The sequence below is a fragment of the Spinacia oleracea genome, chromosome 2, assembly GCF_020520425.1.
Source record: "Spinacia oleracea cultivar Varoflay chromosome 2, BTI_SOV_V1, whole genome shotgun sequence".
NCBI lineage: Eukaryota > Viridiplantae > Streptophyta > Magnoliopsida > Caryophyllales > Amaranthaceae > Spinacia > Spinacia oleracea.
In genome coordinates this window covers 42,434,718-42,506,806 of record NC_079488.1, presented here as the reverse complement: position 1 = coordinate 42,506,806, position 72,089 = coordinate 42,434,718, and the positions used below count along the sequence as shown (strand labels likewise).

At 40.0% G+C, this 72,089-nt stretch overlaps 1 protein-coding gene and 1 long non-coding RNA gene across 3 annotated transcripts; one reads left to right on the top strand and one right to left on the bottom strand.

The window, feature by feature from the left end:
• Positions 1-35,007: 35,007 nt before the first annotated feature.
• Positions 35,008-37,788, bottom strand: LOC110781491 (uncharacterized). 2 transcript variants are annotated; one of them, XR_008927058.1, is made up of 6 exons: positions 37,656-37,788; positions 37,010-37,054; positions 36,386-36,561; positions 35,917-36,042; positions 35,778-35,826; positions 35,008-35,243 (listed from the first exon to the last, which is right to left on the bottom strand). It is a non-coding gene; the product is annotated as an uncharacterized lncRNA (long non-coding RNA). The 2 variants fall into 2 exon arrangements; XR_008927059.1 differs by having other exon boundaries at positions 36,392-36,561; positions 37,656-37,786.
• Positions 37,789-66,414: 28,626 nt separating this feature from the next.
• LOC130467376 (uncharacterized) lies at positions 66,415-67,017 on the top strand. Its single transcript, XM_056835877.1, has one exon. It carries the CDS (start codon positions 66,415-66,417, stop codon positions 67,015-67,017), a length of 603 nt encoding a protein of 200 aa, XP_056691855.1.
• The last annotated feature ends 5,072 nt before the right edge of the window (positions 67,018-72,089 follow it).

Below are 72,089 nucleotides of genomic sequence, written 5' to 3'. Positions count from 1 at the left end.
TAGTAGATGAATAAGCAAAAGCAAGAAGAGAAAGTAAAAGTTTTGAAAAAGCCAAAAAACAGAGAAAAACAAGGCATGAGAAAAGTTTCAATTGAAACAAAAAAAAAAGAGAAAATCAAATCAAGAAAAGTGCAAAAAGAGTTGTAGTTTAGAATAGTTGTTGAATAAGCTTGGGAGTACCCCAAATAAGTGGCATGAGTTTGTTTTTGGTTCTATTTGCTTGAGTTGAGTTCATTGATTGCGCTTTACTTTAGGTATGAGCACCAAATCCCAAATTTGTTCCACACCTTACCCCTATCCTATGTTACACCCTAAAAAGTCTTCTTGACCCTTTTGAGTTGAGTCATTGTCGGTGGAGGGAGGATTTGGTCAAGTTTATGGAATGGGATTGTCATGCTAAGATGTCGGGTAGCCTAATCTTAATTTATCTGGCGCCTTCGCGGCGTCTCGAGACGCTATTCTCAAGGGTGGATAAGATCTAGAGATTTGACGCGGTATGCTTGGTTGAAGGGGAATTGGCTTGTGTTTACCCTTAGTTCTCTTTGCTTGGCACTTGAATCCTTCACTCGATTTAGGACATTGGTTAGCGTGCATTCGTTTATTTGGTTAGTAATACTAGCATTCTCTCACACTCGTTCCATAATAAAGGCCCATTTCTTGAATTTTGTAGTTTAATTTTTCTTTCTTTTCCTTCTTTTTCTTTTCTTTCTTTTTCTTTTTTTCCTTTTTCTTGGCTTGTTTTTCATTTTAGGTCTTGCCTTGATTGTGTTTTTGGAAGATTTATGGGTGGTTCTCTTTGGAAACCCTTGCGAGATCCCACTCGCCCTCATGAGCGATTGTGGGGTTCAAAGAGCTTGTTGCATGCGCTTAAATGCAACCGTGATTCCTACGAAAGTGAGTTAGTGTGCATTCTTGTAGTTCTTATTTTCGTAATTTTGATTTTGAATAAAAAAGCTCATTCTCCTTCCCGTTTCTCATTCTAGCTTTGCTTGAGGACAAACAAAGGTTTAGCTTGCGGGAGTTTGATGAGCGACATTTATGTCGCTCTTAGCTTAGGATTTTAGTTCATTTTATTAGCATTTTATTATTATTTTTGCTTAGTTTTATCGTTTTTAGTTCGTGTATTGCATTTTTGCATTTATCGTAACATTTTCTCGTCTTGCGCATATTTTAGTCGTTTTTGCTCTAAACGTGCCTTTTGTGTGCATTCTTGTTGCGTAAGGTTCGTTTTGAGTATTAACGTATTATTAATGTGTCATTATGCTTGTCGACGAGTTATATGTTTTACGATTTGTAAAAATGTTAAACGAATTAATAATAATGTTTTCGATTTTAAATAACATGTATTGCGATTTTCTAACGTGCTACGTTGCTTATTAATATGCAGCGACGAATCAAGCCATGAGCTAATGCAAGGAGCTGCAATGTGCAGCAAGGAAGCCAGAGTAGCAGCCTCACAAGTGCACACAAACAGCACACAAACAGCAACACAAACAGCACACAAACAGCCACCATTAGCTGCTGTTTAAGGCTTCGCAGCAGCCCCTTTTGAGCTCTTTTTCATCACCAAACAGCCCCTTGACAGTGGCTGTACATGGGCAAGAATGGCAGCCTCAATCAGCCTTGTACTGCATGCAAAACAGCAGCCAAACACGAGCAAGAACAGCAGCTAAACATCGAGCAAACAGCAGCCATAGCTGCTGTACTTTTGCGCACATATGCAGCCCTTGTTCGTGGCTTTGCAGCTCCTCTTGTGCTCACCAAAGAGCTCCTTTGCATTGCCTTGAGAGAAGCCTTGTAGCTCCATGATAACAGCAGCAATAGAGAAGAATAGCAGCCATGTAGCGCAGCAATAAAAGCAGTAACACGAGCAGAACCGCAGCAGCTGCTGTGTGCGAGCACACAGCTATTGTGTGCGAGCACACAGCTATTCTGTGCGACCACACAGCTTCTGTGCGAGCACACAGCTGTGCCTGTGCGACCACACGAAATGGCAGAATTGGTTCAGTAGCTCAGTGGCATTTGGTGCGAACGCACGACTCCTTTTGTGCGAACACACGGCTACGCGGAGAGCTTTAAATACGAAAATCGCTGCATTGTTTAGGACGTAATTTCATTTTCTAGTTTTCATTTCTTAGGCTTAGCTTAGAATTCCAGAGAGAGAATTAGTTTAGGGCTTATATTAGAGATTAGGATTAGGATTCTTAGCTTCAAATTCTTCAATTCTTAGTGAATTCAATCATCAAATTTCAGATTTCTTTTCTCTTTCCATTGAGCTTTGTTCTTCATTTTTGTTCTTCAAGTTTGATGCAATTTCTACAATTCAAGGTATAATTCTATTTTTCTTTTTGATTAGTTCTTTCATTCTTTAATTGCTTCACTAATTTCGTTTATGCTTTGATTTCATGCTTGAATTCCAGAATTAGTTTCACATTTTGAATTTCAATGATTTTTCCCCAATTTTTGTAGTTTGAATTTTCTGAATTTTATTGTTTCAATTAGCTTCATTAGTTCAATTAGTTTCATTAGTTCAGTTAGTTTCATGATTAGGATTAATATTAGTTTAATGTTGATGTTAATCATGCTAATTGAGTAGTTTAGTCTATAGGTTAGGGATGAAGCCTTGGCATTGAATTTGGGGAATTTTAGGGAAAATTCATGATTGATGTTGTGATTAAATGTGATTTAGTGCTAGAATTTTCCATGATCAATTGAGTAGTAGTTGCAAATGCTAGTTAATTGGATTTGATTGGAATGTATGATTTAGGTTTGGCAAGACATTGTGAGCCTATTTTGTGCAAGAGAATGGTAGTTCCTATTATATGCAGGCTTATCTAGTTTAGGATTATGCGAAAGCTTTCCATAGGCTAGGTTGCTTCGCGTGCTCTATCCGAGAGGTGGCGAGCACGTCATTAGTTTTCATTCCCCTATTTGCTATGTCCTTGCATATTCATGAATGTCTTGACCTTGTTATTTCTTTGATTCGATTTCCATTACCGATTCCCGAAATCTCTAGAGCTTCCTTATTTGTTTGTTCCTCCAGTTTTCATTAGATTAATTAAAAAACAAATCATTTTCCATCCGAACTAGCTTGTGAATGCATAGATTGATAAGTCAAGCATATCCATTCCTATGGGACGATCCCTATACTTGCCGCTATAGTCCATATAGCCGGTTAGTTAGGTGTTTTATAAATTTTGTTTGGTGAGGTGTATTTATATTCAACGACGGAAAAACACTCTATCACGCGTCGTACAATTAGCATCGGACGAGCTTGCTAGACGAAGGCCCAGCACGAACCCAGACCCGCCTTCAGCAAGGCAATAGCGTGCCACACACACGCCCAGCCCAAGGCTGCGCCAGGCCCAGCGCGCGCCAAAGGGGCAGGCAGCTCGTGGGCTTCGTGGCAAGTGGGCTGCTTCGCTCGGGCCGCGCGCGCGCGCATGGCGCCCCTCGTGGGCTAGCTGCTGTGCGTGCGTGTGTGTTTGTGTTCACATACGAAACCTAAAGCGTATAGGATTCGTTTAATGATTAAATTCCTAATCCTAAAAGATAAATTAATTAAATAAGAGTTCTACTAGGATTCTAATTTAACTAATTTGTATCCTAGTAGGATTCGATTACTTATTCCATGGCCTATAAAAATGAGATCAAGGCTCATAATTTATAACGAGTTTCAAGTATTCAAAGATAAGAATTTGAGCAAAAATTCATCCAAACACTTCCCCATATTAGCCGAATATTTTAGTACCTTAAGGGCGATTCTAGTTGGTCAATCTTAAGGCGGATCCGGACGTGTTGTGGACTTTCTACGGAGGGACGACACTTGGAGTCCTAAAGACTTGTTTTTGTTCGGTTCGAGCGCAGCAAGGGAGGGAACGCTATAAAGTGTATGCATCTAAATTATGCTATATGATTATGTGCAATTAATTTGGAATCCTGGCATTTATGGTTATTTCCGCATGATTTATATTCGTTTATATGTATCATAACCTAACAGTGGTATCACGAGCCTCTAATTAATTCCATAAAAATTGCTTAACATGGTTAAATTTTACAAATTTGCAAAGAATCAAAAGGGGTGATTAATTTTCGTAATTGTTAATTAATTGCAAATTGCGTTTATTTAATTATATGTACGTAGTTTTTCGGCAGTTTCTTCGTTACTCAACGAAATCGAGTGATTTTTGTGTCAATTCCGCATGTAAAAGGCATTCTAAACTTTTGACAAAAATAATATTCGAAGCCTAACTATGACTTTTCGGAGGTTTTAGTTTTTAGAACGCAAAAGTTTGTAATTTTAAGATGTTAAATTGAATATTAGCGATTCTTGTTGTTAAATCTTGAATTTTTGATTGACCTACTTTATATGTTTAACAAATTTGAATGCCTAAGCTTGTTAATTATACAACCTAATTTGTAACTGTAATTAATTTGTTGAAATTCGAATAATTTAGAATTTGATTTGATTTTCATAATTAGTTGACGATTTAATTAGGTATTCATGATTAAAAACCACCATAAAAATTGTTAATTTATGATATATTTTAAATTTTTATGACCTAGATTTGAATCCATGATAATCGGAAATTAATTGATTAATAAATTTCCGATTTTTCGCCCTAAAATTATAAAATTAATATGATTTATTAATTTGTCATTATAATAGAGGAAAAATCCTTATAGGTGGCTTATCAAAGGTTGCTCTTATAAAACAAGTGCAACCTTTAAGAAATAAAAAATTAAAAAAATAATAATAATTAAAATCTCAAATCTTTCCCTCCAAACACGCGCATCCTTTAATAGGAACTAACAAAAACATAGTACCGCACAAAAGTTTTGATTTTTATGCAATTCGCTCATAAAACTTGCACGCACAAAGAAATGGACGATACGTGTTACCCTTAAGGGGTGTTGTATAGTGCGGGCATGCGACGACGGGCAAGGGAGCTCGTCGCCCATGCGGTACAATGCAGCGAGCAAGGGCCATGGCACACGAGCACAAGGCCGCACGCTGCCCTTCTGTCGAGTGCTGTGTGCAGCATGGGCGAAGGGGCAAGGGCGAGGGCGAGGGGCGTTGGCGCAAGCCAAGCGTGCAGTCGCGTGTGGGCAGCAAGCGAACTGCGCCACAGCGCGCGATGCCGCGCCCAGCGAAGCAAGCAGACGCGACGAGTGAGCAGGCTGCGCGCAGCGTGGCCTGGGCTTGCTGCGTTGCGTGTAGCCTGCTCGCGTGGTGTTGTAAGAGCAGTCGAGGGGCGATGCTGCCTCGTGCACTCGACGGGGCTTGGGCGCAAGCCCAAGTGCCTCGTCTTTTTACGATTGATGCGTTTTAATTTTAATTTTAAATTTCAGTTCGGAAACGTTTTTTAATTAATTTTAAAATTCGTAATTTAAATTGTTTTCTCGGAATTTAATTTTGAATAATCTAATTATTATAAATTTTATTTATACTAATTGTTTGACTAAAATTAAAACCTTGAATTAATATAAATTCATTTTAATTCAACTGAAAAATAAATTAAATGGATTCAATTATAAATTTATATGAGCTTTAAATTTTAATTAAATTTGTATGTTTCCGGTTAGACTAGGGAATATATTTTTATGTTTAAAATTAGTAAAACATGTGAATTTATTGGTTTAAGTGGGAGCATTTTAGTCATAAACTCTTGATTAGGTCTACATTCCTTTAAGGTTAAACAACTTGATTAGAATTAATAAGGACTGAATAATTGGTAGATTATTGGCGCCCTTGATTAATTGCTGCAAATATTTATGTGATGCATAACATGTTCTACTAACCAGCTATGTGGGCCATTCATGATAATGAATGGGTGAATGGTATATATTTTGTATATGTACTGTTTTGCAGGTTATTGAAAAGTGACTAGTATGGCCCAAATAGGATAGAAAATATGGTCTGCGTACCATTAATTTGAATGTAATATTGGTCTAATGCACCAAAGTTTTTCAATTTAAATATGGTATGCGTACCATCAAATAGTTGTAATTAGTTTAAATTATAGCTGATCCTATTTGAAGAAAATGGCGCCTCCCATGGTGAAATTCAAGACGGAGTTTCCAATCCATTTTCAAGACGGACTTTGAAGTTGAAGTTTCAAGATGAAGTCGGGCCATACTAGATCACATTTATATCTTATGGATGTTTTAAGTTATTTATTGCTTTAAATATGTCTTAATTATGCATTAGATTATGGGTTGATTATGTTGCATGATTAAGGATTTTAGTTCACTTAAAATCTAACCAACGTAGTAAGAGCCTTAAGTTCCAAACTTAAAAATTGAGTTAAAAGGTGCCATGCCAAAATAACACTTACTTCGATAACCTTTACATCAATCTTAGTAATAGTTTTCCGCCATAGCGAGGTGTTACTTATTTATTCTAAAGGGGTAAGGTACACAAATAATTGAGAGTACACGTTAGTTTTGGTGAAACTCAACGATATAAGTAAGGAGTCCTTTTATGTCGTGGCAAAATCGATAGGTTTACCTAATAAGTTCTTAGACGTACCTATCAACCAAGAGTAGTTTATAGACTATTAGCAAAAGACTTTTGGTTACCTAAAATGTTTTAGAATTGAGTCTTAATACATAATGTGCTTAATTCTTCAATGGTTTTTAGGATCTTGGAATCATTTCATTCACACCTGCCGGAACACATAACTTGAATAAAATGCTTAATGAACATTAAATTATGCATGTATGCTAGAATTTAAGTTTATTGAGAGAAACTGTGAATGATTATTTATTTGTTTATTCTTTTTCTATTGTAGTTTTACTATGGCAAACAACAATCAAAACATCATCATGGGTTCTAGGCTTATGGTCAAGCTGAACCTAACGAATTTTCTTGAATGGGAAGCTAAGCTTATTGAAATAGTCAGACTCAATGGATTTGAGTATGTACTGTTGCATCCCATGCCAAGCTACTATGCCAGAGACATGACCACTAAAAGATTTGCCGCCTGGGATGCGGATCTCAAAAAGGTTATGAGTCTCATGCTGAAAATATCCCTGATGAATGGGCTAGAAGGTTTGTAGCTTACGAACCTTTTACGCTCATCAAGAATCTGAGGGATATCTGTCGTGGAAGCACGGAGGACAAGGACCTAAACATTCATGAGTTGATTGAATCAATGTCTGGTCTAAAGGTTAGTTCTCCTAACAGGTGTTATAGGATGGAGGTCCAAGAAACACATGTTAAGCTCCTTCGCACTAAACAAAGGGTAGGCATCCTACTAAGGTTCCATGTGGAGCTTATGCTTTCATATTTTGATCGCCTAAGTCTACTAGGAACCCCAATAAGCGAAAGGATGGCAGTCTCTATCTTGCTCAATTCACTTCACAGTGGGTTTGGTCCCTTCAAGGAACTATACCTAAGTGAACCAAGAGAAGAAACAGTTGCAGAATTTGTTCACCTTGTCAGAAAGGCTGAGATAATACTCGACTGTGAAGCCAAGGATTTACTCAAGGCTAAAGGGAGACCCTTCAAGAAAGGTGGAAAGTCCAAGGGCAATGCTAAAACAAACCAGGACAAGTCCACATCAAGCTGTCTTTATTGTGATGGAATAGGACATTACAAAAGAGAATGTCCAAAGCTAAAGGAAGATCAGAAGAACGGAACAGTCGTTCCATCTTCAGGTATTTTCGTTATAGACTGTATACTTGCCAATTCAACTTCTTGGGTATTAGATACAGGTTTTGGCTCACACTTATGTTCCAATTCACAGGGACTAAGAAGAAGTAGAAGGTTAAGCAAGGGTGAAGTCGACCTACGAGTGGGAAATGGAGCAAGGATTGCTGCATTAGCTGTGGGAACTTATTATTTGTCGTTGCCCTCTGGGCTAGTTTGGAAGACTGTTTCCATGTTCCAAGTCTTACTAAAAATATCATTTCTGTTTCTTGCTTAGATGCTAAGGGATTTTCCTTTTAATAAAAGACAATAGTTGTTCGTTTTATTTTAAAGAGATGTTTTATGGATCTGCTAGATTAGTCAATGGACTTTATTTACTAGATCACGACAAACAAGTTTATAACATAAATACCAAAAAGGCCAAAAAGGTTGATTCCGATCTCACCTATCTGTGGCATTGCCGATTAGGCCATATTAACTTGAAACGCATGGAAAGACTTCAAAAGGAAGGAATTCTAGAACCATTTGACTTATTGGATTATGGTAAGTGCGAATCATGTTTACTTGGCAAAATGACAAAGCAAGCTTTCTCCAAAGTTGGAGAAAGAGCAACTGAACTATTGGGTTTAATCCATACAGATGTATGTGGACCAATGAGTACAAATTCTAGAGGTGGTTTCAGCTACTTTATCATTTTCACTGATGACTTCAATAGATATGGTTATGTCTACCTAATGAAGCATAAGTCTGAATCCTTTGACAAATTCAAGGAATTTCATAGTGAAGTAGAGAATCAATTAGGCAAGAATATTATGGCACTGCGGTCTGACAGAGGCGGTGAATATCTGAGCTATGAATTTGACGACCATCTGAAAGAATGTGGAATTCTGTTAGAATTGACTCCTCCTAGAACACCACAATGGAACGGTGTGTCGGTGTGTCGGAACGGAGGAACAGAACCTTGCTAGACATGGTTAGATCAATGATGGGTCAGACCGAACTTCCATTAGAATTTTGGGGACATGCACTAAATACAGCTGCACTCACTATAAATAGAGCTCCTTCTAAAGCTGTTGAAAAGACTCCATATGAGCTATGGTTTGGAAATCCTCCAAAAGTGTCTTTTCTTAAGATTTGGGGATGTGAAGTATACGTCAAACGATTCATTTCAGACAAACTTCATGCAAAATATGACAAATGTATCCTTGTGGGCTACCCAAAGGAAACAAAGGGGTATTACTTCTACAATACATCTGAGAACAAGGTGTTTGTTGCTCGAGATGGTATCTTTTTGGAAAAGGATCACATTTCCAAAATGACAAGTGGGAGAAAAGTAGACCTCGAAGAAATTCGAGTCGAACAACAAAATCTAGAGAATGCTCAAGATGACATTCAGGATGAAACTAAGAGATCTGTAGAAGTATCTGGTGAGAATCATGGACCATCTAGAAATGTAACCCCGCGTAGATCGCAGAGATATAGATCTCAACTGGAAAGGTACTTAGGTATTTTGATGAACGAGAGCTATGACGTTCTATTACTTGAAAGTGATGAACCTGCGACTTACAAACAAGCTATGACGAGCCCTAGCTCCAAGCAATGGCAAGAAGCCATGCAATCTGAATTAGACTCCATGTCTGAAAACCAAGTTTTGGATTTGGTCGATTTGCCAAATGGCTACCAAGCCATAGGAAGCAAATGGGTTTTCAAACTGAAAAAGGACAAGGATGGGAAACTTGAAGTTTTCAAAGCTAGATTGGTTGCAAAAGGTTACAAGCAAGTCCACGGTGTGGATTACGATAAAACCTTTTCACCAGTTGCAATGCTAAAAACTATTCGGATAATGTTAGCAATCGATGTATATTACGATTACGAAATATGGCAGATGGATGTCAAAACCGCTTTCTTAAACGGCATTTTAACTGAAACTGTGTTTATGACACAGCCTGAGGGTTTTTAGGATCCAAAGAATGCTAAAAAGGTATGCAAGCATAAGAAATCAATCTACGGATTGAAGCAGGCATCAAGTAACTGGAATATACATTTTGATGAAGCAGTCAGTGACTTTGGTTTCATCAAGAACGCAGACGAATCTTGTGTATACAAGAAGGTCAGTGGGAGAAAAATTGCTTTTCTAGTATTATATGTCGACGGCATATTACTTATCGGAAATGACATTCCTATATTGAACTCTGTCAAGATTTGGCTTGGGAAATGTTTTTTGATGAAGGATCTAGGAGAAGCACAGTACATACTGGGCATCAAGATTTACAGAGATAGATCTAAAAAGATGATTGGACTTAGTCAAAGAACTTATATCAATAAGGTGCTTGAAAGGTTCAAGATGGAAGACTACAAGCGAGGCTACCTACCCATGTCTCATGGAATGACTCTAAGCAAGACTCAGTGCCCAAAAACACTTGATGAGCGTAGACGAATGAATGGGATTCCATATGCATCATTGATTGGTTCAATAATGTATGCAATGATATGTACACGCCCGGATGTTGCGTATGCACTAAGTGCTACGAGCAGATACCAGTCAGACCCAGGAGAGGCGCATTGGACTGCTGCCAAGAACATTCTGAAGTACCTGAAAAGGCACAAAGATGACTTCCTGATCTATGGTGGAGATGATGAATTAATTGTTAAAGGCTATACAGACGCAAGTTTCCAAACCGACAAAGATGATTTCAGATCACAGTCTGGGTTTGTCTCCTGCCTCAACGGAGGTGCAGTAACCTGGAAAAGTGCTAAGCAAAGCACCATTGCGGATTCAACAACTGAAGCGGAGTACATTGCTGCACATGAAGCAGAAAAGGAAGCTATATGGCTAAGGAAGGTCATAGGAGAACTTGGTGTAGTCCCCTCCACTAAAGGACCAATAGCTCTGTATTGTGATAATAATGGAGCTATTGCACAGGCAAAGGAGCCTAGACACCACCAAAGAGTCAAGCATGTACTTCGTAGATTTCACCTTCTACGAGAGTTCGTTGAAAGAAAAGAAGTCGAGATAAGCAAGATTGGAACTGATGACAACATGTCAGATCCGTTGACTAAACCTCTGCCGCAGGCGAAGCACAACTCGCACACTGCAGCTTTGGGAATCAAGCATATTGGAGAATGGCTTTGATGTCCTTGTTTAATGTTTTAAAGTTTTAGAGTTTAATACTTTGTAAAACATTATTGGTTAATCATTCACATAAATGAATATAATTCATTTTTCCATTTAATTTGTGGTTTATTAAATGATGAGTCCCTTCAATTTGACGATATATTCAAGAAATGTCTATCAAGTGACTAAGAAATGTCTATCAAGTGAACTTGAATGTCAAAAGTTGAAAATGGTCCCTGGTTGGAGTTTTCTATAAAGATGGACGCATAGAAAACGTTAGACGACTAGAATGCAAGATGACTAGTAGTTATGTTTCTTGAACTATGTGGACATGGCAATGTCGTAATCATTTGCATAGATACTTACTTTGGGGAGACTAGTATCGGACAGACCTATGAAACTTTACTGTAAGAGATGAAAATCTATCATAAGTAAATTTCATTAAAATTATTAGACACTTCAATACCTGAGTGATTTGAGATTACTTGTTTGAGAACTGCTTACTTTGACGTTGTCAACCGTCGCACCGTAAAAGGAGGCTATAAAGGCAACGCTCAGGTAATCACCAATCAAACGAAGTCTAATCTCAAGATCCCAAGATTGGGATTGTCCTCCCATAAATAGAGATGAGATGCTGAAAGTTGTCCAAGGCCACTCGGAGAGCTAGAAACTATAAAATGCATGGCCGTGCTCAGATGAATCATAGGCTATGATTATCTGTTTATTTGATCAGTTGAACTCTGAAACCGAGAAACACCTCTGGACATAATAAGGATGACAACTCTTACCTTATGTTCAAGAGCAAGCATCGAGTGACAAAGGAATTAGGAAATGCACACTTGTCCCTAAGGACAAGTGGGAGACTGAAGGAAATAATTCCCTTGGTCCAAGTATGCATTTAATGATAAGTCTAATAAATGCGGTTCAGTATTAATTATGCAAGTTAATAATTTAGTGAGATCAAGTGAACTGAATGCCTAGCTAGAGGCCGCTTCAGTTCAAGTGGATTAATGATATTAATCCACAGCTTACTCTTGACTGAACCCGTAGGGTCACACAAATAGTACGTAAACGGATCAAGTATTCAATGGCCTTGAATACTCTATAAAATACATATTCTGAATCGACGGATCTTGGTGTGAGGGGGTCGAAAAAGCGCGAGGCTAATGCGTGACCTCGTCCCTCGTGGGTGCGACGATTCTTTTTATTCAATCAAGTGTAATTGGATTTCCTGTGAGTATACACCCAATTGACTAGTAATATAAGAGTCGCCATTCAGTTTTTAACGACAATGAGAAAAACTGACAAAACCCGGTTATCGTGACATAAAGGGAGTGCAATTATGTTTGACCACGACGGCCGTAGGTTCCCTTGTGATCCCTGGTGTGGGGATCTCTCAATATACACCCGCAAGGTAGAGATTGAGGGTTCGGGGGACTGTAACTACCGAGAGGAGTACTTCGCTCGTCGATAACTCCAGAGGCAGGATATTCTTACTAGCTCAGCATAAATAATTGAAGGGACATGCGTTAACTATTAAACTAATCTGAGTTGATTTTAGCAATATGCAACATATAACACTAATTCGATCGTGATTATCTAATTTAAGTAGCATTAAGGGACCTAGCATGATAATCTGATTTCCCAAAAATATTATATTTGTAAGGCGTGATAGAACAATCAGATTAGGTTAGTTTCACAGTTCATAAAAAGGGCGAGGAAAGCAGTTAAATCATCGAAAAGGGACACATTACGACGCACCCTTGAGAGGTGCGTCACGGTTCTCAGAAAACTAACCACTTTGACTTTGCTATTTCTCCTTTTTATTTAACGAATCTCAATTATGGGACAGGATACGTTCTGTTCGATTTATGGATCGATTGCGACAGAACGCGTGAACAGTTTCGCAGCGAGAGGCTTAGGCTAAGGGTTGGAGTCAATACTCAGAATATAATTGTATGTTGTTATGTGTTGTGTCATGTCGAAACTAGGGGCCTATTTATAGGGAAGAGTTCGTGGAAAGATAGAATTGCAGAGTTCTAATCCGCAAAGAGTTAGGAAAAAACACGTACCCAGGTATTTTCAGCGCCCAGAGCCAGGCGTTGAAAATAGGGTCTGGGCAGTTTTGTTTAGTCAGATTCGGATTCCTAAAATCCGTAGAGTTTGAGATTAATTCGAGTATTTTAGCGCGTATCAATTTTGTGACGGAATGCGTTTGGGCCCGTTACGAACTCTAGGCTCGTTAGGATTTTAATTAATACGTAACTCTTATTTCTGAATCATATTAGGAATAGGATTCTTGCAGTTTTCTATCTCATTTAGGATTTATGTTGGAATGCAACACCTAATTCTGACAGGTTTCTATCTTTTATGATTTGCCACTTTTAGAAGCTACCTTTTACGGCAGTTACTATTTTTAGCAGGTTTCCATAAATAGCAGGTTTCGGGTGAAACGAAATGGGGAATCGAGATTCGTTTATTTTACAGGAGATGCGTTGTCAAGTGGAGTTTTTATGCTTTCATCATCGAACCTTTCCCTTGCGGGAACGGGGACAAAAGTAGGTGTCTACAGTTAGCCCCCACTTTGACTGAGTCTTGGAGTAAGACGATGGTCAAAGTATTAGACGGAGTGCGTCACACAAGCCATGGTGTATGTGACCTGTTTTGCGAGGGTCTCACGAGCCCCCGAGTGATAACATTTGACTTAAGGGTCATCACTTGAAGTGTCGACATATCCCTCACGTGTCATTGGGATTTGTCAACTGATAGTATAGAAACTTTCTCACTTTGTCATTGGAAGGATCTAAAGGTGCGTAGAAATTCCCTCACTTTGTCATTGGGAGTAACTACAGATGTTTTCGAAATTAAAGCAGTAAAGTGTAATTTGGGCCTGGCCAAGCCCAATCACGAGGTAAAACGTTTTTAAAGATTCTCATTTTCAGGGCTAGCTAAACGAGATAACCCCCTTGTTTTTATAGGACGTAAAACGAAGGAAAATCCAGCACATCGTTCTTTTTTGGAAAAACGGAAAACTAATCCTTTAATTTTTGGAAAAAGAGAAAACCAATCCTTTAATTTTTGGAAAAAGGGAAAACCAATCCTTTAATTTTTGGAAAAAGGGAAAACCGGAAAAAGTTATCGCTGCAGCGACTAAGGACCTGCGCGGTTAGTGACGCAGACCCCGCCCGCTGAAGGTGGGCGAGCCTGTACGCTGAGGGTGGACTCCCCGTCCGATAGAAGTGGACGAATCTGTTTTGATGTTTTTGAAAATAAGGACCTACGCGGTTTGTGACGTAGACCCCGCCGGCTGAAGATGGAGAACCTGTCCGCTGAGGATGGACGCCCCGTCCGATAGAAGTGGACGAATCTGTTTTGAAATTTTGTTTATTTTTTTTAAAATAAGGACCTACGTGGTTTGCGCCGTAGACCCCGCCGGCTGAAGATGGCGAGCCTATTTTAAATTTTCAAGACTTTATTTTTTTGTTTGAAAACTGAGGACCTGCGCGGCTAGTGACGCAGACCCCGCCCGTTGAGGGTGGGCGAGCCCATTTTGAATTTCTTATTTTGCCTATGTAGAAGGGCTTTTGTGATTACAACCTGTTGGTGGGTCGTAATATTTCCTGATTAGACGTGTCCTATGAGTGGGTCCACATTGTGTATATTTTTGTTTAACAATATATGTTATTGTTATTTTTTTTTTTATTATTTTTTTTTTTGGGAAAGAAATATCAAGATAACGGATATCTTACATAAAATAGAGGAGTACGCGTGCCCGACAGCGAATATTCGCTGTCTAGGAAGCATTTTCAGCGCCCAGCTGTGGGCCCGAGAATTTCTAACGCCCAGAGCTGGGCGTTGAAAATGCGAAAGGGGGGGCTGGTTTTTAAATACGCAGACCGTCTCCTTCCTTTCCCATTTCCACCATTTTCGCTCAAACTTTTCACTTCTCTCTACTGATTTTTGCTCGTTTCCTTCACTTTTCTTCACGAATTCTACTCCAAATCACTTCCTAATATTCCCAATGTAAGTAATTTTCAGTAATTTTGAGCTTTTTTGTCAATTTCAATATTTTTGTCAAGTATTTTTGTGCATGAAATTGATTTGGGGTTTTTTGATTTTGTGCCCCTTTCCTTCAATTGGATAGTTGGAAATGCTCCACATAACATGTTAATTAGTTTGTGCATGTTAATTTTTGCAAGTATGTTGATTTTTGTTGAATTTGGGCATTTTCATGCTAGCCCCCAAGTATACCTACGACCCTAGTATTTTCTTATAATGTAGGTATTCTTGGTATATTGCTTGCGTTCCTCATAATTGATGGGTGACAAATCATGAGAGAATTTTGATTTTGCTGGAGTTAAATTTTACTTAGGGAATTTTTCTAAGTATGAACTTAGTATCATGCTTTTAGGGAACAAAAAATTGTATGACTCCATTTCATGAGTGAAATGCATCCTTTTTAGGGATCGGTATGAGTGCCGATTTTGTCAAAGGTATAATGCCTTGTTGTTTTGTTGATCAGCATGTCTGACGAGTCGTTACCCCCTCCTGGTGGCCACGAGGTGCGTGGCATGACGCGTCAGTCTACTGGCCCGGGTCACCTACGGGTGGGCCCTGAGCTTTACGGCGGTCGTGATCTGCACTACGACCTAGAGCACCATGTGACCTCCCGCCTTCACGCGAGGAGAGAGACTACAGTTCGCGGCTATGGCGCAGCGACGAGTGAGACCGTTTTTAGCTATCTGAGTTCGGACGCCCAGGCCTTGGTGAGGGCGAGCTCACTGTTTCCGGTGGTTGAGACTTTCTGGGAGATACTGCACCTTAACATCTCCCTGTCCTTTCTGCGGTCGTTCATGAGGTGGTGGTGGGATACCACCAACACTTTCCATTTTCCTTGGGGCGAGATGACGATCACTCCTGAGGACTACACAACTTTGACGGGTTTGACCTTTACAGGGAACCCCGTTCGTCTGAGGTCGGATGGCCCATCGCCGACTGTTGCTGAGGGAACCAGGCTCCTGGGCTCGTGGATGGGTAGTAGATTGCCTTCGTACCAGCCCCGTGGGATACCCTTCGCTGACCTGATGTGGGCTTTGGAGCATGGGGTAGAGGAGTCGCCTTTGAGACAAGCTCGACTGTTCTACCTCCATTTTATTACTTCCACTTTCCTATCGGGTACGACTGACACCTTTGACCCGAGGTGGATAGGCATGGTAGAGGACGTGTCTACACTGGGTGACCATCGCTGGGGCGATTTGGGCTATGCGACGCTTGTCGGCCAGATGAGTTTGTCGGTGCGCGACTCGGACCCGAGTAGACGTCACTTTGTGATTACATTAGCGGGAGTGCCGCGCTTGATCGAGGTACGTGCCTAGAATTTCTTTTGTTTTCTCGTTTATACCGGGCCTCTTCTTTTTTTAATGTTTTATTGTCCTTTTCTTTTTGCAGTTGTGGGCCTTTGAGCACTTACCTTGGCTAGCTCCCCGAAAGGGGCAACGGCCTTTGGAGTTCCCTGCCGGTCGCCGTTGGGGTTGGAAGAAGAAGCTGACAGTTCGTCCACCGCCCGATACCGTGTGGGATCTTATCCGGGACGGGAACCCTGCGCATGTACAGAATCTTATCCTCTATCTCGTATTTCGTCACTCTTTTATATTATTTTTTTATGTGCGAGATCTGACTGCGTTTGTACGAAAACAGGTGGTTTGGACCCCATGGCTCTCTTTTAGGGGTACCCATGCTTCGGTCAGGGATAGTTATGCCCTGAGCCAGATGCGGGTCTTGTTCTTTGGCCGCCGGGACCCTGTCTGGTACCTGGGAGAGCGGGTACGTATGCAGACGGTCGGGGCTTTTTCGGTGCCCAGGCCTCCGCCCGCGACCATGCTGCCTACTCGCTCGATAGGCGATTCGTGGAGGGTCCACTCGAGGACTGGCGTGCCGGCGACAGAGTTGGTGATAGAGGGAGCTAGCTATTACCAGCTTATCCAGGATTCTCTTCGTCTCCCGGAGCCTGGCGCTGTAAGTTGCCTCCTCTCTTTGTATTGATTTTAGTGTTTTCATGCTCGTGCCCATGTGTTTATGCCTACTGTGTTTTGTGCAGGAGGGTCCTGACCCTTCGTTGGGGGGATGGGTGCTTCCTGATGCTCGGATCTCATATACCGGAGAGAGTGGATCCGAGATTGTGGAGACTTTCCCGGAAGACCGGGTTTTCCAAGCTCCGCTCCCTGTGGGAGTAGAGGCGGTATGCACCTTTTATTTGTGTACTCTTCTTATATTTTTTCTTTCTTTTTTACTGACATTCTTGTTTCAGGTTCCGGCCCGTACGGCCAATGCGATGGTGGGGGTGATCAACCGATTGAAGTCCGCGTTGGTTCGAGCTCGGTCTGCACTTTCTTACAGGAGCCCCCACTCTACTCGGGTAATGTGCCCTCTTTTTTTTAATCTGTACCTTTTGTTTGGCTTTCGGTTATTCACTCTCTTTTGTCTCTCTTTTTTTTTTTTGCAGACGGCTGCTGGACGTGTCGGGGCCGACGACGCGGGTCCCTCGGGCGGGGGGCACGGCCGTCGTGAGAGAGAGAGGGTACGGCACTCGCCCCTACGGCATCGCCGTTCTGACGCGGGGGTGAGTTCTTCCGGGGAGAGGTCCGAGCCGGAGCGTAGGCGACGTTCCGTGTCGGTGGCCCGAGAGCCTAGCCCCGAGTTGCAGTCACAACCTCATTTTTGGGGTGACTCTGGCTGGGGGCCCTCATACCACGGGGAGTGGAGTGGATGGACCGGCGAGGCTTGGTGACATGGAGCCGATGACGAGTCTTAGGCTTACCTCCTGTTTTGTACATATTCATTCTTGTGTTCCGCATGTATATATATATATTTTTTGCGATTTTTGGTGCAAGAATGTTTTGAGCCTTCCGTGGGCTTTGTTTTAACATATTATAGCAATATTAGCTTCCTAAACTAACGACGAATTTCGAAAAGGAAAAGACTTTCGTAAAAATAATGAGTTCATATAAGAGTGCACATATATTTTTAGACTAACCGACTACTTGGGGTATTAGATATGCATGTTCACTATTTTTTGTTTTTTGCCGACTCGTGTCATACTCCTTTGTTGGGCTTGTTCCTGGGAACTCTTGTGGCTTTTTCATTTTATTTGGTCTTGCCCGTGCATGGGTTAGGGTAGAGTGCCCTTTGCAATATCTTTTCTTCTTGATGCGTTGCATGACTTTATTATTTTTTAATTTTTTATTGGACCGAATCCTTGAGAAGGATTGCCTACGTATCTTGTCAGAATCAGGTCGCGCGTAGTTCTAGCTTTTTGAAAAAACTTTTTGAAATGGTGTTCATTACACGTCTGCTTCCCCCCCAAGTGTTCGTGGTTCTTTTGAGGGTTAGAAAAAGGAGTACGAACACTTTGCGGAAGCGGGAGGGTAGGTGGCAAGAGAGAACGACGCCCGATCTAGGGCGAAGGAAATATCGGCGCCCAGGCCTGGGCGTGAAAAATAACAGCGCCCAGTCCTGGGCGTTGAAGTTTTGTCCTTCGCTTTTTCTACTTTATCGAGTTTTATGCCGTTTGTTTAGAGTAATGCGCAGAATGTTTGCTTATGAGTCTTAATGTGTTTTATTAGATGCCTTAACTCTGGACTGAATTTAAATATGGTACTTTTTTAATTGGTCTAAGTTCGTGAGGTTAGCGAATTCCGCTCCATCTATGTCAGCTAGTTGGACTGCTCCGCCAGGTAGGATGGTCTTTACAAAATACGGTCCTGTCCAGTTAGGCCGGAATTTTCCTCGAGGGTCCGTAGTAGGTGCGCGGACTTCTTTTAATACAAAATCGCCTTCTTTGATATTTCGAGGTTTGACTCTTTTGTTGAATTGCCTTGCGATGCGCTTTTGATACACTTGCACGTGATGTAGAGCTCTCAACCTCCGTTCGTCTAAAAGGACGAGCTAGTCGTACCTAGCTTGAACCCAATCAGCTTCGGGTAGCTCACTTTCTAGGACGATCCGGAGGGAGGGAATCTCCAACTCGACCGGTTGGACTGCTTCCATTCCGTATACCAAGGAGTAGGGTGTTACTCCAATGGAGGTGCGGATTGAGGTTCGATAGCCCCATAATGCGAAGTGTAATTTGTTGGGCCAATCCATATAATTTTCGGCCATTTTTTCAATTATGACTTTAATATTTTTGATGGCCGCCTCTACCGCGCCGTTCATTTGCGGCCTGTAGGGAGAGGATTTATGGTGTTTGACATGATATTTTTTGAGCAGGTCTTGGACTTCGGCCCTGAAATGGGAACCTTGGTCGCTTATGATTTCATGTGGAACCCCGTATCGACAGAATATGTTCTTTTCTAGGAATCGAGCGACATGTTTAGCTGTTAATTTCGAATAGGAGACTGCCTCTACCCATTTAGTGAAGTAATCAATTGCGACTAAAACGTACTCGTGTCCCCCCACGCCTGTTGGTGTTACCTTGCCGATTATATCTATACCCCAGGTGGAAAAGGGCCATGGAGAAGTGAAGGTGTATAGTTCTGAGGGGGGCAAATGGTTAAGGTTACTGAAGATTTGGCATTTTGGGCAAGTTTTTACAAAGTGATGACAATCACTTTCCATAGTGGTCCAATAGTATCCTGAGCGGGATATTTTTCGGGATAGCATTTTTTCGTTCATATGTGGTCCGCACACGCCGTTATGGTATTCTTCCATCAGTCTTTGGGGTTGGTTTTGATGGACACAAAGTAATTTGATTTTATTCGGCATGTATTTGTACAGTTCTCCCAGAATTATGCTATATTGTGAAGCGAGGAGGCGTAGGGCCTTTTGTGCTCGCGGGGAAGTGTTTGGGGGGAATTCCCCACTTGTTTTTGTAACGAAGGATGTCCGTGTACCATGGTTCTTCTTCGGTGTTTTCAGGTTCGGAGTCTATGGCACAACAATAAATCGGCTCTTTCCTACGCTCGACCCGAAGGGTCATTCCGTCCCATTCATTCGGGATGTTGAGCATTGAAGCTAGCTTCGATAGTGCATCCGTGAATTGGTTGTCGTCTCTTGGCAAGTACGTATACTCGATTTTTTCAAATTGCTCGACTATTTGGTCCAAGTGAGCTTGATATTTTGAGAGACTAGTGCTTCGGACTTTCCATCTTTTGGATATATGGTTGATTATTAGGGAAGAATCCCCGAAGACTTGTAGGTATTTGACTCCGAAGCTAGCTGCGGCCTCTAGCCCAACTATGCAGGCCTCGTATTCGGCGGCATTGTTTGTGGCCTCGAAGTCAAGTTTGACGGAAATGGGTATATGGGCTTCTTCGGGACTGACTAGGAGAACTCCAACGCCGCATCCTCTTTGGTTGGACGCATCATCGAAGTATAGTGTCCAATAGTCGTCTTGTATCATCAGAAGTTCCTCGTCGGGGAGGAGGTAAGCTTCCGTGGTTTCCTCATTCGTGGCATGCTCGGCCAGGAATTCGGCTACCGCTCTTCCTTTGAATGTTTTTTCCGGCATGAATTTTAGGTCGAATTCTGAGAGCATGACTAGCCACCTGGACAGGCGACCATTTAGGGCGGGCTTTTCGAACATGTATTTTAAGGGATCTAGTTGTGACACTATATGAACAGTGTGGGCCAATAGGTAATGTCTGAGTTTTTTGGATGCCCAGACGAGGGCGAGACAGGTTTTCTCAAGTTCTGTGTATCTCGTCTCGTACTGTATGAACTTCTAGCTCAAGTAGTAAATGGCTCGCTCGGATCCATGTACACACTGTGAGAGCATAGCTCCTGCTGCAGTATCCGTGACGGTTAGGTATGGGCGTAAAGGGATTCCAGGCAAAGGCGGGGAGAGGACGGGTGGCTTGCTTAGGTATTCTTTGATTTTATCGAAGGCGGTTTGGCACTGTTCGTCCCATTCGGCCTTTTCTTCTTTTCTTAATTTTTTAAATATTGGCTCACAAATCATAGTAAGCTTGGAAATAAACCTACTAATGTATTGCAGCTTTCCTAAGAAGCCCCTTATCTGTTTTTCAGTTTTTGGTGGGGGCATTTCGGTAATGGTTTTGATCTTAGATGGGTCAATCTCGATTCCTCGCGTACTAACAACATATCCTAGCAATTTTCCGGAGGTTACCCCGAACACACATTTTTGTGGATTTAGTCTCATGTTATATTTTAAGATTCGGGTGAAGAATTTTTTAAGTGCCGGGAGGTGACCGCGCCGGTCTTTAGATTTGACGATCATGTCGTCCACGTAGACCTCGATTTCTTTATGTATCATGTCATGGAGTAACGTGGTGGCTGTTCTTTGATAGGTGGCCCCCGCGTTTTTCAAACCAAAAGGCATTACAGTGCAACAATATGTTCCCCAAGGGGTAATGAAAGTTGTTTTTTCCATGTCTTCTTCTGCCATGAGTATTTGGTTATATCCGGCGTACCCGTCCATAAAGGAGAGGAGCGCGTGTTCTGCGGTGTTGTCTACTAGTATGTCAATGTGAGGTAGAGGGAAGTCATCTTTAGGACTGGCTTTGTTGAGGTCTCGAAAGTCTACGCACATTCGCACTCGTCCATCTTTTTTAGCTACGGGGACAATATTGGCCACCCATTATGGGTAGTTGGAGACTTTTATAAAGCCGGCGTCTAATTGTTTAGTGACTTCTTCTTTTATTTTCAAGGCTATCTCTGGTTTGAGCCGCCGTAGCTTTTGTTTTACTGGCGTCATTTTGGGATCTAGCGGAATTTTATGCTCAGCGATTTCTCGATCTATTCCTGGCATGTCTTTGTAGGACCAAGCAAAGACACCCTCGAATTCCCGCAAAGTGGAGATTAGATCGGCCTTTTCAGTGGGAGTTAAGGTGAGGCCAATTTTAATAATTTTAGGATTTTCCTCTGTTCCAATATTTACCGATTCTGTGTCCTCAATTATAGGAGTTTTGAGTTCTTGTTCACTTACAGCTTTTATTAGTTCGGTATATTCCTCTTCTGGCTCTTTTTCGTGCTCATTAGTGGCGAGACATTCTGCATTATTATTCTGATTTTTAAGCGGCACATACTCAAAAGTTTTGTTTATCTTATTAAAGTCATGAAGCATTACATCAAAAAGATCTCCCGGAGTAGAGATTTCTGGGTCTAAACTATTTTTGGGAGGGGTTACAATTTTGCTAGGTTCGGACTCGGAGTCAGACTCGGATTCAGACTCTAATTCTTCGTACATCGGACCCTCTCCCGCAGATATCTTGAACTTCATCCCACGAGCATTAGTCCATTTGAAATCTTGCGCCACCCTCGTTGGATTTGGTCATCTTTTGAGGGTGATGGAGCGATCAATTTAGTAGGATCGAACACTTCATCTTGGAGAGCTAATGCCATAATTTCTGTTTCTTTCTTCGCTCTTTTCTTTTCTAACCCAAACAATAGCCCGAAAGCATGTGAGTTGTGGAGCATTTCTAGCATAGCATGGTTCTTTGGGGCGAGTGGCCTTTGAGAACGTAAAGGGTCGTGTCCTCGAGCTTGCATCTCTTGGGCTTGTGCGACCTCTAAGTATAGATGTTCGTGGTATGTTTTTTCCATCTCGTTCCTTGATGGCTATCACGGGCAAGTACTCAGGGGCCCTGCATTATTGTTGTGGAGTAGGAGACACATTAGTTTGTTTCGTGAGTCGGCTTTTTTAGACATTCTATGACTACCCTTAAGTCGGACTAGTATATTTGGACTGTTATGTGTGTACTTTGAACTCTTTATGTTTTTGAAAATCTCTGCCCGTGTGACATTCATGATTATTTGCATGGTCGACTTTTAGTGTCGAGCATTGCTGTCGTAGGAGGCCTAACAACGACGCAAAGAGTTATCAATTTTTCGCGAGTCGCTTTTTGAAATCGAGTGCTTCTCTTACGCCCTTGTAGCAATTCTTTTTATGAACATTTTTTGCTACGTATTTTCCTTTCGTGCGGGCACCGAAGCTGCTGCGCCTGACCAGAAGGCCAAGCAGCAACTTCAGCGCCCAGCGAGGGGCGTGAGAATTTCTGGCGCCCGGCCAGGGGCGTTGAAAATGCGTCCCTGGCTGGTTCTCGTTTTCTGTCTTTTGTTTATGCGACTTTCGATTTGCGTGCTTGCCTAATAACGTCCTTTACGCGTGGCAGCGTTTGTGGGATTCGTTACAGGCCATCCCGAGCGTCGCTTATTTGGTGGCGATCATTCGGGTTTGCGAAACACGTGTTTCGGTATAACTCTTTGGCAAATTCGTCTATGAATGTTTGGGCAGTTTTTTTTAGGTCATTGGTATTCTAGGATAGTTTGTCACACAATCACATACTTCGCTACACATAACTACATTACAAACATGGATTTGGAAATTAATATGCCACGTAGTTTATGATAGGCTTCTATGGGTAGTTTATTTGCGCCTGGCTTGGTACCGCTTCTATCGTAGATCCAACACATGCCTCGGTCGAGGTAGTGTCTTCAACAGACGAATTTCGCTCAAGAGGCCAACCCGCAAGTGCAAGCCAAGGGGGCATGCAGGCGAGAGGGACCTAATGGGCGAGCGATTGGGTTCGGGATAGGTGTACTACCTGCACAAGTACCGAGTGGGAAACATGCGCGGCGTATGCACCCCCCTATTGGCGAAAAAAGGTATCCTTAGTCCCAACTCCCGAGGGAGCCGAGATTCGTTATGATGTTCTGCCCGTTTACATTAATATGCTGATTTTCAGGTCGTCCCAACTTGATGGGGAAATAAACGCGGGGTAGGATCGTTTCACCCTTCGCCTAGTTTGATTACCTACAAGCACGAGTATTTCCTTCACTATCCCCAGTGGTGTCGCCACTGTGAGGGGGTCGAAAAAGCGCGAGGCTAATGCGTGACCTCGTCCCTCGTGGGCCTGACGATTCTTTTTATTCAATCAAGTGCAATTGGATTTCCTGTGAGTATACACCCAATTGACTAGTAATATAGGAGTCGCCATTCAGTTTTTAACGACAATGAGAAAAACTGACAAAACCCGGTTATCGTGACATAAAGAGAGTGTAATTATGTTTGACCACGACGGCCGTAGGTTCCCTTGTGATCCCTCGTGTGGGGATCTCTCAATATACACCCGCAAGGTAGAGATTGAGGGTTCGGGGGACTGTAACTACCGAGAGGAGTACTTCGCTCGTCGATAACTCCAGAGGCAGGATATCGTTACTAGCTCAGCATAACTATTAAACTAATCTGAGTTGATTTTAGCAATATGCAACATATAACACTAATTCGATGGTGATTATCTGATTTAAGTAGCATTAAGGGACCTAGCATGATAATCCGATTTCCCAAAAGTATTATATTTGTTCGGCGTGATAGAACAATCAGATTAGGTTAGTTTAACAGTTCATAAAAAGGGCGAGGAAAGCAGTTAAATCATCGAAAAGGGACACATTACGACGCACCCTTGAGAGGTGCGTCACGGTTCTCAGAAAACTAACCACTTTGACTTTGCTATTTCTCCTTTTTATTTAACGAATCTCAATTATGGGACAGGATACGTTCTGTTCGATTTATGGATCGAATGCGACAGAACGCGTGAACAGTTTCGCAGCGAGAGGCTTAGGCTAAGGGTTGGAGTCAATACTCAGAATATAATTGTATGTTGTTGTGTGTTGTTTCATGTCGAAACTAGGGGCCTATTTATAGGGAAGAGTTCGTGGAAAGATAGAATTGCAGAGTTCTAATCCGCAAAGAGTTTGAGTTCTAATCCCAGAGCCAGGCGTTGAAAATAGGGTCTGGGCAGTTTTGTTTAGTCAGATTCGGATTCCTAAAATCCGTAGAGTTTGAGATTAATTCGAGTCTTTTAGCGCGTATCAATTTTTTGACGGAATGCGTCTGGGCCCGTTACGAACTCTAGGCTCGTTAGGATTTTAATTAATACGTAACTCTAATTTCTGAATCATATTAGGAATAGGATTCTTGCAGTTTTCTATCTCATTTAGGATTTATGTTGGAATGCAACACCTAATTCTGACAGGTTTCTATCTTTTATGATTTGCCACTTTTAGAAGCTACCTTTTACGGCAGTTACTATTTTTAGCAGGTTTCCATAAATAGCAGGTTTCAGGTGAAACGAAATGGGGAATCGAGATTCATTTATTTTATAGGAGATGTGTTGTCAAGTGGAGTTTTTATGCTTTCATCATCGAACCTTTCCCTTGCGGGAACGGGGACAAAAGTAGGTGTCTACACTTGGTTTCAGTGGGAGCTGAGGTCGTCAAAGGCAAGTAAATGAATACTCCGGAAAGGATGATTTTGCCGGAAGCGGAAATATGGATTGTATCGAAAATATAAATATTATCCAAGTTGTAGATGTTGCCGGAAACAGAAACATGGTACGTATCGGAAAATATTATCGGAAATGGAAATATTGTCGGAATCGAAAATATTGCCGGAAACGGAAATATTGTCAGAATTGAGAAATATTATCGGAATCGGAAAATAATTCGGGAAACGGAAATATTAAATATTTGTTCGAGACGGAAATTAATTCTGGAATCGGAAATGTTAAATATTGTTCGTATCGGAAATGAATTCCGGAATCGGGAAATTAATCGGAAGCGCGTCGTACCAATTAGCATCGGACGAGCTTGCTAGACGAAGCCCCAACATGCACGAAGCCAGGCCCGCGTCCAGCAAGGCAATAGCGCGCCACACACACGCCCAGCCCAAGGCTGTCCAGGCCCACCGCAAGGCAGGCCCAGCGCGCGCCATAGGGGCAGGCAGCTCGTGGGCTTCGTGGCAAGTGGGCTGCGTCGCTCGGGCTGAGCGCGCGCATGGCGCCCCTCGTGGGCTAGCTGTTGTGCGTGCGTGTGTGTTTGTGTTCACATACGAAACCTAAAGCGTATAGGATTCGTTTAATGATTAAATTCCTAATCCTAAAAGATAAATTAATTAAATAAGAGTTCTACTAGGATTCTAATTTAACTAACTCGTATCCTAGTAGGATTCGATTACTTATTCCATGGCCTATAAATATGAGATCAAGGCTCATAATTTATAACGAGTTTCAAGTATTCAAAGGTAAGAATTTGAGCAAAAATTCAGCCAAACACTTGCCCATATTAGCCGAATATTTTAGTACCTTAAGGGCGATTCTAGTTGGTCAATCTTAAGGCGGATCCGGACGTGCTGTGGAATTTCTACGGAGGGACGACACTTGGAGTCCTAAAGACTTGTTCTTGTTCGATTCAGGCGCAGCAAGGGAGGGCACGCTACAAAGTGTATGCATCTAAATTATGCTATATGATTATGTGCAATTTATTTGGAATCCTGGCATTTATGGTTATTTCCGCATGATTTATATTCGTTTATATGTATCATAACCTAACATGGAGGTCGTCTTCCGACACACACGTCCCTTAGGTGGATGTGCAAGTTGTTGCCGGATCCGCCTCTTAGTCGAGTACCTTTTTGACACCCAAAGCCGGCCACTTGCATCATACACACACGTCCCTTAGGTTGAGAACTTTGCATGTCGCATTCGTATTCAAGTTAGTGCGACAACGTGCTACTTGTGCATTGTGTGGGCGTCTTTGCACGCGTGAATGGTTGACTTTGAGTTCTAGCTTTGCCAAAACCATTATCCCCCAACTAGGAAACCAAACCCCTAGGAGCATCATTCAAGTCTCATGCATCTAAAATCGCTGATTTAAGGTCTTTTAGGAGTGCCACTCCATTTGATTCAAAACTCTTAAACACGCCTCACGCACAAATGCCAAATTCAATCCAACGGCGTAATAATGCCGGATTTTCTAGTCAAAATTTCGAGTTTCAAATTCAAAGTTCAATCCAACGGCGTCATAATGCTGGATTTTCTAGTCCAAATTTCAAGTTTCAAATTCAAAGTTCAATCCAACGGTGTCATAATGCCGGATTTTCTAGTCCAAATTTCGAGTTTCAAATTTCAAAGTCCAATCCAACGGCGTCATAATGCCGGATTTTCTAGTCCAAATTTCAAGTTTCAAATTCAAAGTTCAATCCAACGGCGTCATAATGCCGGATTTTCTAGTCCAAATTTCAAGTTTCAAATTTCAAAGTCCAATCCAACGGCGTCATAATGCCGGATTTTCTAGTCCAAATCTCGAGTTTCAAATTCAAGTTCAATCCAACGGCGTCATAATGCCGGATTTTCTAGTCCAAATCTCGAGTTTCAAATTCAAGTTCAATCCAACGGCGTCATAATACCGGATTTTCTAGTCAAAATTCCAAATTCAAAATTCAAGTCCAACGGCGTGATGCCGGATTTTCTAGTTCAAGCATTCAAATCTTCAAATTCCATCTTTCGAACCTCAAATTCAAGTTGCCAATTCCAATCTCAAAGTCTCAAATTCAAAATGTCCAAACTCATGCCGGCGTAATGCCAACTTTTCAATTCAATCTTTCAAACTTCTAGACCAAATTCCTAAGTCCATTCTTTCAAACTTCAAGTCCTATACTCAAAATTTCTAGTTCCAAATCCATGCCGGCATAATGCCGATTTTCCATTCCATATTTCAAACCTCAAGTTCGAAGTTCTAAGTTCAATCTTCACATTCTCAAGTCCCCTATTCGAAACTTTTCAAATCCAAATCCATGATGGCGTGGTGCCGGATTTTCCTCATTCAATTTAAAATTCAAAATTCCATGACCAAACACTTCAAAATTCCAAGTCCACGGCGGCATGATGCTTGACTTTCAAAATTCCAAATCCAAGGTCTCAAATCCATGGCGGCATAATGCCGGGATTTTCAAAACTCAAAGCCTCATGCTCTATACAAAAAAGTGCGTCTTTCCCATTTCAAAGTTCAAACTCCGAGTCGATTTCTAGTTTCAAATTCTTCTTCAAGCTACAAAAAATCCTTGTCTTCCATTGCTTCCAAATACAAAATTCCAAAGATTTCCAATGGGATGAAAATCCCTTGAAATAATACAAGTCAATTTCCAAATTCTACTGGTTGAGACTCCCCTAAAATACTTCGAAATTCTACGGGTTGAAACTCCCCTAAAATACTTCGAAATTCTTCGGGTTGAAACTCCCCTAAAATACTTCGAAATCCAACGGGTTGAAATCCCCCTAAAATACTTTGAAATCCACTTCGGGTTGAAACTCCCCTAAAATACTTCGAAAATCTACGGGTTGAAACTCCCCTAAAATACTTCGAAATCCAACGAGTTGAAATCCCCCTAAAGTAGTCCAAATTCTACTTCGGGTTGAAACTCCCCTAAAATGCTTCGAAATTCTACGGGTTGAAATCCCCCTAAAATAGTCTAAATTCTACTTCGGGCTGAAATTCCCCTAAAATATTCCAAATCCAATGGGTTAAAATTCACCTAAAATATTGACGGGTTGAAATTCCCTTGAAATAATACAAAATCAATTCCCTTTCAATCGGGTTGAAATTCCCCTGAAATAATACAATATCCAATCTCCTAAAATATTTCCAATGGGTTGAAAATCCCTTGAAATAATACAAGTCAAATTTCCAAATTCTCAATGGGGTGAAATCCTCCTAAAATAGTCCGAGTTCAATATTCCAAGCTCTAGTACAAGGAGGAAGCTGTGAGGGGGTCGAAAAAGCACGAGGCTAATGCGTGACCTCGTCCCTCGTGGGCGTGACGTTTCTTTTTGTCAAATCAAGTGTAATTGGATTTCCTGTGAGTTTACTCCCAATTGACTAGTAATATAGTAGTCGCCATTCAGTTTTTAACGACAATTAGAAAAACTGACAAAACCCGGTTATCGTGACATAAAGGGAGTGCAATTATGTTTGACTACGACGGCCATAGGTTCCCTTGTGATCCCTGGTGTGGGGATCGCTCAACTTACACCCGCAGGGTAGAGATTGAGGGTTCGGGGGACTGTAACTACCGACAGGAGTACTCGCTCTTCGATAACTCCAGAGGCATGATATCCTTACTAGCTCAGCATAAATAATTGAAGGGACATGCGTTAACTATTAAACTAATCTGAATTGAATTTAACAATATGCAACACATAATACTAGATCGATCGTGATTATCTGGTTTAGATTGATTTAAGGGACCTAGCATGATAGTTCAATTGTCCCAGATATTATCTTTGTTAGGCGTGATAGAACAATCAGATTTAATAGTTTAACAGTTTTGTAATAGGGCGAGGAAAGCGATTAAATCATGCGAAGGGACACATTACGACGCACCCTTGAGAGGTGCGTCGCGGTTCTCATAAAACTAACCACTTTGTCTTTGCTATTTCTCCTTTTATTTAACGAATCTCAAGTTTCCGGGCTTAATTCTTCAGCTACAAGGGACAGGATACGTTCTGTTCGATTTTTGGATCGATTGCGACAGAACGCGGGATCAATTTCGCAGCGTGAGGCTTAGGCTTAGGGGTTGGAGTCAATACTCAGAATATGAATTGTGTGTGTTCTTTTCACGTCGAATTTGGGGCTCTATTTATAGGGAAGAGTTCGTGGAAAGATAGAATTTTAGAGCACTAATCCAAGAAGAATTAGGAGAGAACACGTACCCAGGTAATTTCAGCGCCCAGGGCTGGGTGCCGAAGATTTCGGCGCCTAGAGCCAGGCGTTGAAAATAGGGTATGGGCCGTATTTCCTTGTCAGATTTGGACTCGTAGAATACGGAGTCTTTGAGACTTATCTGAGTCTTTTAGTGCGTATTAACTTTATGACGGAATGCGTCTGGGCCCGTTACGAACTCTAGGTTCGTTAGGATTTTAATTAATACGTAACTCTTATTTTCGAATTATACTAGGAATAGGATTCCTCTTGCAAATTCTATCTCTTTTAGGATTTATGTCGGAGTGCAACACCTAATTCTGACAGGTTTCTATCTTTTATGTCTTGCCATTTTTAGCAACTACCCGTTACGGCAGTTACTATTTTTAGCAGGTTTCTATAAATAGCAGGTTCGGGTGAAATAAAAAGGCCGATCGAGATTCGTTATTTTATAGGTGATGCGTTGCCAAGTGGAGATTTATGTTCTCATCATCGAACCTTCTCTTTCGGGAATGGGGACAAAAGTAGGTGTCTACAGTTAGCCCCCACTTTGACTGAGTCTCGGGATGAGACGATGGTCAAAGTACTGGACGGAGTGTGTCACACAAGCCATGGTGTATGTGACCTGTTTTGCGAGGGTCTCACGAGCCCCCGAGTGATAACATTTGACTTAAGGGTCATAACTGGAAGTGTCGACATATCCCTCACGTGTCATTGGGATTTGTCAACGGATAGTATAGAAACTCCCTCACTTTGTCATTGGAAGTATCTAAAGATGTGTAGAAACTCCCTCACTTTGTCATTGGAAGTAGCTACGGATGTTTTCGAAATCAAAGCTATAAAGTGTAATTGGGCCTGGCCAAGCCCAATCACGAGGTAAAATGTTTTTTTAAAAGATTCTCATTTTCAGGGTTTAGCTAAACGAGAAAACCCCCGTAAAACGAAGGAAAATCCAGCACATCGCTCTTTTTTTGAAAAATGGAAAACCAATCCTTTAATTTTTGGAAAAAGGGAAAACCAGGAAAAGTTATCGCTGCAGCGACACTAAGGACCTGCGCGGTTAGTGGCGCAGACCCCGCCGGCTAAAGATGGCGAGCCTGTCCGCTAAGGGTGGACACCCCGTCCGATAGAAGTGGACGAATCAGTTTTGAAGTTTGTTTGTTTTTTGGCAAATTTGTCAGAAACCACCTTTTAAAATAGAAATTTTGCGAGAAACCACCTTTTAAAACAAAAATTGCGAAAAGAAACCAAATTTATAAATATTTTTGCGAGAGACCACCTTTGGCCGGATTTCGATAGTTGACTCTTTTTTTAAGCATGGACTTTACACATGACTTTTTAAAACAAAAAATTAAATATTTTTTTCTTATTTTCCCCTTCAATTTCACTCTATTTGTTTTCTCTTACCTCTCTCATTGCACAATTTTTTTTTAAACATTGTTCGATCCATAAATTGAGAAGATGTATTCATATCGGATTAGCGTGAATCCAAGAAGAGGCAGCTAAACGACCAGCAATTGCCTCAATCTTGTCCATGCTTATTAGCCAATCAGGTGTTCTACCTACTCTTACAGCACCTCCTGCTTTTCCATGTCGGAGAGACACGTCTCAACAAGCTCAGACTGAAAGCAATGCAATTTTTACAGAGGAAAATTTCACTAATTTAATGTGCATGGCAGGTAACTCTTATACTTAGAAAGCAGACAATTATTTTATGAAAGTACGTCATACATTAAAATGATTTATGTAGCAATATTTCATGTAAAGCACGATGTTTATGGTGTTGCGTTGTTTAGGTGCCAAGCATTGCATTGAGTATGGGGATTAGGAAGGGTAATATTGGAAGTACAACATAGTCTAGCTTGGAGAAAAAACAAGTTAGTTAGCTCTGTAAGTAAAAGAGATCAATCAGAGGAAGGGGCATGGTGAATCTTATGGAGGAAAAAAAATTGCACAATGAGAGAGGTGAGAGAAAGGAAATAGAGTGTAATTGAAGGGAAAAAATAAGAAAAAACTATTTAATTTTTTCTTTTAAAAAGTCACGTGTAAAGTTATGGCCGGAAAAAAGAGTCAACTATCGGAATCCGGCTAAAGGTGGTCTCTCGCAAAAATATTTATAAATCGGTTTTCTTCTTGCAATTTTTATTTTAAAAGGTGGTTTCTCACAAAATCTCTATTTTAAAAGGTGGTTTCTGACAAATTTGCCTTGTTTTTTTGAAAATAAGGACCTACGCGGTTTGTGACGTAGACCCTGCCGGCTAAAGATGGCTAGCCTGTCCGCTAAGGGTGGACACCCCGTCCGATAGAAGTGGACGAATCTGTATTTGATGTTTCGAAAATAAGGACCTACGCGGTTTGTGACGTAGACCCCGCCGGCTGAAGAAGGCGAGCCTGTTTTGAATTTGAAGATTTTATTTTTCGAAAACTGAGGACCTGCGCAATTAGTGACGCAGACCCTGCCCGCTGAAGGTGGGCGAGCCTATTTTTGAAGTTCTTACTTTCTTTTCATTTTCGAAAACTGAGGACCTGCGCGGTTAGTGACGCAGACCCCGCCCGCTGAAGGTGGGCGAACCTGAATTCGTCTTTTCGATTTGGGACTCGCGTGGTTCGTGGCGCGATCTTGCCCGATTGAGATGGGCAAGTCCATATTTCATTTGTTCTTGTGATTTCTTTTGAGAATTTTATTTTATTCATTCTTGTAGGAGCGAATTCTTTCGAGGGATGCTCGGATTTAGTTGCAACCTGAATGTGGGACCATTGTCTCGTGGTCATCATCTTTCATGGTTCTGAGCTAGTCTTTTCGGCTCAATTTTTCCACTACATGGGTCCTTGATTAGGGGACTATGTATAAGTATCAACGACGACTTTTGTCTTGAGGTTGTAACCCGGTTTTATCTTTTGAGATTATCCGAACACGGGACTTCGTACAACGTAGTCTGGGAATATTGTTTTAACTTTGCATACTCTCTTTTGAAATATATTTTTTCTTTCGAGCCCCCAAGCATTCGTGCTTGACGGTCATTTCTTGTCAAAGAGGTTCCTTGGGGGATAAGCATTTTGTAATGTCCTTGATCGTGTTTTGGGATCATGCTCGTAAGTGCGAGCGATCTTTGTAGTGGTGTGCTACTCCTAACAAAGCCGTGAGGTGCGACTTTCAGTAAGGAAATCGGAAATTTTTGAGTCGAATGGATAAGGCAGGGCCCTATAGAAGTCAGGGGCCTTTTTGGGTCTGGGATCATTTTCGGCGCCCATGCATGGGCGTTAAAGATTCGAGCGCCCAGCGCTGGGCGCTGAAAATGATTTCAGGCGAGGTTTCTTGATGACACAATTGGCCTCTTGTTTGTTCGTTTTCTTTTTTTCTTTTCGTCTAGAGATTCTTTTTTGGAACGAACCGTTCATTTGAGATCATCGTTGATTGGTGAATAATTATTTCTTGAGAAACCGTAGCCTAATAGTGGACCAACGGTGTTTATTATTTCCTTATTCGTTTGCCATTTCTTAGCTTAGAACGATTGTGGGATTAATCTTCAACGCCCAAAGTCATGCGTGGGATTTGGAGTCGGAGTTGATTATTGGGCAGATCTGCCTCTTTTCCGTTCGCTTATTTCACTTGGAGATTCTACGTATTCTCTTCTCTTTTGTTTTTCTTTATTTTTGGAACGTAGAATTTTATTAGAGATCACAATGAGCTGAGTGATCGTGATGATTTCTCGAGAAGCCGTAGCCGATTGGTGGACTACGGTGTTTTGTCGCTTTGGTGCGCTTATTTAAAAGAACTGTCGCTCTTAAGGCGTGCAGTTATTGCAATAGTTGGCGGAGTCTATATGGCCCGAGGAACATACCTTGAGGCGTATATTTTTTATCGCTCGTATATATTTTTTCTTTTGAACGCGTTCGTGAATGTTCGATACTTAGAATGATGATATGTATGTGCGAACGAGCGTTCATAGAATGGCCGTTGTGTGCGGTCCATTAATCAGTTTGCTTGAATCATATTTTTTTTAGTAATGACTGATTTTGAATAGTTTGGTTAGAAGCTTGATAGGGTTCAGGCCCATTCATGAAGTGGGCTCAAACATCGTGCCCTTTCGATTGTTCAAACATTTGCTTCGAGATTTTTTTATTTTTCTATGGTTTTTTCGTAGCTTGGAGCCCCCAAGTATGCATGTTAGGATGCTTCCTTTTGGCGTACGATTTTTGTAGGTTCTTTCGAGAAAGATGTCTTGGGGTTCTGCTCGTGTAGGTGCGAGCTATCCCTTCCGTGGTAGGTAATATTTCGCTACCTTCAATCCTTAATGTAGGAGTCGTGGGGCTTGCATTTTGAATTTGGGCAATAAGTAGTCTTTAACTCTTACTCTTGGTCGTGCCCGCATTAGTGCAATATGCCTTACTCTTTTTTTTAGACTTGTACAGTGGGATGGTTGAACTTATGGTGCGACGTAGGCTTGGCCTAACAACGTGTCTTAGAACATTCCTCCAGGTGTTGGGATATCATTATTATTTTTTGCATTAGAGTACTTCATCACGCCTCGTTCAGGTGCTCGAACAAGTGTAGCACCTTCTGCGTGGGTGTGCACGGCTTATTACTTCGTTCGATGCGAGGATTCATAGATGTTTTTTTTTTTCTTGTTTTTATATTTGGGCAAAATTTGGCAAGCAGAGAGAATCAGCGCCCAGATTGGGGCGTTAAAGATATCGGCGCCCAGCTCTGGGCGTTGAAAATGATTTTTGGGCAGAATTTGACAGTTTTTTTTTTATCCTTGATTTTTCTTTTGCTTTTGCTTTTGCTTTGGAACGACGTAGACTGTGTAACGGGCGCTTGTAGGGCGAGCGTTACGTGCAGTAGTTTGATCGGAGTTTTGGTGACTCGCGATTTTCAGTTACCCTTGTTATTGGGGTGACTTTATTATTCTAAGTAGTGCTTAGAAATTTGGGAGGGGTTGTAGTCATTCTAAGGTTCGTTTTACACGATTGGCCTCAGGATTGTGCCCCTATGACGTGTGTATAGCATTAGCATCGAGAATTTGCGATAAAATCGTCATTTCGAGCATTTTTAGAGTGTTTTTCTCAAGCCCCCCAATTGTAGCTACGGGATTGGCTTGGTGCTATAATGCTTGGCATACGTTTTTATGCATTCATGGTGACATGGATCATGAATAGTTTGAACCTGACTCGTTTAGTGCGAGGTACGTTCGGGTAGTGATTTGCTACTTCTCTTGTAAATGTCGTATTGTGCGACATTGCCATGGTCAAGCTAGGTAGTCACATGTTGAAGTGTGCCTTGACCAAAAGCTAGGTGCCTTTCTTTACCCATATTTGAAATCTTTTTGACTCACTTGCAACATCGAGATAAATGCATACTTAGCTTAAACCATCGACACTTTATTATGTTCGAAGAAGTCTTTGAAAATTATTTGAAGTCCGAGTCCTACACTAGTGGAAAACTCTTCATTTGCGTCGGTCATTTAAGCCAATTTGCGTCGCACATTGGTCCGACGCAACTGGCTGCGACGCAAATGACTAAAGTCATTTGCGTCGCACATTTGGGCGACGCAAATAAGAGTCATTTGCGTCGCAGATTTACTAAACTGCGACGCAAATGACTTTTTTTTTCACATGCTAAAGAGTCATTTGTGTCGCAGATTTACTAAAATGCGACACAAATGACTTTTCAGCATGTAAAAAAAAAGTCATTTGTGTCACAGATTTACTAAACTGCGACACAAATGACTTTTCAGCATGCTCGGAAACCAAAGTTCCTTTGACATATTGAAAACAAACAACACAAATTATCCAAACAACAGGCTAGATGATAGAAACAAGAGCCATTCATTTTAACAAGCTGGTTCTGAAATTGTCCGCCTCCTCAACCTTTTCTGGCTGCATTGCTGTTGGAGCTATTAAGAGCGGCACCGGCTGGCTGTTTGCCCTGCAATAAGTACTGAAACTGTCCGCCATCTCAAACTGAAATTGTACTGAAATCTATGTCCAATTTTCCCAAGGAAAAACAACAAACCACCATCTCAAACTGTCTCAATAAAATTCATAATAGAGTCCAGACATGTATTATATTTCAAGGTAAGCATCTGAAATGACTCCAATCCCCACCAGCAAACAAGTTCCTAACGACCCCAATCCCCACCAGCAATGCTATATTATGCAGATACTAGAATTTTAATATAAAAGCTTTTGATTATATTTAAAAAAAAATAATTAATGGAAAAATAAACACCCGAGTGACTTATAACTGTCAGCATTTAATGAAAAGAACATTTATTAGTCAGGATTTGAAAGTTGATAAATACAGGATTTGAGACCACCTATAAGGTAGCTTTGAATTTATTAGTCAGGCCGTGATCTATTAGGTGCTCAAACTAAAGAAAATCAGCCTCGGTATCATAATGCACGGACAGAACAGAATGAACAGAATTGAATGCACAGAACAGCAACAGAACAACACAGAACAGAACAACAACGAAACAGAACAGAACAACAACTAAAACGAACACATCACACCTGCTGCTGTCAGAACTGCTGCTAGCTCCCAGAACTGCTGCTACCAGAACTGCTGCACAGAAATAGCAAGACCATAAATAGATTAAAAACTCCCTTAGATACTTTGGTATGCAGATGGCAGGAACGCTGAAACTTTCACCTGCTTATAAATATTCTTATCAATATTTGAGGTATAGTTCGATGAAAATAACCCCGCCATCAATCTTATCAATATGATCAAGAGCTCTGCTTGCGAGACCCTCACATGGTTTTGAGGTTCAACGTACTGTCACAAGTGTTCAGTTAGAATTATGATAAAAGTACTGAGACATCGATGAGAGTACCTAACACCATGCAAAAAACTAGCAAACTCTCTCTAAGCTTCGTAGATTTATTGGTGCTCGGTTATACTAGAATTGATCTCATGTGGATTAACAAGATCTTGTTCTAAGAGTACAGTCCTCTTTTTCCGACCTCCCACACTGAGTTTAAGACATGAAACTAGACAGCTAAGCAGCCAAGGGAACTATATATCTATATTTACACAAATGGAAATCACATCATGTTAAGCACACAAGGGACTATATGGACACGAGAATGGGGCATGCGATGTGAAACAGGAACATTACTTTAACCTTGTTGAGGAGTTGGCGAGCATATTTTTTATCAGTTTTGCGGAAGACAATAGAAGCAGCAGCCATGGCAGCTGAAGTTTCAGCAGCAATCTCAGTACCAGGTTTATGTTCCCCTGCAGCCCGTACTTTACGTTGTCTCCATCATCATAATATCCCCCTAGCAGGTCCACCTACATTCATTAAAATTGGTGCTAAACATGAATCACTTGTTCACTATGCAAAAGGAATAATAAACAGAAAGTTGGTTCCTTTAAAATCAATAATAGATCTACATATGCAAATGAAACAAAAATAGAGATAGTGGTGCCATAGTTAAAAAAGGGCAGGAAACAGAAAATTATACTTGAAGTGATATTAGGGCAAAGGAGCTAGCAACAATCTTCACAAATTTTGGGAGAACACGTTACATATCATTCCAATGCCACTACCAGTTATGCCAGAGTTGAATCAACAATAAAGCAATATAAGATTCATGAAGAAAAACAGTATACTAGAAACAAAGCAATAAAAACAACATAAGCCGAGGCATTACCCACTCAAGTCAAGGAGCTCTAACTTTGAAAAGTTGTAAGCAATGGCAGCATACAATTAAATGTGAAGATTGAGAAAATTAGGTACCTATTTGATGAATCTGCTGCCCTAGTTCCATCGCATACAATCGACCTATCAATCAAAATTTACCAAAATTAACACCAAAATATCATCTCCAAACCCAATCGGCCAGCTATATCCTTTACATTAAATTCCCACAAATAACTAGAGCAAAAAATCTCCGAATCCAACTATTCTAAGTACTCAAAGCTTAGAACTTTACTTATTACTACGCACGAAGCCTATGGAAAACATATTCAGAGCCTTAAAATGTTCCAACACACTACATTAACCAGTCTCCACCAACGAATAGCCATACAAATACATTAGTGTAGGAATTTCTATATCTCTTGCGATGAAGAACCTACAGTAGCTATAGCTATAGCTAAACTAAACGAATTAAACCAAAGTAAGTATTCCTGTAAATATGCAACGGCAGCCCAGCCCCTACCAGAGGGTACATACATCTTGATCTCATGAGGTTCAGTTCACAATTAAACACCAATTTTACAACAATTTAGCTTCATATTTACATTCCACAACACAACAAGTCAAATTCCTTCCAATTTCCAGTGTTACAACACAAAAATTAAACTAAAACCCTAATTTAAAAACCTAAAACAAACCCAGAACCAGAAGCTCAAATTCAAATTCAAATAGGAGAGAGACTAACCATCGGCGGGAGCCATGTCAACATCATCCAAAGTAACAAGACCCTTCTCTATCAACTCCTTTTGATACTAATTTTTTAGGGAAATTATTAATTAAATCAATTAATTCGACAATAATGAAGATTGAAACCAAGAACAAAAATTAAAAATATATACCCGGCGCCATTTATTGAGGTTCTTTTTCTTGCGCTTCCCGGAGACAGATTGAAGTTGCGTCTAGCGTTTAAGCTTCTTAGTGAAGGGAACACCGTGCACCGCTCTCTTATTCTGTGAAATTAGTGCTCTCCTTTTCTTCTGTACTTCGTTGAATTTCGCCATTGTTTCTCAAGATTTTCTCTCTCCTCCGACTGTAAAACCCTAGTTTCTGGCTCAACTGTTTTTGCGTTCACTCTTCAGCCGTCAATACTCGACGGCTTAGCGACAACGTTTCATTGAATTAAGCAAAAAAATTAAGGATTTAAAGTAATGAGATTTCGGCAAATCGAGATTTTACTGAGATTTCTCCTTCTTCTTAACGGAACCAAGGTTTTGCCTCCCTAGCCATTTTCGTGGAGCTTATTTTTCAGAGAAAATGGATAAATTTGGATGGGTTGCTGGTTATAGGAGATGGAGATGGAGATGTTGAATGAAAGCACAAGATCGATTATGATTTATTTTCAAAGGGGGAGAATTTCTGAGGTTTCAGATCTGGAAGAACGGGATGAGAGAGAAACAAAGGGTAGCCAAAAATGTGGTGGGGTCTGGAACCGATTAGAGTAATACAGCTTTGCGTCATTGTTTAAGTTTTGTGCGACGCACGTGAGTATTCAATTACGTCGCAGGTCCGTTAACCTGTGACGTAAATGATAAAATGACCCGTCTTAGATACATTTACGTCGCAGGTTAATAAATGACCGGCGTAAGTTGTATTTTAAAATTGAAATAACTTCTTTTACGTCACACAATAATATGAGCGACACAATAATGCCGACGCAATTGAACACTTTTGTACTAGTGCTACTGTGTACAATCCGAGGTGTCCTAAGTAAGTTTGACTTATAGAAGGGTTCGTACAAGATTATATGAGTGAATCAAAATACTGTTACAATTTTTGGAATGCCGTCTAAGGATTTGCTAGAAGCCAGGGTGCAGGCGTCAAGATATTACTTGTGCCCGTGTGGCACATGCTTTGAGCTTTTAGGGCCATCTTTTCCAGAATTGCGGGGATATAAACCGTTTTCAAATTGACTTAGATTTACTTGGTGTATATCTGCACAAAAGGTCAAGGTATACTTAGTTCTTTCCCTAGCTCTTTCATTTCAATTTTTAGCCCCCAGTTGCTATTATGTCTTCTCATTAATGATGCTTTCAGATTTCGATTTTAGATGCCCGTGTCATATGTCTGAGTAGGGTGAGCCTTGGTTAAGTGCCAAGTCCTATTGACAATGTCTGATTTTTTAAAAGGGGATTCTCAAGCATTTGAATTATCATGAACGGGTGCCCTGAGTTCGAAGGAACGATGGGGCGATGCCGTAGGACAATCCTCTTTATTGCAAGCTTACTGCCTTTACTACTTGTTGGCGATTATGACTGTGTCTAGTGGTGAAAGAAGGTCTTTAAGTGAGTTATTTCGCTTTAGGGAGGGTCAAGTCGAGTACTTTGGAGGTCATGGACCCTCGCGTTAGCCCCCATTCAATTGAGGCAAAGCGATTTTTGAGTATTGGCTAAGTGCCTAGGAGTGTGAGTGCTCCTTCTGGCAAGGGTACGTGCCCTTATTATTTTTCGATGTGTGCTCGTTTTGGCATCTTGGTGACTTGGATTCTTCCTTTGACTTAAATTTTTCTTTCGACCTGGGTTGCAAGTAATTAAATTTCAATAAGGGACTCTATTTCTTATTCTATAGGCTTTAACGTTTTTGCAAATTGGTTGGACCGAATCATGGATTGCCTATGTATCCGCCTTAAATAGATTTTATTTGGAATCAGGTCTTGCGTAGTTCTTAACCAAAAAATGGTTTCTTAGAATGCCGATTTTAAACAAGTACGTTCGAGTGGAACCGTAATGTTTGAAATAGGGTTAAATAAGTGTACAGAAATTTTAAAGCGCGCGTATTTTGCGTATTTTATACGATCTTCTACCCCCCAAGTGTTCGTTATTCTTCCGCATGTATGTAGGAAAATATACGAACACTTTTAGGAATTGGGAGTTGAGGGCAAGAACGGCTCCCAGGGCTGGGCGCTATTATTTTCGGCTCCCAGGTCTGGGCGTTGAAAGCGTGTTCTAGGCTGCGTTTTTGCGCTGCACCTTTTCGTTTCGTGCCAAATATTTACGAACCTTTTTTGTGCGCTAAATGCTTCTTTTCCCTTTTTTTCTTTTAAATGCTTCTTTTCTTTTTTCTTTTTTTGTGCGCTTTGCAAAGTTTCTTTTATTATTTATTTTATTATTTTTTTTTTTTTTACGTTAAGCGTAGAACGTACTTTTCATTTGTTTTTTTTATTCGTGACTCAAGATGGCTTGAAAGACGGGTCGAATGAGATAGAATAATTTGTATAGTTATTAGTCAAGCATGAGGATTACATCTGCTAGGACTCACAATTTGCAGCCTCGTGCTAGTGTCATGAGTTTACATCAACCAAGGCCAATGAGTAGCATGGGGACGGCTCAAGGGTGTATCCAAACAAGTTATATGGTCATTATACTAATGGTGGTGTAAGAGCAGGTTTGGGCCTTGGAAATAATGGGTATGACGCACGTGTCAATGGCCGTACGTGGTTTGTAGTTGACAATATGTTCAAGAACAAGAGTCGAGGTAATGGTTTCTTGGGTTATGGCAATGAGAACATGGATGGGTTAAATGAGCTGAACAGGGGCCCCAGAGCGAAGGCGTCTAAGAACATAAGGATTGGAAAGGGTAGACATCGTAGAACTTTATGTAGTTTTTGTGGCATGATTTGGATCGGTTGACTCAATTCTTTTCCTTCGTTTACTTGGGTAAATGTTGCACTTTGGGAGGTACGGGGTATGTATTCCATGGCTAGCTCTTTTCGCTCTCCCTTTTCTTTTTCTCTTTTTTCTCTTTTTTGCTTGGGATTTCTCCCCCTTTTTATTTGGGCTAAAAGGTAGATGGTTGTGGTCTTTGCGTCACGAGGCGAGACTGAGTGAGCCTCGTTTGGTAGGCCTATAGTGGACCTTTAATTTTAGTAGGCCTAGGGTGGACCTTTAATTTTAGTAGGCCTAGGGTGGACCTTTAAATTGTCTTATTTTGCAAGCGTATTTAGTCGTTTCTTAAAATGTGCAAGTAGCGTAGATTCGAAATGTTGTTTTTACCTTATTGAAATTTAACGAAAGAATTACATCGAAAATAATTTTTTGCTTCTTTTCAGATTCCAGTTTCTCGGATTTAATTGAAATTGTGATTTAGACTCGAACTTTCATTAATTTTTCTGATTATAACCCGTGTATGCATACAAGGAGGTGGCCTAGACTCAAAATAATGACGTGGTGTAAGCCTATAATACTTGACCAAGCAACTTTCAGACTTAGGCTAATTGGACCATAACTTTCGTTGGGTGACACTTTAGATTTTTAACCCTTGGGTGTTCATTTGTCATGCGCCATTTTGCTTAATGTTGGCAAGGTAGTTAGTTGGGGAGATCGAATTTTTATTTTTGCAAGACTAGAATCATTAGTGCGGCTTCCCTCTTAGTGTGTATTGCTTTACCCCAATGGTAGCCTTATGGCATGCCGATTTGGGTATTTTCATGGTTCGTCATATTGCATTCATGGAAAATCTTTTAGTCTGTGCTTAGGAGTACTTCAAGGAGCGAGTGGCTGTTTTCAGAATGTGACTGTTTCCATTTTGCAAATACTTGAATTACATAATATATTCTTTTTGTTGGTGAGAGAGAGTATTGAGGCCGTAGATTCTTAGCAAGGGATGACAATTACATATGGGTGCTTATTTATTTCTTTTAAATGTTAGGAAGGGAGACTCAATATGTTTTAACCTTTTAACTTGCAGAACGACACCAAGCATTAGGACCGATTCTATGTATAAGACCACTAAGACTTAGGATTTAGATTGTACTTTGGCATAGCCTAGTCTAGACTCGGATTTACTTATTTTTTATTTGAACATTATTATTTTTTTTCTTTGAAAACTTTATTCGAACATCATTTTTTGAATACTTTGCCCATGTGACATCCAAGGTTATTTTAATTAGCATGCTCGGTTTTGGTGCCGAACATTGTCGTCATAGGAGGCCTAACAACGACACAAAGAGTTATTTATTTTTTATAAGTCGTTTTTAGAATCGAGTGCCTTTTCATACGCCCTCGCAGCAAACTTTTTTTTACGAAAAGTTTTTATTTTGCTACGTATTTTCTTTATGCGCGGGCACCGAGGCTGTTGTGCGTGACCAAAAGGCCAGGCAGCAACTTCTGCGCCCAGCGAAGGGCGTGAGAAATATTGGCGCCCAGCAAGGGGCATTGAAAATGCGTCCCTGGCTGGTCCTCGTCTTTCGTTTGCGTATATCTTTTCGTTTATGCGACTTTAATTTTGCGTGCTTGCCTAATAACGTCCTTCACGCGTTGTGCAGCGTTTGTGGGATTCGTTACGGGCCATCCCGAGCGTCGCTTACTTTTGTGGCGATCGTTCGGGTTTGCGGAACACGTAATTTGGTATAACTCTTTGGCCAATTGGTTTATGAATGTTTGGGCAACTTTTAAGGTCGTTGGTTTTCTAGCATTATTTGTCACACACAATCACATAATTCGCTACACATAACTAACATTACATCATGAGGCAAAATAATAATATGTCATGTAGTTTATGATAGGCTTCTATGGGTAGTATTTGCGCCGGCTTGGTACCTCTTCTATGGCAGATCCAAAACATGCCCCGGTCGAGGTAGTGCCTTCAACAAACGAATTTTGCCCAAGAGGCCAATCAAGATGTAAGCCAAGGGGGCATGCACCAATGAGAGGGACCTAGTGGGCGAGCGATTGGGTTTGGGACGGGTGTACTACTAGCGAAAAGTGCCGAGTGGACAACATTCGAAGCGTATGCACCCCCCGTTTGGGGATGGGTATCCTTAGTCCCAACTCCCGAGATGAAACATCCAAGGGAGCCAAGATTCGTTATGCGGTTCTTCCCGTTCACATTAATATGCTGATTTTCTGGTCGTCCCAACTTTATGGGGAAATAAACGCGGGGTAGGATCACTTCACCCTTCGGCTATTTTGATTACCTACGAGCACGAGTATTTCCTTCACTATCCCCAGTGGAGTCGCCATTGTGAGGGGGTCGAAAAAGCACGAGGCTAATGCGTGACCTCGTCCCTCGTGGGCGTGACGTTTCTTTTTGTCAAATCAAGTGTAATTGGATTTCCTGTGAGTTTACACCCAATTGACTAGTAATATAGGAGTCGCCATTCAGTTTTGAACGACAATGAGAAAAACTGACAAAACCCAGTTATCGTGAAATAAAGGGAGTGCAATTATGTTTGACCACGACGGCCATAGGTTCCCTTGTGATCCTTGGTGTGGGGATCGCTCAACGTACACCCGCAGGGTAGAGATTGAGGGTTCGGGGGACTGTAACTACCGAGAGGAGTACTCGCTCTTCGATAACTCCAGAGGTAGGATATCCTTACTAGCTCAGCATAAATAATTGAAGGGACATGCGGTAACTAATAAACTAATCTGAATTGATTTTAACAATATGCAACACATAATACTAGATCGATCGTGATCATCTGGTTTAGATTGATTTAAGGGACCTAGAATGATAGTTCAATTGTCCCAGATATTATCTTTGTTAGGCGTGATAGAACAATCAGATTTAATAGTTTAACAGTTTTATAAAAGGGCGAGGAAAGCGATTAAATCATGCGAAGGGACACATTACGACGCACCCTTGAAAGGCGCGTCACGGTTCTCAGAAAACTAACCACTTTGGCTTTGCTATTTCTCCTTTTATTTAACGAATCTCAAGTTTCCGGGCTTAATTCTTCAGCTACAAGGGACATGATACGTTCTGTTCGATTTTTGGATCGATTGCGACAGAACGCGGGATCAATTTCGCAGCGTGAGGCTTAGGCTTAGGGGTTGGAGTCAATACTCAGAATATGAATTGTGTGTGTTCTTTTCACGTCGAATTTGGGGCTGTATTTATAGGGAAGAGTTCGTGGAAAGATACAATTTTAGAGCACTAATCCAAGAAGAATTAGGACAGAACACGTACCCAGGTAATTTCAGCGCCCAGGGCTGGGCGCCGAAGATTTCGGCGCCCAGAGCCAAGCGTTGAAAATAGGGTCTGGGCCGTATTTCCTTGCCAGATTTGGACTCGTGGAATACGGAGTCTTTGAGACTTATCCGAGTCTTTTAGTGCGTATTAACTTTATGACGGAATGCGTCTGGGCCCGTTACGAACTCTAGGTTCGTTAGAATTTTAATTAATACGTAACTCTTATTTTCGAATTATACTAGGAATAGGATTCCTCTTGGAAATTCTATCTCTTTTAGAATTTATGTCGGAGTGCAACACCTAATTCTGACAGGTTTCTATCTTTTATGTCTTGCCACTTTTAGCAACTACCCGTTACGGCAGTTACTATTTTTAGCAGGTTTCTATAAATAGCAGGTTCGGGTGAAATGAAAACGGCGATCGAGATTCGTTATTTTATAGGAGATGCGTTTCTAAGTGGAGATTTATGTTCTCATCATCAAACCTTCCCTTTCGGGAATGGGGACAAAAGTAGGTGTCTATAGAAGCCTCCATAAAAGAATGAAGTTCCTCTCAAATATTTCCAACGGGTTGCAAATCCCGAATACAAATACAAAATCCAAAATCCCGAATCTTCAGAGTGGCACTTAGAGTCAAGTCTAGGTCTCATTCATTGCATGCATATCATATCATGTGTGGGGAAGTCAAAATTCTAAAGTCATGTGGTGTGTCCTAACTAGGAGTCCAAAGATCCTGTGGGTTCGCCGAAGAGGAGAAAGGTTGAAGAGAACTACATCAGCCCTAGCCTCCCTTATAGCCGGCATTGAGCGAGCAGCCAGTTCACCTTCTACAAATCAAGCTTCAAGTCCTTTTCAAGAAACAATTCAAATGGCCGCCGTCGATCGAGTCACTCAGTTTATGGCCGCCGTAGCCAACCTCAACACAAATCATTCCTGAAGATACGTAGGTAAAAATGATTACTCAAATCAAAGATTTTGATCCATCTATGCTGATTACTCCAAGTTAGAAGATGGTTAATGGCCGGAGGAAGTCCCTCAAAATATCTGCTCCAAATGGCAAAATGTTCAAGATTACTGTGGGCGAAGGATCTATGATGAGCGAGTCCGAGTCAGAGGATGAGTCTATATCCGAGTCTAGTAATGAGCCTAAGAGTCTAGGGCTAGAGTCTTGCATCAATCAAGAGCATCTAAAGGCCAAGATTCAAGTCAAAACTAACGATGTAATGATTGCCAATTTCAATAACACTTCAATTTCCTCTTACTCTTAGAGTCCAAATTCAAAACACACTTTTAATCCAAACAACATTGCTTCACAAGAAACTGACCTTGAAATCCTAAAAGCTATTGAAAATCATGAAAACAGGACGCCCATAATTGAGGAAACAGAAAAAGTTAACCTTTCTAACAGCAGTGACTCAAAACTAGTTCAGATTGGTCTTACTCTATCTCAAGCAGAGCGGGATGATCTTATCAAGCTACTTTCAGAGTACATAGACGTCTTCGCATGGTCCTATCATGATATGTCTGGGGTTGATCCAAGCATCGGTCAGCATACAATTCCCCTCATTCCAGGTTCAAAACCCATCAAGCAAAAACTCCGTCGCATGAAACCGGATGTTTCCCTCAAAATTCAAGAAGAAGTCTCTAAGCAGCTAGAGGTCGGGTTTATTCAAGAGTCCAAGTATCCAGATCTTTAAAGGTATTGGGTTTCGAGCAAGTGTCCCAGTTCATTCAAGAAAACATTATATGTAGATACGGTGTTCCTCACGAGTTCATCAGTGATCAGGGAACCCATTTCCAAGGAAAATGTGAAGGCCCATTCAACAAGTACAAAGATTCAAAATTCAAGTTCTATAATCTCTAACCGAGCAAGGTTGTGCCAAGCAAGGCATCTAAAATTCCAAAGTACAAAATTCAAGTTCTATAATCTCTAACCGAGCAAGGTTGTTCCAAGCAAGGCATCTACATTTCCAAAGTACAAAATTCAAGTCACAAACTCCAAAGGTTCAAGTTTTAAAAACATCTACAAGCTTCAATAGTTTAAAATTCAAAAGGGGATACCGTACAATCTTCAATACAGCAATCCCAACGGACCCATGCTCCGGGAAATTCAGCATCATCGTTCTTCGCCTTACCACCCGCAAACTAATGGGGCAGTCGAAGTAGCTAACAAGAATGTCAAAACCATCATCATTAAAATGACAACCAATTACAAAGACTGGCCCTAGAAGCTGCACTTCGCATTATGGGGGTATCGAAGTTCAATTCGCACTTCAACTGGTGCAACCCCATTCTCATTAGTCTATGGAATAGAGGCAGTACAACCTCTCGAGCTGGAGATACCTTCTCTGAGAATAGTCCTCAAAAGAAAAATCCCAGAAGTTGCATGGGTACAAGCAAGGTATGATGAGCTAATCATGCTTGATGAGCATCGGCTTCAGGCAGCTCATCACGTACAAGTCTATCAGCGCCGAGTGGCCAGACATTTCAACAAGAGGGTCAGAACCCGAAACATCAAGGAAGGCGAGCTTATCCTGAAAGCCCTTCGCAAAAGCGTCATGGACCCAAGGGGAAAATTCAAACCCAACTGGGCAGGACCATACATTGTCAAGAAAATCCTCTCCGGGGGAGCAGTGGAATTAACAAATGTCGATGGAACAAAATTCCGATCTCTGACAAACCTCGATCAACTCAAGAAGTTCTATGTCTAAGTTCAATGTTTAAATTCAAAATCCAATTCAAAAAGTCATGTAAGGGTTAGAACTACGTCTGGCCTGATTCCTTAACGGGACACGTAGGCAACCTTATTCCGAGGCCCGGCCACTTTAATACAAAAAAAATTCAAAACTTCCTCAATTAAGGGTATCCTAAAAATCAAATTCAAAACTCAATAGTTGTTGTCTTTATTCCAAATGTGCCAATTCAAAGCAAACCATGTTTAAGCGGAATTTAACACAATAACTATTTATTTGGCTCTAAGGCCTTCATAGCTAATTCAAAAACAAGGTTGGAATCAAGTGAAGCAAAGTTCATAGCCTTTTCACTTCCACTAAACACACTTCCTAAACACACTTTCTAAACACATTCTTAACCACAATTCCTTCTAGTACAACTTCAAACACATTAGCCTACAAAGATCTAGGGTCAGGCGACTATGCTCTTGAGTCTTGGGACCTTGAGTACTATCCCCTGGCTCTTCACGCAATCAATCATCAATCTTCCCTTTGCCCAAGCGGCGAGAGAAGGAACTTGCTAGTCTTCCAAGACGGGAGGATGACGAACCTCCTTTGGACTCAGATCGGTCAAGCACTAGCTTTAGAACCTCTGACTCTAGCTGGTCCGGAGAGAGCTGAGAAATGTCCCTCTGGCTTAGGTCGTTCATCCATACAATGTACCCCGCCGGCAGAGTATCTGGCTCAGGTGGGTATTGAACACTCAAGAATGGTTTGGCAACCCAGTACCGCCTCACTTCAAGTTAATTTGCATTCAACGCAACAGGTTTGGGGTTCTCTTCAGCACAATCTGGGATTTCTTGTTTTAAGCCATACTATCTCATCACTCTAGCAGGCCACTAGGAGACCAACATTGTGAGGCTTGGCACCCTCAACGCAGTAGAACCTAGGGCATGTCTCTTAGCAGCAATTCCCCACCAAGGAACTACCCACCTTATACAAGGTTCAACTCCAGAGAGTGCACATCGCCACACGTCCAATGAAAGCCGGCCATACACCATGGGCCGCACAGTGAACCCTTTTCTATTATAGCTTCCCATGTTCTCCGGTGGTGCCACCAGCATGAGCCTCTCCATAAGCCAGACCTTGGGGAGTATACAAAAAAAGCAATTTCAAAATTAAACATTCAAAATACAAGTACAAATTCAATATATAAGAAAGCTCCAGATCCTTACTTGGAGTAATATCGGGCTTCCCGACGGCAAAGAAGAGGGGTCCGACTTCAACATATCAAGGCCCATCAATGTTTCGCCAATCACGAGCGGCATTGGGTCCCGACCACTAGAAAATTGCTCTACAATCTCTATTAGGGAGGCATCACCATTGCAAAACCCCTTTTTCGAAAAGAGGAAGAGAGCAAAGATACAAAAACTCAAGGCCCTCAAGCTGAAAACCTTGGGGACATCAAGCCCAGCAAAATAGGTGACAAGGAGAGACAAATCCACCCCTCTGCCATATACAACAACACTCAAAAGTGGGGGCTTCAAGCCCAAATATCTTTCAAAACCCAAGAAAAAGTGTTCTTCAACACCTAGGCATGTATGGCTCCGACATAACGGGCCACCCCAATATGGCACTAAACTCTTCAAGGAGGGGACATACCTCATTATTTCCAAAGCGGAAGACATGATGATTTGGATCCCAAGCCTCGAGAGCAGCAAGAATAAAGTGTACATCAAGATTTACAAACCAGAAGGAGGCGAGCACCCCAAGATGCATGCCCTCAAGCTCCCTTTTCTCCATCTTGCCTAGCGAACCAAGCCAAGAGTTCAAGGCAATTTCAAAGACATGACCATTTTTCGTTCTTTTCGTGAGGAAGCAGTATACAAAGAAAAGCAAGGATGGATTGATGCAAAATATGACTCGAAAAGCTCCCTATTTATACAAAAACCGGCCCTTATGACAGTACACCGGCGCCAGGCGCCGACACCTGCGCCAAGCGCAGGTGCCTGCAACAAAGGACGAGGCCACCGTCCCCTTTATGATTCCAAGTACGCACACTTTAGTGCTTTCGGGCAGCAGAGTACAACCTCAATTATTCAAGATTCCAAAGCCACAAGCCGCGCAATTTCAAGCAGTCCGAGTCAGCGCCTCGGGCATGCATACATATAGCTACAAATTTCAAAAGCACACACAACGCATACAAAATTCAATTTTCAACCATACAAAAACCAATATTCAGCCATACAAGATCAGAAAATTCAAAACCTTGCAAAATTCAAAGCCAAACAAAGTTCAAATTTCAAATCCAAACCATACAAATCCATACAAATACAATCATACAAAAATCAATCAACGCAAGCTGGAACTCGCTACCATGCAGGGTCAGTCTGAGTCATTACCAGCCGTAATGCCGACCACATGCTCCTTGCCCCTGTTTCGGCTCCTGTAGCGCTCCAGATCCCGATCCAGCTCTGTCCCAGGGGTACCAGGCTCCTTCTCCGAAATACGAAGAGTACCGGGAGAATGATAAGTTCCCTGCTGAGGGGAAGGATATTGTAACACCCTAATAATTCCTTGCTTTTATAAAACCATTTTCCAACTTAAAATAAAGGAATTACTAAAGTATTACCACCATCGTGATAACAGTTAAAGCTAGTACCAGAATTACGCAGCGGAATTCAATGTCAACTAACTTTTAAAAACATAATTAATAAAATATCGAGGCCTCCTACAAATTGGAACCATGACGGCCCAACAACCAAAGTATAAAAAGTTCAACGAATTCAAACGTAATTAAAGTATAATAAATAGTTTAAAGTACGAAAGCATGCAACTCTCTCAATCATCCCAAGCCACATGATTTCGATCTACCAACCTGCTATATTATTCTACTCCCCATCAATGCAAGTGCAAATGATAGATCATCATAGGGTCATTAAGGCAAAGGCCATGACCAAAAACACAAAGCACGTAGTCAGCAAAAGATGAGTACTTACAAGAATAGAGTGAATAAAAACTATAAACATGCATCACTCACTAAGTACTAATCAACATGCAAAAGCCATTTAATAATTAACAAACAAATCAAGAATACAAGACTCGACTCTTGACTCGACTCTTGACTCACAATTTAATTAGAATAAGTTTCGAACGGGCCAAAAGAATATTCCATAAAGGAAAGGTGATGGGAGCCAACCATACACCAAATAATAAATAATAAAATCGGGCCATACCGAGTGTCGGGCCATACCGACGGAATTCCTGCACATAATATAAATGAAACAACGTCTTGTATCATTAGTAGGAGATCAAGCTTTCCGGTAAGTCTCCTTCCCATTGTTCATACTTAAGATATATATACGTTCCAAGAGTTTTGAAGCTTGTTCTGGTTGCACTTTACTTTTATTAATATTTTATTAAAAGGCGAACTCAAGACTCAACAACATATACACATACAATTAATAAACAACAACCAAAATAATCTTATTTTAATGCTTTAGGACTTGTGATCAACAAAGCAAGACACTTGTGAAATTACTACCATATTCCTCCTCACCAAAGTAAGATTCCACATCATGCCCATTAACATGAGGGTTGTGCCCTTGCACGACAAATCCTAATTCATTTCATACAAAATATTCCCAACTAAACCCTACATGTGTTGTGGCTTACGTGAGCTAACCCTTCACATGTGGTAAAATAAATAGTACAACGAGGTACGAATAATTGGCTCAAAGTATGCTAGACATCCGTACAATAGCATAATAATAAATAATTCATCCCTTGCATGTGAAACAAACCATACATGCATAAATATTTAACAACATAGTTGACAATGAAATCCATACTCATAATAATCTCAACATGCTTGTTCAACAATTAATCCAATAAATCCAACATCATAAATCACACGATCGTTCACCAAAATAAACATGATTCCACATAATATAATTCACTTCAACAACAATCATGTAATTCTCTTTAACAATTGGTGTGGTCGCCCTAGACTTGTACGTACCTTGAATACCTAAGCGTAGGGGCCACTTTGCAATAACGAGCACTCACTTAGAAATCACCTCCTATCATCAAAATAATGAAACTTAAATTATTTTCATGTTCATTAAATTTCCAGAAAATTATAAAATTTAAAACCTCATTTAAACTTTGGAATTCAACCGTTTTTTAATAATATAATCGTCTCAATTTGCAAAACCAATCCCTAGTACGAAAACATACTTTTCCCGCCTTTAAAATCAATAAAAATCAACACTTTAAGCCTTTATTCAAATCTGAAAATATAATTGATTATCATAATTAAAATCATCACCTAATTATGCTAATTAATTGACTCATTAGGTCTAGGTTAAAACCCTAACTTTAAAATTCCAATAAAACCAATTTAACGTCATAACAATCAATTCTTTATTAAATAAACGAATCTGAAAATTCATACTTTAATAATTAAAACAAGCCTAATGAATCACAACACGTAAATCCTCAAAGCACGATGTTCACAACCGATTCCCAGCATTTTAATCATTCAAAACAATAATAATATTATAATTTAAAATGCGGAATTTAAATAGAATAGGTAAGGAAGAAGAGAATTATACCAATCCGGCCTATAGCACGGAAAAACCACGAATTAATGTGATTGGGCGAAAAAAATTGAACAACGAACAAAACAACACACACACACACACGAACACACACACACACACTCGGTGTGTGCGCGCGGCAGGGGTCGAAGGGAAGCAGCGCTGGCGCGCGGGACAAGGCAGCACAACATGCTGGGCGCAGGGCGTGGTGCGCGAGGAAGGGGCGAGAGAGCAGCAGGGGCACGCTGGTGCGCGAGGGTGAGCAGCAAGGCAGAGCGACGAGAGAGTGTGGGAGTGTGGGCGTGCGGCTAGCAGCACCACACAGCAACAACGACGTAACAAGAGGGAAGGCAGCGGCACGCAGCAACAGAACGAGGCTCGTGCTTGCGGGCCGAGTGAGCCGGACGAACAAAGGGAGAGAGAAAGAGGAGTGTGGGGCAAGTAAGAGAGAAAAGGGTTTATGACAAAATAGGGGGATCATTTAATGAGGGGAGTCCTATTTATAGGCTCCCTATTTTCAATGGGCTAGGCTTAGAAAATTAGAATTGGTCTTAGGGAATTAATTGATTGGGCTAGCTTAGAACTTGAATTAGATTCTTTTGATTAGGCTCGTTTAATAAAACGAATTGGACTTTTCATTTTAAACCCAAACCTTTTAAAATTACTTGCGACCCATTAAATTTCCCGACTCGAAAATTAAATTCGTTTCGTAATTAATTAAAATAATAAATGTTCTAATTAATTAAAATACATTTAAATAATATTTAAATGCGAAATAAATTCCAAAAATCGTAAAATTCTTTAAAAATTAATAAAATATATTTATAAATATTATAAAAATACGAGGTATTACTATAAGTAGTAGCTTTGCCACTTTATTATTCAACGAAAAATAAATAACTAAGGATTACATTTCTCTAACGACTAACGTCATCACGACGATCATTTCTTTCCTTTTATTTCTCTGGAGTAAAGTCTTGATCATTAGGATCATCCAAGTCTTCTTCCGGATCAGAGTCTTCATCCATAGCCTCATCATCCTGCTGTGGCTCACTATCAACCACATTATTCTCTTCAAGCTCATCCTCAGATCCACTAGATATCTCAATTGTTGGTTCAGGAACTACAGGATTGGGATTCTCAATCTCTACTACATCATCATCATCATCATCTTCCTCCTCAACATCACTAGCTTGCTCATCATGAATCATGCCATCCTCACCATCACTTTCTATTCCTCCATAGCCCATACCTAGACCCGCAGAGTACTTTCCATCCTCATAGCTATTCTCCGCAACCTCTAAGATAGTAGTAAGAACTTCAGTATCATACTTCCACCTACCATCTCCAGTCCCATATTTGTACCAATTAGGGGTACCATCATTAAAATGCATGTCACTGAACTTGTTCTTGAGGTCTATGTAAGGGTTCTTATGGGGCAAACAATGAATAATCTTATTTTAATGCTTTAGGACTTGTGATCAACAAAGGAAGACACTTGTGAAATTACTACCATGTTCCTCCTCACCAAAGTGAAATTCCACATCATGCCCATTAACATGAGGGTTGTGCCCTTGCACGACAAATCCTAATTCATTTCATACAAAATATTCCCAACTGAACCCTACATGTGCGGTGGCTTACGTGAGCTAACCTTTCACATGTGGTAAAATAAATAGTACAACGAGGTACGAATAATTGGCTCAAAGTATGCTAGACATCCCGTACAATAGCATAATAATAAATGATCCATCCCTTGCATGTGAAACAAACCATACATGCATAAATATTGAACAACATGCATGGTTGACAATGAAATCCATACTCATAATAATCTCAACATGCTTGGTCAACAATTAATCAAATAAATCCAACATCATAAATCACATGATCGTTCACCAAAATAAACATGATTCCACATAATATAATTCACATCAACAACAATCATATAATTCTCTTTGGCAATTGGTGTGGTCTCCGTAGATTTGTACGTACCTTGAATACCTAAGCGTAGGGGCCACTTTGCAATAACGAGCACTCACTTAGAAATCACCTTTCCATGTTCATTAAATTTCCAGCAACTTTATAAAATTTAAAACCTCATTTAAACTTTAGAATTCAATCGTTTTTCAATAATATAATCGTCTCAATTTGCAAAACCAATCCCTAGTACGAAAACATACTTTTTCCGTCTTTAAAATCAATGAAAATCAACACTTTAAGCCTTTATTCAAATCTGAAAATATAATTTATTATCATAATTAAAATCATCACCTAATTATGCTAATCAATTGACTCATTAGGTCTAGGTTAAAACCCTAACTTTAAAATTCCAATAAAACCAATTTAATGTCATAAAAATCAATTCTTTATTAAATAAATGAATCTGAAAATTCATAATTAAAACAAGCCCAATGAATCACAACATGTAAATCCTCAAAGCACGATGTTCACAACCGATTCCCAGCATTTTAATCATTCAAAACAATAATAATATTATAATTTAAAATACGGAATTTAAATAGAATAGATAACGAAGAAGAGAATTATACCAATCCGGCCTATAGAACGGAACAACCACGAATTAATGTGATTGGGCAAAAAGATTGAACAACGAATAAAACAACACACACACACACACACTCGGTGTGTGCGCCCGGCAGGGGTCGAGGGGCAGCAGCTCTGGCGCGCGGGACAAGGCAGCACAGCACGCTGGGCGCGGGGGGTGTTGCGCGAGGAAGGGGCAAGAGAGCAGCAGGGGAACGCTGGTGCGCGAGGGTGAGAAGCAAGGCAGAGCGACGAGAGAGTGTGGGATTGTGGGCGTGCGGCTAGCAGCACCATATAGCAACAACGACGCAACAAGAGGGAAGGCAGCGGCACGCAGCAACAACATGAGGCTGGTGCTTGCGGGCCGAGTGAGCCGGACGAACAAAGGGAGAGAGAAAGAGGAGTGTGGGGCAAGTAAGAGAGAAAAGGGTTTATGACAAAATAGGGGGATCATTTAATGAGGGGAGTCCTATTTATAGGCTCCCCATTTTCGATGGGCTAGGCTTAGAAAATTAGAATTGGGCTTAGGGAATTAAATGATTGGACTAGCTTAGGACTTGAATTAGATTCTTTTGATTGGGCTCGTTTAATAAAACGAATTGGACTTTTCATTTAAAACCCAAACCTTTTAAAATTACTTGCGATTCATTAAATTTCCCGACTCGAAAATTAAATTCATTTCGTAATTAATTAAAATAGTAAATGTTCTAATTAATTAAAATACATTTAAATAATATTTAAATGCGAAATATATTCCGAAAATCGTAAAATGCTTTATAAATATAATAAAATATATTTGTAAATATTATAAAAATACGAGGTATTACAGATACTGATAAGGCTGCGGCATCGCCATGAACTGGCGCTGCGCCCCAAAAATCTGGGACTGACGCATCCTCTCCATCTCCTGCCAGTAAGTCCAAGTATATACACCCCAAGGCTGAGAGCCACCCACTCCGAAGTAATAGCCGGAAGGAGGTACAAAAGTCCTCGAACTGCTCGCACCCCCAAAGAATGCCTGGTAGGATCGACATATACAAAGGGGACACCTCCCCTATCAGCATCAGAATGCCTCTGATAAGTACCAGCACCGGACCCCTGTCCCAGATCCAAGCTCGGCTCTTCCTGCCTCAACAAAGTCTCCACCTGGGGTTCCCTGTCAACAGAACCTCTGCGACTTCGACGGCGCTCCTATACAAAAGTACAAAATTCAAGAATCAGACATCCAAGTTCGAATTTCTAGAGTACAAAATTTCACAGTCAAAGAAAGCACCTCTCTGTCCCGGCCAGAAAGCTTTTGGGTCAGCTTGGCACAATGCCTCTTCAAATAATCAATTAGAAGCATCCAACGACGCACTCTCACCCGAGGCGCCTGCATACAAAATTCAAGATCAATTTCCAGATACAAGATTACTATCAGTTTCAAGCAAATACAACAGTACTTACAGCTGCATAATGCTCAGGTACAACATCATACGACCTCCGGTGCGGAGGAGAAGCTATAGGGACGGTCACCTCCACCTGCTCCCCATCCGAGTTTTCGTAGCGGATAACCCTGTCAGCATGGGGGATGTCCTCGGGGTCGACCTCCTCCTCTTACAAACATTCTTACAATGATTCAATTATACAAGAATACAAGAATACGAGAATACAAGATACAAAATTCAAAAGCTCACCGGCAGTACGAAGCGTACAGGTGGAGCAAGCCTCTTCAAAAGATCCTCATAATGGCCCCTCCTATGTACAAAGTTCTCCCAAGGGAGACAAACATCATCACCCCTAGCATTCAAATATAGCTGGGCGAGTTCTTTGTCTGGCACTAACATGGACTCCGGCGGGACGTTAGGGACAACCCTACCCCTCGTACTATGCTGAAGGGACACTCGCTCCCCCAAGTACCACATATGGCGATACACCCCCGGGAGCAAGACCCGTCGTGTAATACCTCGTATTTTCCTGTATTTATAAATATATTTTATTATATTTATAAAGTATTTTTATGATTTTTCAAATTTAAATCGCATTTAAATATTATTTAAATATATTTTTATTTAATTAGAATATTTATTATTTTAATTAATTACTAAACGAATTTATTATTTCATTGGGAATTTAATTGGGTTTCAAAAGTAAAACGATTTTAAATTAATCTAGCCCAATCCAATTCCAAGTTCAAGTCAAAACAAACTAAGCAAGCCCATCTTATGTTTAATGAAGCCCGAAAGGGAATCCTTAACCCTAGCCCATATTTGAGTTTCCTAAGCCTATAAATATATGTGCTCACCCTCAAAATCCCTCACTATTATTCATTAAACCTAAAAGTAAAACCCTAACCATAAATTCCTCTTTCTTTCGTCGAACTTATGTTTGGACATTTTTCTCCAACTTCCGTTCGTTTTCAAAAAAGCTTTCTTCTTCAAAGTTGTAGATCTCGAAAAGTTCTTGAACTTTTCCTCAAGAATCAATCGATTCCGAGTTATAGATTAAAAGCTATGAGCGTTTTAAAATCCTGCTGCAGTAATTTCTCTCTTCTCCTCCGTCCGCCCTTGTCTTCGGCCGCAAGCAAGCCACGAGCTTAGCTCGCCCCTGCCTTTGACGAGTGCTGCCTTGTGCCGCTGCCCACACGCAACACAATTGTGTTGTGTGTGTGTGTTTTGTTGTTGTTGATCGTTCATACCCCGTATACTTTTAACCTTTTCCAAATTCCGTTTTTAAATTATTAAATTATTATTATTGTTTTGGATTATTTAAATTGCTGGGAACGGTTATGAACACCATATTATGATGTTTTTCGTATTTGAATTCATGAGGTTGATTTTAGTTAGAAGCGTTATTATTTTCAGATTTAATGTAATAATAAAGTGTCAATTTTTATTACCAAAACATAGTTTTTATGATTGTTTATTACTAGGGTTTTAATCCCAATTGTATAGGCAATTGATTTACATAATTTAATGATGATTTAAATTATGGGAATCAATCTTAATTTTCATATTTATTATAAAGTTTTAAAGTGTTGATTTTTAATGATTTTAAGGTCAAAAGTCAATGTTTTTTTATACTAGGACTCGAGTCGACTATTTGAGACTATCAATTTAATGAATAACGATTAATTTCTAATTAAAACAAGGTTTTAGAATCTTAAATAGTTGTTGGAAATTTTGTAAACATGGATAATAATTAAGTTTCTCCATTTTGTTTATAGGAGTTGATTTCTAGCTTTGAGTCGTGATTCGCATAGTGGCCCCGTACTTAGGTATTCTAGGTACGTACAAGACTAGGGTGACCACCAATCCCTTGAGGACTTTGTGAAGTGTATTGAATCCGAATCATGTGAACTTATATGTTATTATGAATTCATGTTTGATGATTGGGAATGAATATATTATTATGAATTCATGTTTGATATTGAGAACGAGCATGTTATTATTATTATCGAATCTATATGAACGAGCATGTTATGAATTGAATTATGCTTTATAGATTATGTTGAACTATCATGTTATGGACTTTTATAATCGTTGAATTATGTCAAGCATGTTGTTCAAGTTGCATGTATGAGTAGTGCGCATGCAATATGCTATAGTACAGGATGTCTAGCATATATATGGAGCCAGTCGAATATTGCCGGAGAGCAATATATATTCGACCAAGGGGTAGAATATGTTAGAGAGTCTATGTGAATTGAATTAAGGACAATTCGTGCTAAGGGCACACCCCGCTTGTTAATAGGCAATGTCGGGTTGTCTCAAACAGTGTTTTTGAGAAGGAACAATGGGAGTAATTTCATTTGAATCTATGTTTGATCACAAGTCCTAAAGAAGTAAAAATGAAGTGTCATTATTGAATCGTTGAATTGTTTAATTGTTTGAATGTTGTGTCTTGTGTATAGTCTTGAGGCGCCTTTAACGTAAAGTGTAACCCGAAAGAGCTTCAAAACTCTTGGAACGTATATGCCTTGAGTATAAACAATAGGGGGAGTCTTGCCGGAAAACTTGTACTCCTAGAATGATACAAGACGTTGTTTCATTCTTCTTTTATGCCGTTGTGCATTGGAATTCCTGTCGGTATGGACCGACTGTCGGTAGTAGCCCGACTTATTTTGGTGTATGGTTGGCACCCATCACCCTTTTCTTTCCTTTTGAGGATACTTTACTTTACCCGTTCGAAGCTACTTTTTTATTAAACTGTGAGTCAAGAGTCGTATCAAGTGTCGAGTCTTGTCTCCATGTTTATTTGTTTATTATATGGCTTTTGCTTGTGGATCATTTAATTCGTCGAGTGAAGCATGTTAGGATAGAATGTTATTCTAGCTTGTTCGTACTCAGCTTTGCTGACTTCGTGCTTCATGTCTTCTGGTCATGGCCTTTGCCTTAATGACCCTATGATGATCCATCAATTGCATTTGCGTTGTTGGGGAGTAGAATTTTAATAAAGCAGGTTTGTAGAGATAAGTTGCGGGAGAAGTTATCATGGGATTCGTGTTGAGAGTTTAATCTTCCGTATTTTATAAACTCTATTTATAGTCATGACTACTACTATCGCTACTATTTATAGTTAATGGATTTTTAAATGGTTTACTATCTTGATTTTGGGCCTCAGTGGTTCCAACTTATTTTAATAACCATTAACAATTTATTTAATATGTTTTGAAAGTTAGTTATTTCCGCTGCGTAATTCTGGTAAATAGCATTAGCCGTTATCACGGTGGCGGTAATATCTTGGTAATTTGGAAAATGTTTTATAAAAAGCAAGGAATTATTAGGGTGTTACAAAGTGGTATTTGCAGAGCTCAAGTTTGAGAGTTGCTTTGCATTAATTAATAGTGCAAAGTGGTAAATCCTTAAACTACGATTGCAGAACTTTAGGATTTTTTTTCGAAAATTATTTTCCTAAAGTAAAAACGTGTTTTTGAGTTCTCAAAATTTTGAAAAGCCAAATACCAATTATTTTAAGTATTTGAAATTTATTGATTTTATTTTAAATTGTTTGAATTTATTAAATTCGAATGAATTCGAATTATATTTTCGAATTTTTGAATTTTTTTTTTCTTCCGGAATTCCCGGATTTTTTTTTAAAAAAAAAGAAAAAAAAAAATTATTTCTGAATTAATTAATTATTTTTTTATTTATTTTCGGAAAATGATCGATTAAATTAATTAAATTATTCGATTAATTATTTTAATTTTCGATTTTAATTTTGATAATTTCATGTATATTTGAAGTTATTTATTAAATTAATTTCGAAAATTATTCATATTTCTAAGTGAGAAAGGGTAGATTAAGAAGGGAATTTAATTTAGGTTTGCATTAATTAAGTGCTATGTGTGAAATATTTATTGTGCATGTATGTACTCAAGTTTGATCATGTTTTTTTTGCTTTATGTGATTAATTGCATCATGATTAATGATTAAGCATGTACTTGTGCATTGAAATTGTATGGCTCCACGAACTTAAACTGTTTTCTCTCCTTGGGGGTTGAATTTTGTTGGGAACACGATTAGTGAAACTCTTAAGTGTGTGTTTTTAGGACTTAAGAATGTTGCCTTCAAAGTTTTCCAACCTAAGACAGCTAGAGGAGCTTGATAGTGAGACTTCACATTTGTATGTGAAGAAGATTGAGTTTGCATGCAACTATTTTGCTACGTTTAAGAATACGCCACATTTGAGGGGAAAAAATTGATGTTATGCCTGAGATGATTGTATATTGTTTACCCCATAGGACACCTTATATAGAGCTTAAGTATAAGTTCAATGATATGCATTTTGAGAATGATACACCTAGTTGAAGGAAGTATTGTACTGTAGATGGTAGATGGATGTATGATATTGAGGTTATGACTACTATCGTTGAATTAGCAGAAAGGTGCTATGAAGATGGTATGTTTTCTATGGGATTAGGTCTAGGTGACATAGATGATAATGAGTATGAGATAGTGATGATGATGATGATGATTGAGTATGAAATGGAAGAAAATGAGGAATTGAATGATGATGATCAAGTTTTTGAGGTTGGAATCTGAATTCGAATCCAGTGGTTTGTGAACCTATTATTGAAGTTGTCTAGTGGTTTTGGGATAGAACAGAAAGCTAATAATGATGTTAATAGAGTGTCACAATAGGATGATGAGGTTATGTATAAATATTCTGATCGGGAAGATAACCTGGATGATCTAGAGGATCAAGATTTTACTCCCAAGTATTACAGAGAAAGAGATGATATGCGTGATGCCGCTAACATTTGAGTATTGTTTGACTTAGTAAGTTCTCCCAGTTAATGTTGAACAATGAAGTAGTGAAGCTACTATTTATGGTTTCATTTGAACAAGTTGTTCATCGATTAAAGGATGTGGAATTCTCATTGAAGTTATAAGAGTACTTTGTTCTCTTTCAATATTATTCTCTAAGTTTCTAAGCTTGTCTTAATTCAAGTGAGTTCGAGCAATCAACGCAAAGGAATTATGTGTTTTATTTCTCGAAATAATTATTAACTAAGTGCATCGTGGTCATGACCACTTAGCTATGTGGTACGAACAAGTCAAGGGGATGGCCAGTAGGTGGCGCCACATTCCCCATCATGTTCGAAATTTTTATGCATTGTTGCAAAGTAATTTGATTGGTTTGTTGGTCCGTAACCTTAGTGTTGTCCATGTCAAATCCAGTCATTAAAGTGAGTCTTCGATGAACAAGGAATAGCCCATGTTGTTAGGCAACTAGCCGCAGTATTTTAGAACCTAGCAGAGACTAGGCAAAATCCAATTAATGACCCTACTATGGGAATGTTCAAGATGGTAGTCCAGAGTAATCTTCCAATGTACCAAGAGGAGTCTGACCCAAGTGCACTGGAGAACGGGCAGAGAGAATTTGATAAGTCAATATTGGCTGTGAATTATCCCGAAAACCTTAAGGTTAATAGTGTTGTGTATCACCTTAGGGGAGAAGCTGATTTGTGGTGGCAAAGGTGTGAGAAAGCTTTGAGAGATATACCTGGATTTGGATGGGAATCATTCAAATTTGCCTCGAGAAACAAGTTTTACCAACCGTACTTGAAAAAGCAGAAAGCCCAAGAGCACATTGAGCTAAAGATGGATGGGATGGTTGTGACTGAATACTATTCCAAGTTATAAATTTTTCTAGGTTTGCACCTGAAGTGGTGGCAACGGAGAAGCTTAGGGCTCAAAGGTTTGAAAATATATTTTCAAATGGATTTGCAGTTGTTACTATATGGGGAGACCTTTACTTTTCTAGATACCCTACATATATAGAAAGATTTTCATCTGTATGGACTACAGGTTTAGGAAGAACAAGGCTGGAATCGGAACTTGCAAAAACAGAAAGAATGTTGGAAACCATAGTCATTGAGGTACCCATAATTATACAAACTAGTATCATAGTAAAATGTACCAAGATTCATAGGAATGTGCCTTTGACTATAGCCAAAACCGTTTTCCTTTCTAACATGATTGAGTTTGAATTAAGGGAGTTGGATGTAATTTTAAGTATATATTGGTTGGCCATGTTCAAAGCCAAGACTGACTGTGAGGAACGAAAATGTTCATTTGAGATCTAGCTTAGGTAAAGTAGTATCCTACCGTCGTTTTGGTAAGTCTAGAAACATAGGAACCATCACGGCAATGGAACTCGTGAAGTTAATCCATAAGGGAAATCCAATATTCTTATGCAATGTGAGAAACCTCTATAATCAAGTTAAAGATAGACCTGAAGACATTACAGTTGTGAATGAATTTTTAGACGTGTTTCCAGAAGAGATCCCGAGAATACCTCTCAATCGACCTATTGACTTTACTATAGACTTAGCACCTGAAACCGCACCTATTTCGAAAGCTCCATATAGAATGACTCCAGCAGAAATGAGTGAGTTGAAAGGTCAATTAGAGGAATCGTTGGAGAAAAGTTATATTAGACTAAGTACAGGACAATGGGGAGCACAAGTTGTGTTTTTGTAAAGAAGGACAAGAGTATGAGACCCTGTATAGCCTGTAGGGAACCCAATGAGGTCATAATTGAGAACAAAGTATCTTGCCTAGGATAGACACCTATTTTGACCAATTTAAAGAGGCAGGAATTTTCTTGAAGATTAAATTGTGATCAGCTTATCATCGATTGAGAATTGCAGATAACAATATACCAAATGATGCATTTAGGACAAGATAAGGTTATTATGAGATCACTGTTGTTCCATTTGAGTTGGCCAATGCACCTACCATATTCATGGACTTGAAGAATCGTGTGTTCCATGCATTTATGGATAATTTTGTAGTGTTTTTCATAGATGATATCTTGGTGTACTCGAAGAGCAATAAAGAGCATGTTGAACATTTTAGGTCTATGTTAAGTACACTTAGGGATAACCAGTTCTATGCCAAATTATTGATGTGCGAATTCTGGATGGAGAATGTCACATTTTGGGATATCTAGTGTCTAAAGAAGAAGTTGTAGTGAATCCTACCAAGTTTAAAGTTGATAGTGAATGGCCTACACCAAAGAGTGTCACTGGAATTTGAAGTTTTCTTAGTTTAGTTGGATATTATAGCCGCTTGTGCAATATTTCTCTAAGATAGCCAAACCATGACTACTTTGACAAAAAAGGAAACTAAGTTTGAGTGGAATGAGAATTGTGAGGAAGCATTCCAATCTCTAAGATGCGTCTGACAACCACGCCAGTGTTAACTCTACCAGATGGAAATGATAACTATGATGTGTATAGTGATGCGTCCAAGAATGGTTTAGGGTGTGTATTGATGAAGAACGGGAAGGTTATTGCGTATGCATCAAGGAAATTAAAACCATATAAATCTAACTACCCTACCCATGACATAGAGCTAGCAGCCATATTGTTTGCATGGATGAGAATAAGGAGAATCAAATTGGAGATGTAAAGCTAGAACGAATATAATCAAGTAAAATACTTTACAAGGAAAGGGACAGATTTTAAGATCCATGATGGTGGAAGTTTAAGGTACAAAGGAAGGAGGTGTGTTCCTCAATGGTGTGAAGAGTTGAAGGAAAATCTCATGAAAGAAGGTCATAATACACCATATTTTTTTCACCTAGGCGGTGTCAAGTTGTATAAGATCTGAAGAAGGTCTACTGGTGGCCAAGAATTAAGAATGAAGTAGCTGAGTTGTAGCTAGATATTTGACTTGTCAGAAGGTCAAAATAGAGCATAGAGACCTCAATGAAAGGTTCAACCATTAGAATTTCCAAGGTACAAATGAGATTGTATTTCAATGGACTTTGTCCCTTGTTTGCCCAGGTCAAAGTTAGGAAATGACACCAATTGGGTTGTGGTAAATAGACTGACCAAGCCAACAGTGTTTATACCAATGAAAGAGACCTAGAAAGATGGAGCAACTTGCTAAGGCTTACATTAGGTATGTTGTGAGACTACATGGAGTTCCTAAGGATATCGTGTTAGATAGGGATTCAAGGTTCTTTCAAACTTCTGGGAAAGTGTACAGAAGAACCTTGGTACGACATTTAAAATGAGTATAGCGTTCCATCATCCACATATGGACAAACTAAGAGAACCATTTAGACACTTGAGGATATGCTTCGTGCATGTGAAATTGATTTCCAAGAAAGTTGGGAAGATAGTTTAGATGTGATTGATTTTCCTATAACAATAGCTATCATGCCAGTATAGGAATGCCACCATTTGAGGCCTTGTATGGAAGGAAATGTAGATGTCCCTATGTTGGAGCGACGTCAGTAAGAAAGTTGTGTTAGGAGCTCAAATGATAGAGGACACAATGACCCAAATTAGAACTATTCAATCAAAGATTCAAGCAGCGCAAGATCGCCAAAAGAGCTATACATACTTGACAAAAATATCTAGTGGGTGACAAATTGTTACTCAAAGTTTCACCAATGAAAGGTGTTATGAGATTTGGCAAGAAAGGAAAGCTTAAGCCAAAGTATATAGGCCCATATGAAATCCTAGAATGGATAGGAAATGTAGCTTATAGACTAGCCTTACCCATGGACATGCATATAATGCATAATGTGTTTCATATATCTCAATTGCGAAAGTATGTTCCGGATATGTGTTGCAACCGGTAACCATAGAATTAGACCAAATTTTATCTTTTGAGGAAAGACCAGTCAAAGTCTTGGATTGTAAAAGTGCGTAGTACACGAACTAAGGGTTTTAAGATTGTCAAAGTTTTGTGGTCTAGTCAAGTTTTGTGGTCCCCGGAAGCCAAGGACAATATGAGAAAGAATTATCCCTAGCTATTTCCCGAGGGTAGTTGAGTTACGGGGCCGTAACTCATTTCTTTTAAGGGTGGTAGAGTGAGGTAGAATTTCGCACTTTGACCTTATTTTCCCTTATTTTGTGCTTAATTTAGTGCTTCTATGGAAATTGAACTTCATATTATCATGTTGAATTCCTTAAAGAGTACAGCAACTAAAATATTTTTGCAAAGAAAACGCAATAAGGTCTCATAAAGTCTCAAGTGTTGATTTCAAATCGTGATTTTCGTGCCCATGTTTCGGGACGAAACTTCTTTTAAGGAGGGTACACTGTAATACCTCGTATTTTTCTGTATTTATAAATATATTTTATTATATTTATAAAGTATTTTTATGATTTTTAGAATTTAAATCGCATTTAAATATTATTTAAATGTATTTTTATTTAATTAGAATATTTATTTTTAATTAATTACTAAACGAATTTTTTATTTCATTGGGAATTTAATTGGGTTTCAAAAGTAAAACGATTTTAAATTAATCTAGCCCAATCCAATTCCAAGTTCAAGTCCAAACAAACTAAGCAAGCCCATCTTATGTTTAATGAAGCCCGGAAGGGAATCCTAAACCCTAGCCCATATTTGAGTTTCCTAAGCCTATAAATATAAGTGCTCACCCTCAAAATCCCTCACTATTATTCATTAAACCTAAAAGTAAAACCCTAACCCTAAATTCCTCTTTCTTTCGTCGAACTTACGTTTGGACGTTTTTCTCCAACTTCCGTTTGTTTTCAGAAAAAAGGTTTCTACTTCAAAGTTGTAGATCTCGAAAAGTTCTTGAACTTTGCCTCAAGAATCAATCGATTCCGAGTTATAAATTAGAAGTTATGAGCGTTCTAAAATCCTGCTGCAGTAATTTCTCTCTTCTCCTCCGTCCGCCCTTGTCTTCGGCCGCAAGCAAGCCACGAGCTTGCTTCGCCCCTGCCTTTGACGAGTGCTTCCTTGTGCCGCTACCCACACGCAACACAATTGTGTTGTGTGTGTGTGTTTTGTTGTTGTTGATCGTTCATACTCCGTATACTTTTAACCTTTTCCAAATTCCGTTTTTAAATTATTAAATTATTATTATTGTGTTGGATTATTTAAATTGTTGGGAACGGTTATGAATACCGTATTATGATGTTTTTCGTATTTGAATTCATGAGGTTGATTTTAATTAGAAGAGTTATTATTTTCAGATTTAATATAATAATAAAGTGTCAATTTTTATTACCAAAACGTAGTTTTTATGATTGTTATTACTAGGGTTTTAATCCCGATTGTATAGGCAATTGATTTACATAATTTAATGATGATTTAAATTATGGGAATCAATCTTAATTTTCATATTTATTATAAAGTTTTAAAGTATTGATTTTTAATGATTTTAAGGTCAAAAGTCAAATGAAAAAAAAACCTCTCTCTCTTTCCATGGTGTAGCGCACGATAAGGTTCTCTGCTATCGTACACCCACCATTGGAAATGGCGAGGAAGAAGAAGAATCAGAAACAAGAAGTTCGTGAGATCAATGAGGAGGCCTCTGCGCTTCTTCATACTGCCTCTTTGCGCCCAATGAACCAACATCAGTTGAGAAACACCATACCCAGCAATGGAGATGAAGTCCGACTGCCGCCGGTAATCAGGACGCCATTCCCGTCGCATCCTTCTGCTGGACCACCTTCACCACACACTCAAGAAACTATTGCGGCGTACCATGCTGCCATCAACTACTCTCCTTCGTACCAATCGGAAACCAGGGGTGTTCACTCCGAGATTGTGGGAGGTATGGAAGAAGGACAGGGGGGTGGGAGAGTGGGTGGCTCTGCTCTGGAAAGGGTGAAGGAAATGGTGAGAAACGTTAATGTTGTACTGGGTTTGACAAATGGTACGGAAACCCTCGCAAGCAAAGGGGATCTTGATTCCTCTGAAACAGAGCATGGTGGTACCTCTGGAGAACTTGGAGACGAAGGCACTAGACCTCCATTAGAACAGCAGCACACCAGGGTTGACCCAAAATCATCTTGGGTGAACTTATTTCGAGGACCCCAACTCACTGGCAAAGGTAACTCCCTCTCCTTTATTGCTCCCACAATTTTGGAAGGTACTCCTGTTGCTATGCTTGACAAGGTTGATATGAGTAAAATGGCTGCTATTTGGGATTGTGCTTTGATCATGTATGTTGTTGGTGATAAACCCTCCATTGGGGCAGTAATTAGGTATATTGATAAGGAATGGGGTCATGTTGGTAAGCCTAATGTGTTTCTACATGATGAGGGCTATTTTGTGGTTAAATTCTGCTCAAAAAGGGATAGAGATGAGGTACTGGTTGCTGGACCTCACACTTTCTTTGGTAGGCCTATGATCACTAAGCCATGATCATCAGATTTTAATTTCCAAGAGGAAATTCTCAGGGTAATTCCTGTGTGGGTGAAGCTCCCTAACCTACCTCTGTGTTATTGGGGCATGGATTCTCTCAGTAGGATTGGGAGCCTTGTTGGGGTTCCTTTATTTGCTGATGAGTGTACCTCTAAGCAATTGAGGATTTCTTTTGCTAGGCTCTTAATTGAAGTTGATGTTACTAAAACTGTCACCAAGGTTGTTCAAATACAGGACTCTTGTGGTAGAACCTTCAATCAGAAAGTGGAGTATGAATGGCTCCCACCTTTTTGTAAGGAATGTCAAATAATTGGGCATGATTGTTCAGTTAAAAAGGGTCAAACAAGATATCAACCTGCTACTTATGTTCAACCAGTGCAGAAAAAGGTGACTAAGGTCTGGAAACCAAAGAAGGTGGTGAATGCTGCTGTTTCTGTACCTGAACCTGCTGTTCCTGAAGAAATCATTCCAAGTTTGATTGCTACTACCCCTTTGAACCAGGCACAAGTGAGTGATGTTCAAGATGATGGATGGAGAGTAGTATCCAGGAGAAGGAGAGAGTCTAAACACTATGATCATCCTTTGGGATTGGCTCAGGTTCCAAAAGTGGTTGATGTAGTGGAGGGATTTTCTATAGAGGAGGAGGGTGAGGATGCAGAGGTTGAGGAAGGAGATAGGTATCCACCATGATTGTTTGCACTTGGAATGTTAGGGGTCTGAATGATCCTAATAAAGTGGTGGAGGTTAGGAGATTGCTGGAAACCAATAAGATCAGTGTTATTGCTCTGTTAGAAACTAGAGTGAGGGAAAATAAAGCTAGCAAGATTCAGAATAAGCTAGGTAGTTGCTGGAAGTGGGAAATGAACTATTCCTATTCTCCTAAGGGTAGAATCTGGATTGGGTGGAGGCATAGTGAGGTTACCTTTACTATGGGCTTAAAAACTGACCAAGTTATTCATGGTGATTTAGCTGCAAAGGATGGGAATTTTACTGCTCAGTTCACTGCTGTGTATGGCTTGCATACAATTGATCATAGGAGACCTCTTTGGACCACCTTGACTCAAATTGGACCAAGGGTGATATACCCTTGGTTTGTCATGGGTGACTTCAATTCAGTGCTGCATGCAGGTGATAGAATCCATGGTAGCCAAGTTTCTGATACAGAAACAAGAGATTTTGATGCTTGTATTGATGCAACAGGGCTGATAGAGCTCAAGAGTTGTGGAAATTTCTTCTCCTGGAACAATAAAGGGCAAGGTGATTTGAGAATTCATTCCAGAATTGATTGGGCCTTTGGGTGTGGAAACTGGCATACTAGTTATCCAGAAGTATGTGTAGACTATCTGAACCCAGGTTTATCAGATCACTCCCCTCTTCTGCTGGATTGTAAAGTGGTGAGACAGAGGGGAAGTAGACCATTTAAGTTCTTCAATTACATGGCTGAGCACCCTAAGTTCCATCAGATTGTGCAAGTAGGGTGGGGATCTGTTGTAAATAGAACTCCTATGTTTCAAGTGTGGCACAAATTGAAAGTCATCAAGCAGGGTCTGAAAACTTTGCATAGGAAAGAATTTGCTAGGCTGGAGGAGAGAATTGATGGTATTAGGAGGGAGCTGGATGACACTCAATCTCAGTTAGCTGCTTCTCCTAGTGATATTGACCTTCAACTGACTGAAAAAGAGTGCACTGGTAAGCTTAAAAAGTTTCTGAGTATTCATGAAGGAGCTCTCAAACAGAAATCAAGAATCCAGTGGTTGAAAACTGGTGATTCAAATACAAAGTTCTTCTTCACATCAGTAAAGGAGAGATATGCCAGGAACAGTATTGATGTTATTTATGATGATAATGGGAGGAAGCTTACCACTGCTGCAGAGATTAAAGATGAGATCAAAGCTTTCTATCATGGTCTTATTGGTTCTGCTGCAGACACTTTGGAGGGTATTGATGTTACAGTTGTGAGACAAGGTAAACAACTTTCTGCAGCTTCAGCTCAATCTTTAGTTCTTCCTGTTTCAACTGCTGAGATTGATATGGCACTGAAAGGGATTGACAACAATAAAGCTCCTGGTTTAGATGGGTTTAACAGTTTCTTTTTCAAAGAAGCTTGGAGCATCATTAAAGATGACATTTATGTGGCTGTTCAGGATTTCTTCTCCACAGGGAAACTTCTAAAACAAACAAACAACACTGCTGTTACTCTAATCCCAAAAATTCACAATGCTACCAGTATTAAAGACTTCAGGCCTATAGCATGTTGCTCCATTGTTTACAAGTTGATTTCAAAAATCTTAACTCACAGAATGCAGTCAATAATTGGTGAAGTGGTGAATGATTCTCAGGCTGGCTTCATTCCTGGTAGGAATATTGCTGATAATATCCTACTGGCTTCTGAGCTGGTGAAATGTTATTCACGGAAATACATCTCCCCTAGGTGTATGATAAAAGTTGACCTCAAGAAGGCTTATGACTCTTTGGAATGGCCCTTCCTGAAGTCAATGATGCATGAATTAGGATTCCCTGACATGTTTATTAGGTGGGTGATGGAATGTTTGGGAACTGTCTCCTACTCTATTCTTGTCAATGGATTTCCTACCCTTCCTATTCCTGCAAAAAAGGGATTGAGGCAAGGGGATCCAATGTCACCCTATCTCTTTGCTCTGGGTATGGAGTATTTGTCAAGATGTTTGGCTGCCATGAGTTCACAAAAGGAATTTAACTATCATCCAAGATGTAAGAAATTGAAGATTACCCACATGATGTTTGCTGATGACCTTCTCATGTTTGCCAGGGCAGATTTGCCTTCTATTATTACTCTTTTTGGAGCTTTTACCAAGTTCTCAAAGGCTTCTGGTCTCAGTGATAATCTCCATAAGAGTGAAGTCTATACAGCTGGTGTTTCTGATGTTGCTTCTAACCAGATTGCTACCACAATTGGCATTCAAAAAGGTGTTTTCCCCTTTAAATATTTAGGGGTACCCTTGACAACTAGGAAGTTGAGCTTCTCTGATTGTAAACCTCTTATTGAAAGAACAACTGCTAGAATTAAGAGTTGGTCTGCAAGATTCTTGTCCTATGCAGGCAGATTACAGCTGGTCAAGTCAGTTCTGTTTGGAATGCAGCTCTACTGGTGTCAAATTTTTGTAATGCCCAAGAAAGTTATGAAGACAATCCAAAGCATTTGCAGGTGCTTTCTGTGGACAGGGTCAGATATTGGCTCAAAAAAGGCCCCAGTTTCTTGGGATCACTTGTGCCTTCCCAAGAGTTGTGGTGGGTGGAATCTAAAGGACTTAACAATATGGAATAAAGCTGCTGTTCTCAAACACTGCTGGGCTTTATCTATGAAACAAGACAGACTGTGGGTGAAATGGATTCACACTTACTATGTGAAGCAGATGGATTTTTGGACCATGCCCATCCCATCTGGGCTAACTTGGTCATTAAGGAAGATCTGGCAGTATAGAGATGTTCTAATGCAAGCAGGAGGAGTGACTCAATTTGTCCATAATGACAAGTTCAAAATCAGTAAAATGTATAAGCATCTTCAGAGTGGAGCCAGTCATGTGCATTGGAAAAGAATCACTTGTAACAGCAAGGCTAGTCCTAAAGGGACATTCATTACTTGGTTGGCTTTACAAAACAGGCTTCCTACCAAAGACAGATTGATCAGCTGGGACATAGACATTAGTGGTGAATGTGAATTTTGTCTGGTACATGAAGAGAAACTGACACATTTGTTCTTTGAGTGTCAATATTCAAAGGAGATTTGGAGTAGAGTTCTTACTCAAATGGGGATGCAGAGAACAATTCAGACCTGGGATGATGAGGTTAGATGGGCAGCTGTACAGAGCAGGAGCACCAAAGAAAGAGCCAAACTGTGTAGTATTGCCTTCATTGAGACAGTCTATGCTGTGTGGATTCAGAGGAATTCTAGTGTGTTTAATGATCACTATGATCCTATAGAGTCAGTTGTAAGTAGAATTCTGTTTTGTGTGGCTTGTAGAGTTTAGCTTGTGCCTGTTGGCTTTGTGTTTAGTTGTTGTGTTCCCAGGTTGTTGGGAACTTAGAGTTGGTTTTTGTGACTAGGTGTTATCCTTACTTTGGTAATATAATCAAATTTATTTGCCAAAAAAAAAAGGTCAAAAGTCAATGTTTTTTATACTAGGACTCGAGTCGACTATTTGAGACTATCAATTTAATGAATAACGATTAATTTCTAATTAAAACAAAGGTTTTAGAATCTTAAATAGTTGCTGGAAATTTAGTAAACATGGATAATAATTAAGTTTCTCCATTTTGTTTATAGGAGTTGATTTCTAGCTTTGAGTCGTGATTCGCATAGTGGCCCCGTACTTAGGTATTCCAGGTACGTACAAGACTAGGGTGACCACCCATCCCTTGAGGACTTTGTGAAGTGTATTGAATGCGAATCATGTGAAATTATATGTTATTATAAATTCATGTTTGATGATTGGGAATGAATATGTTATTATGAATTCATGTTTGATATTGAGAACGAGCATGTTATTATTATTATCGAATCTATGTGAACGAGCATGTTATGAATGGAATTATCGTTTATAGATTCTGTTGAACTATCATGTTATGGACTTTTATAATCGTTAAATTATGTCAAGCATGTTGTTTAAGTTGGTTTTCATGTATGATTAGTGCGCATGCAATATGCTATAGTACAGGATGTCTAGCATATATATTGAGCCAGTCGAATATTACCGGAGAGCAATATATATTCTACAAAGGGGTAGAATATGTTAGAGGGTCTATGTGAATTGAATTAAGGACAATTCGTTCTAAGGGCACACCCCGCTTGTTAATAGGCAATGTCGGGTTATCTCAAACAGTGTTTTTGGGAAGGAACAATGGGAGTAATTTCACTTGAGTCTATGTTTGATCACAAGTCCTAAAGAAGTAAAAATGAAGTGTCATTATTGAATCGTTTAATTGTTTAATTTTTTGAATGTTCGTCTTGTGTATAGTCTTGAGTCGCCTTGAACATAACATATTAATTAACGTAAAATGTAACCCGAAAGAGCTTCAAAATTCTTGGAACGTATATACCTTGAGTATGAACAATGGGGGGAATCTTGCCGGAAAACTTGTACTCCTAGAATGATACAAGACGTTGTTTCATTCTTCTTTTATGCCGTTGTGCATTGGAATTCCTATCCGTATGGCCTGACAGTCGGTAGTAGCCCGACTTATTTTGGTGTATGGTTGGCTCCCATCACCCTTTTCTTTCCTTTTGAGGATACTTTACTTTACCCGTTCGAAGCTACTTTTTATTAAACTGTGAGTCAAGAGTCGTGTCAAGTGTCGATTCTTGTCTACATGTTTATTTGTTTATTATATGGCTTTTGCTTGTGGATCGTTTAATTCGTCGAGTGAAGCATGTTAGGATAGAATGTTATTCTAGCTTGTTCCTACTCAGCTTTGCAGACTTCGTGCTTCATTTCTTCTGGTCATGGCCTTTGCCTTAATGACCCTATGATGATCCATCAATTGCATTTGCGTTGTTGTGGAGTAGAATTTTAATAAAGCAGGTTTGTAGAGATAACTTGCGGGAGAAGTTATCATGGGATTCGTGTTGAGAATTTAATCTTCCGTATTTTATAAACTCTATTTATAGTCATGACTACTACTATCGCTACTATTTATAGTTAATGGATTTTTAAATGGTTTAATACCTTGGTTTTGGGCCTCAGTGGTTCCAACTTGTTTTAATAACCATTAACTATTTATTTAAT

Coding starts and splice junctions, on each gene's coding strand:
- LOC130467376 (XM_056835877.1), top strand. CDS start 66,415: ATGGATTCTCTCAGTAGGATTGGGAGCCTTGTTGGGGTTCCTTTATTT.